Source organism: Arvicanthis niloticus, chromosome 14 (assembly GCF_011762505.2).
Source record: "Arvicanthis niloticus isolate mArvNil1 chromosome 14, mArvNil1.pat.X, whole genome shotgun sequence".
In the NCBI taxonomy this organism is placed as follows: Eukaryota; Metazoa; Chordata; class Mammalia; order Rodentia; family Muridae; genus Arvicanthis; species Arvicanthis niloticus.
The window spans coordinates 22,309,580-22,381,668 of record NC_047671.1 but is presented as its reverse complement, the minus strand read 5'-3'; the positions used below and the strand labels follow the sequence as shown (position 1 = coordinate 22,381,668).

The window sequence follows — 72,089 nt, the reverse complement described above, 5'->3', positions numbered from 1 at the left end:
CAAGAAAGAAAAATTTTGGCACCATCACAAATATTCCTATCAGCCTTTTTCTCAAAGGCATACTTGTGTTTTTTTCTTAGGCATTAGCATTTAATTTATTTCATTTAAGTTTAAAATGAAACTCAATGCTATTTAAAAATGTGGGAGGAAGACATTATGAGAAGAATTTTCTTATTATGTGTTTGCCTGGTTCTTTAGTGATGTCAAAGTCCTAATGTTTTTCACCCTGATGGCTAAGTGCATCGTACCTGCTATCAGTTCTAGAGAAAGCTGTGGAACACGTTGACAATGGCTGACATGCTAATCCCACAGTTGACAATGACTGACATGGTAGCAGATTGTCAATGCTGATTACCCAGTGATATCACAATCCTAGGTATGGTATGAAGGGATGGACTTAGATGTTCAGCAGGCTGCTGTCAGTATGACATCATTTGTGATTCCTTTTGATCTTGAAGGACGCTTGTTATTTAAGAAAACTCAGTATTCTGGATGTACCATTTTGGGTTGGATACCCCATGGTGAATTGTTTCTGAATTTTGACTACTTGTGTCTTTCTGTAATGGTCTCTTTCTTCTGTGAAAAGAAGTTTCTGTGATAATGGCTAAGATCTACATTTATCTACGGGTATAAGGGTAAGTACTTAGAATGTCATTAAATGTTAATAGGTTCAGGATATTGGTGATAGTAGGTTCTCCACTTGGGTCTCTGTCCTTTCTAGCTATGGACAATTGGCTTGGTTTACAGTACCAAGCATGATTTCTTTTCTGTTAAACAAGCCTTAAATCTGATTCAAATAGGTGCAGGTAACCCCCAAAGATTCAAAGGCCACTATTCCATCATTGTGAAACACCTTGCTCGCTCAGTCATTTTTGTGATTCATAGGTTTTATAGCTGGATAGGGTGACCAATCGTCCTCCCCCTTGGCAACTTGGGACATCTACAACACAATTCCTGAACCCAAAGCCCAGGGAACATTTCAGCAGAGGGGAAAGAAGAATTGCAAAAGCCAGAGAACAAGTAGTCTGCTGTGGCACTGTGCCTTCTAGTTGTGTCGAGGAAGCCACACCCATGAAATCTCAACAGCATGGCGGCCTAAAGAAGACTGGAGCAGTTACAACATCCTTTATGTTGACACCCTGGCATAAATGTGGGGAAATGTTAGGGGTCTCATCCTCAGACGAAGAGCTACAATTAATTAATGACATTCAAAAAGAGGGAGAATAAGTTTTCCTCAAAGGTGAGCCACTTGATTGGTTCTCCAATACCGAGTGTCCCTAGAAAAATGTACATACGTATATGTTGTATGCATATACATAGATGAACAGTGGTTAAAAATGAGAATTCCATGATTTTGGGAGTGTGTAGGGAGCATTAGGGGTAGGAGGGAGAAGAGGAAGGAGAAAAATGATGTTGTTATATTTTAACTAAATTAAAACATAAATTTAAAATGTGTGAAAATAAAAAGCTTGAACAGATGAACCCTTGCAAACAATGGTAGAGGGATAAAAGGCTGCTGACTAAGATGACCCAGCATCAGTTAGGATTTAGGAAAAATTCTCTGACCAAACCAGAGCACTTCCTTTCGAGGCACTGGGAAGGCTCAGTGTTGTCTGAATGGGTTACTGTGAGGAGAAATGATGTGGACACTTGAATTCCATGCAGCATGAGCCAAAAATGAAACTGTATGTTTTTAAGCAGAGAAGAGACATGGAAATGATTCCTTTTGGAAAGGTTAATAACTTTTAAGTTGGCTCAAGGAAAAGCTGGAGAATGAGATTAGAATCTAATATGTCAGCTTCAACATGTCCTTCAGTTCAGTTGGATATATATATATATATATATATATATATATATATATATATATTTCAATAATTTCGTGGAAAAACTCCAATAGAAGCAATTACACACTCTCTCTTCATGCCATGATCTTCAGCTCTGACGCTTGAATTCTCACCTTATCTTTTTTTTACATGGAGACTATAATAATCTGTAATTATTACTCATTTTTACTACTTTAATTGCAATGTATTTTTTCTTTTTGTGGACAGAGGGGAATATCCTTTCTACCATGTTCTTTCTCCTTTTCTTTCTCCTTTTCAGTATCAAAATGCATTTGGGGAGCAGTCACTGAGATGACTTGGTAGGTAAAGACACTGGTCACCAACCTTCCAATCTGAGTTCAATCCTTAGATCTCTCCCATATGGAGGAAAGAAAAAACTGATTTCCTCTGTCCTTCTTCTACACACCATGCCTCGTATGTGCCCCTCCCTCCCCTCCACACCCACATAAAATAAACATACAAACTCTTAACATGCACTTTTTTTTTTTTTTTGCACTGATTTTGTTTCCTGACACTTCTCTGAGCTGGTGTCTTGGTTCTCACAGACTTGCACTGCCATCTTTAGGATGTCAACTCAGATGTTGGTGTCATTTGTAAATAACAATGGTGTTCTCCTTTCTGACTCAGATGGCCTTTCTTTTGTTTTCTTGTCTAACAGCCCTAGTTAGGACTGACAATGCTGTGCGGAGTAGCAACAGTGGAAATGGATCTCCAGATCTTCAGTGGGCTCAGCCATTTCTCATCTGCTGTGAGCTCAGAGGCTTCTCCCTACATAGTTTTTATTATGTTGAGATATAGACCCCCAAACCCTAATTTCTTGAGAGTTTTCATTACAAAGCCTTGGTGTGGGATTTTATTTGATTTTATTTTTAATTTAATTTTTTATTTGTTCATTTTACATCACACTCACTGCCCTCTCTCAGTCACTTCCTCCCATAATCCTTCCCCCATCCACCCTCACCTTCCTCTGAGCAGGTGCCGGCCTCTCTGGGTATCCCCCCACCCTGGCACTTCAAGGATCTGCAAAACTAGGCGCTTCCTCTCCCACTGAGGCCAGACTAGGAGCCCAGTTAGAAGATCATATTCCACATCCAGGCAACAGTATTGGGGATAGCCCCAGTTCCTGTTGTTCGGGACCCACATGAAGATCAAACTGAGCATCTGCTACATAAGTGGAGGAGGCCTAGGTCCAGCCTGTGTATGTTTTTTGGTTGGTGACTCAGTCTCTGAGAGCCCCCAAGGGTACAGGTTGGTTGACTCTGGTCTTACTGAGATGATAGGAATGCTCATTTATTAAGCATAATTTCCATATGTTTAAAATGATAATAAACTTCTTTTAATTTTCAAATGTATACCTTGAAGTGTATCAACAAGACAAAACTTTACAACTATATTCTTTAAAACTTCACAAATACGTTCTTTTTAAATTTTTTTTTCCTAAAATATACTTTGATCATATTCTTTCTTTTCCCTTAACCCCTTCCCACTTTTTGCCCACCCAACTTCATGGTTTTTCTCTCAAGGAAAAAAAAAAAAGCCAACCAAAAAATCAAAACAAGCAAAGAAAAAAGAACCAAAATAAACAAACAGGACATAAGAAACATGGAGTCTGCTTTGTCTTGGCCAAGTACCCTTGGGCATGGGACGTGCCCTAGAGTGTGGTTGATATGTCCATTGGACAACAGGTATTTTCCCTTTCCCAGCAGATATTAATTGGCAATCATGAGACTTTGTGTTCACCGCCCCTTCTCAGTGCTGGAGTTTTGTCTGGTTGGAACTCGTGCAGTCTGAGGGAGTTTGTATATGTATCAGCTTCATTGTTTCTAGAAGATGCCGTTCTTATGGACTCAGTGTGCTGCCTACTTTATGTCAACTCAACACAAGCAAGAGTCATTTTAGAAGAGGAAACTTCAACTGAGAAAATACCCACACTAGATTGGCCTCTGGGTGAGCCTATGATGCAAACTCTCTTGATTGATGAGTGAGGTTAGTGGGCTCCTGTTAGAACATGGTCCAGGAATGAAGTCATATGAGAATTCTGAGTGCTCGTGAACACTTCTAAGAAAACAAGTCTGGCGAGCTCAGTTTCTTCAAAACAAGGAATTGTTCTTGGAATGTGTTTTCATGCTCTTCCCAGGTGTAGCAGGCAGGAGTGAATTTATTTCAGATTACTACCTAAATGTTTAAAACTATCCTTTATATGCCTCTATGAATAAATAGTTTTGCTATGCGTGTCTGTCTTTGTGATTGGATACAACTTGAACTCATGAGAACTTTAGTCATGTGACCTTTCTTAACCCTCTGAGTATAAATTCTATGAGACTGAAAAAAGTTGGCTATGGCATGAGACTTTAGTCAGCCTCACTTACCAGGTTCATTCTCTCACTGCCTGTGGAGCATGACAGGCCCCCTCACTGTGGGTGATAGCGCCCCTGGCTAGTGGTCCACAGATGAAAAGGCCATCAGGAGTAAGCTAGACAGAAACATTTCATGACCTCAGAATCACGTCTTGCCTCCAGGTTCCTATCCTGTGTGAGTTCCTGTGTAACTTTCTCAGATGATGTACTACATGTCGTGACATGAAATAAACCCATTCCTCCCCCAAACCTCTCCGGCTCATACAGTCTTTGTGCCTTCCTTTCTGCACAGATACCTGAGCTCTAAGGGGTGGAGCGTGTTGATAATGGCATCCCATTTAAGGTTGAATGCTCCGAAGCCTCTCCCTGTCTGCATAATATGTAGTTGGGGCCTCTATGTTAATTTCAACTATTGGAAGAAAAAGCTTCTTTCATTCGGGCTGAGTGAAGCTGTGGTTATGGATTTAGCAATATGTAATCAGGAGTCCTTTTACCGCTATGCTCTTTTAGTGTAATAATGTTAGCTGGTATCCTGGGCCCATGACCTATGTAGTCCCAGGTTAGAAGCCATTTTCACAGTATCAATGATGGAGTCTGTTTCATAGAGTGGACCTAAGATCTAGTTTTTAAAAAGTGATTGATTATTTCTACAACATTTGTGTCACTCCTGGACTGCTATGTCTTTCAGACAGGCTACTGCTGTAGGTCTCAGGGTTTGTAGCTGGGTAATAATGAGGATTCCTTTTGATCCTCTGGTAGGAGGCAAAGTCCCCTGAAGCACGATGGATGCAGGTCTGATACCTAGACATAAACTACTGTTATAATCAAGTTGTAATAATATCCTAGTCTCTATAATTTACCACCACCACCACTACCGTTTTAATTTTTTTGTGTGTGAGTGTTTTGCCTGCATATATGACTATGTACTACGTGCATGCAGAGGCCCCAAAGGCCAATAGAGAGCATCCATTCCCCCAAGGCTGGAGTTACAGATGGTTGTGAGCTGCCATATGTGTGCTGGGAATCAAAGCTGCCCTTTAGAATAACAGCCAGTGTTCTTAACTGCTAAGTTACATCTCCCATGCACCCAATATCTGTATCTCCTCTTATTTCAGAGGTTAGTTTTAAGGACTTGACTTATGATATTATAATAGCTGGTGTGTCCAACACTCATAGGTGGGCTGGTGTTATAAAAGCTTACTTAAACTTAACCCATTTTTGATAATGACCACTAGTAGACCATTCCTTTCCACTAATGTATACTGTATACTGTAGCCTAGCTAATAGACACACAAAACTGACCGTCGCAAACATTTCTCAGGAGTCAGTGCCACATTAGCACTGAGTGTTCCTAGGAAGCTCTCTCACTTGCTACACTTTGTCCAGTTGTAGGTCTTGGTTAGTTCACATATAACACAAAAAGGAGCTTTTCTGATGATGGTTGAGTGAGTCACTGATCTGTGGGTAGAAGACATTTTATTGCTATATTCCTTCAGCTAAACAATAGTCTGGTTTTCTCTTAGGCTTATGGCCTATGTAGTTTCAGGTTCTTGGCCACTCAAGTATCAGACATAGGCTCCATTTTATGATTGGGCCTTATATCCAATCATAGAGTGGTTGGTGACTCCCACAGTATCTGTGCCACTATTGAACCAGCATATCATGCAAGCAGGGTACCATTGTAGGTCACAGGATTTGTAGCTGGGTTGATGACTACCTTCCTCCTCTGGTAGCATTCAGAGAACCTTCTAGTACCACGAATACTAGTCAGTACTAGGCTGTACATGGGCATCAGTTTGACTTCTCTGTGTTTAATGAGATATGTGAGTGTTCAGCAATGGGGCCTTATCATCAGTTTGTGGAAAGCAACCTAAAACATTGGCAATAGCTTAAGATGTTTAGGGTTTCCATGGGGCCCTTTTGGCAATGACTCAACTAGATGTAAGTTATTCCTGGCACTGGAAGTTTCATTTGATGGAGAAAGATGTTTAGTTGGAGCACAGTCTCACTCACTTGGTGACTTCATCTGGATTTCTTTCATATATGTATTTATTTTAGGAAGGTTCCACAATAGGTTTCCATGTGACCCTTCCAATAGCCATTAGCATTACCAAGATGCATTTTTATGTCCAGCTGAGATATGTTTGTGAATAAAATTGTATGTACACAGGCACACACCTATTTACTTGTTTAACTTCCTATTTGTACTTACATAATTTATCTATGCTAAATGAACATATAATTAGTACTTATAAGGCTATTATCAAAATAAAGAATAAGTTCGAATAAGTCCCATGAACCAAGTTAAGAGAAATACTCATTTTCGTCAACATGCTACTATCAGAGATTGTTCCCAGGTCACGAAGACCTGTCGGTGGCTCATCAACCCTCCCTCCAAACCTACATGTGAATAAGTTAATGTTTACACAAGTGAGTGAATACATCACTTTTGTCTGGAGACTTTTCTCAATTTACGTCAGATCCTGAGTCACTTTCTACTACCATTTCCTCTGTCCTGACATCAGTGTCATAGTGAGGAGCCAATTCTCTGCAGAGGAAGAGTGAAGCACTGTGGGACTACTGTGGGATACAAAGGCAATTTGCTTATTTAGCAGTTGCTAGGTGTCGAAGGAAAAGCCATGCCAAAACAGTGTGTGTTTTTGCATAGCAACTGGACAATGAGAGCATGGGTCTGCCATCACAGTTTGAAAAGCGGGGAAGAAAGAAAACAGAATAGCCAGAAAATGAAAAGTTGAAATTGAGTATTGTCATTAAGACAATAGCCAGGATACAATAGCTACGGCAAAACCTTACTCATTTAATTGGTTTTCCTTTAAAAGACGCTACTGCAATATAATATTTCCCTTCCTTCAACATCTTTTTGTCTAGTGATATGGAATGCTCAGCAAAAGAGAAATTATATAAAAAAGGAATCCTTATGTGACTAGCTGCTGGTTCCAGGGGCTGGCCTTTAAGCCCAATCTCCTTTGCTTTCTTCCAGTTGTTGATCAGGAGTCTCTCTCACTTTGTTTTCTGAGAGGAAGTCCCCACTGGAGATTAGTGCACACTGATTGGTCTGGAGCTCTGGCCAGTGAGCCTCAGCGATCTTCTTGTCTCTCTCATCCCAGTCCTGGGGTTATAAGTGCACACATCTGCATTCAGCTTTTTATGCTGGGAATCAAACTCAGAGCTTCAGACTTGCATGGAGAGCACTTTACTGACTGAGCTATGTCTCTGATTTTTAAATTTCTTTTTCCATTAGGGTTTTCTTGAGTCCATTAATTTTTTCATTAATTTGTTATCTAGAAATACTATATCATGAATCCCTGCAAAAGACAGTGGAGAATCACTGGTGGGAAGCACGCTTATAATTTATACCATTAGCAAGCATTTATGTCTTTATTTATTATTTTTATATTCTGTTAGATAATCTAAGCATTAATTTCTTCTTCAAGGAATTACTTAAAATTCTTAACAATGTATAATGCTGGCAACACATACCTTTTCTAAGCTCTGTCCACGCAGAAGCTGTGAACTGTGGGATGTTGCTTAAATTGTGTGACCTCCTCTGTGGCTAAGCTTATCGGGAAGAAACTTACTCAGATTATGGACCTTGTGGCTGTGAAGTCCAAGAGCATGGTGTGGGTGTATGGATGGTGTAGGGTAAAGTCTTCTTGCATCATTTCTCGGTGAAGAGCATCACATGGTGAGCTGGGTGGGGATCACATTGTCTCAGGTCTCCACCTCCTCAGAAATCAACATGTCTTCCTGGGGCTCCTGCTCTCACAGCTTTGTCTAATACGGATGTTTTCCCAAAGGTACCACCTCTAACTACCATAAATTATTTATCTTATGACTTCAGGGATTAAACTCTCAACACATGAGTTGTGAAGGAAGAACCCAAGCCATTTGACTAGGAGTCCAGCTGCCCTGCACCATTGATTTTTTTTTTTAAATCTTAAAAACATGTTTGGGAATGTCATACATTTATGAAATGTATTTTGATCAATTCTATGCCCTCCCCTATTTCTCCCCTATTCCTGGACTGCTCTTTCCTGCCAATTTCATGTTCTCAGTTTAAACCTACCAAGTACACTTAATGCTGTCAGCATGCTCATGGGTATAGATAGGACTATCAACTGGAGCATGGCAGCCTCTGAAGAATGTAGGTTATATTGGGGTTGTGGCTTATTTCTGAATCAGATTCACCATCTCCTAGCAACCATCAATTGCCAATAGTTCCTTGATAAAGGTGGGACTTCCTGAGCCCCTCTCCTCTCTGTGCTGGGATTGGGGATTGATCTTGTGTACTTCTTGTGCATGTAGGCACAGGCACGGTGAGCTCATGTCTGCAATGCTCCTGGGAACTCCATAGAGGCATACTGAAGTTTTATCTCTCATGGGAGTCAGAGTTGGTAGCAAAACATAAATCTAGAATTCTGTGGAAACTCCCTGAGATCTTTCAGCCTTAGACTTGGGGTTCTGTGGTGTCCCTGGGTGTATCTCTTCCTTCTTTATAAAACTTTACTGGTACCTCCTTATCTTTAATACAAAATAACATTTACACAAAAGATACCCTAAATTAATAAAAAATGACTTTTCTACCTATTTAGACCTTAAAAATCTCTATGTACTCCAGAATCTTAGAGACAAGAAATTAAGGACAAGGCTCTCTTGAAATGAGTAGATACATGAGAGAAATATAATTAATTTAGTTGACAACAAAATAAAGACCATCCCAACATTAATATTTTAATTACTATGTGTCCTAGTTAGGGTTACTATTGCTGTGATGAAATGCCATGACCAAAAGCAAGTTGGGTAGGAAAGGGTTTATTTGGTTTACACTTCCACATCATAGTTTACCACAGAAAAATAGACAGGAGCTCAGGCAGGGCTAGATTCTGGAGGCAGGAATTGCTGCAGAGGCTATGGAGGAGTGTTGCTTATAGACTTACTCAGCCTGCCTTCTTATAGACCCCAAACCATCAGCCTAGGGATGGTGCCACCCACAGTGGGCTGGGCTCCTCCCAACAATCACTAATTAAGAAAATGCCCTTCATGCTTGCCTATAGCTCCATCTTATTGAGACATTTTCTCAATTGAATCTCTTCCCTTTCTGATGAGTCTAACTTGGGTTAAGTTGATATAAAATTAGCCAGCACACTATCTAAGCATGTAATCATGTTAGTTTTTTTTTTTTTTTTTTTTACTGCACATTGAAAGTGTGAGACTAATTCTATAATTTCTTTTAAAGACATCGGGTTTCAATGTTTTCATTTTCATACTATAAAAAGACAGAGGGACCTGAAATGATACTGAAATAAAGGAAGTTATCTTCTAGTGCACAAAGCACATGCTTCAGTTCCATTTAAGACATGAGGGACTGGGCATTTAAAACTCGAATAAATAAATGTGACATAGATGGCATAAGGCTGAACTGGTGATGTTTAGCTGATAAGGACTATGAAATCTGTGAACCATTGACTCAGGGGGAGAGAAGATAAAGTGTTATAATCCTCCCAATACCAAGTGAAAGGACCGTGACAAATACTAAATGTGACAGCCAAGCACAGGGAAGCCTTAGAATTCCAGACTGTACTTGAATGTTTGATTTTATGATTTGAAATATTCATGCTCTTGTGCCTTGTTTTCTGTATCTTTTATTAATTCAAACACATGTTAACATATATCTGTGAAGTTTTCAATGTTATGTAGGTACTGTACATTTTAAAAAATGTTCTGTCTCTCTGTCTCTCTGTCTCTCTCTCTCAAAGCAGGGAAAGAATGTTTTATGAACGTTTGCTTAATATCAGGTTCTCGCTATGAATTTCTCAGAAGTTATCTTGGTCTTGTCAGAAGGCTCAGAAGTTAATAAAGGTTCTTGCTGCCAAGCCTGACAATTTGAGTTTGATCACCAGAAATCACATGCCGGAAGGAAAGAACAGGCTTTGTAGTTTTGTCTTTGGCCATAGCAAGTGTACAAAATAAATAAATGTAAAAAGAAATGTAAGAAAATACATGATTTAATCTTGTGATATTTTAACATGACATGAAATTTTAATTAAAAGTTTATTGGTTTGAAATTGCATATAACATTCCTCTTCTTCTTTCCTATTATCTTAAGGCAAATTATGAAATGAGGAAAGTCTGTATTAGAAAGTCTCTGCTGGGGACCAATGCTATACTTTAGTTGGTTTGCTTTGCCAGCCTCATCTGGCCTCTCATGGCTAAACCATGAATAAGTCATTTTCCATGACAGACAAGGACACCAAGATTAAGTCACGGTGTATTTAGGATGCTATAAAATACCTTAGACTGGTTCTTCCTAAATAATAAAAAAGTATTTCTGTTCTAGATGCTCAGGGTGTCTAGATCAGGATGTCAACAGGCTTGGTGCCAGGTTAGGATGTGCTCCTTGCTCCTGAGTGACCCTTTATTGTTTTGTCTGGTGTGATGGAAGAAAGACCTCCACCCTCTCTCTGTGATAAGCATCTAATCTTAAGCAGGAAGACAAAGGTCTCCTCACTTAAACACATCTCAAAAGGTTTACTTGTTAATATCACCATCTCGAAGGTTAAATTTCAATAGGAAATTTGATAAGACTCATTAAGAATATAATGACAGCTATATGCATGCCACAGCTGAAGGCCTGTGAGAATCAGAACACTAGTTTTCACTCCTGAAAACCTCTGGTCTCTCTTCTCTACAAGAGAAAATGGAAGTACTCATTTTGAAGCTACCTGGGTACGAACTTTGACTTAAGCTTTTTAAAAATGTGGCTCTACTAAATGTTTCCTTGCTTGGCATTTCACTTTGAAGAGCATGCTAGTATTTAAACCCATATTAAATAACTCGATTGTACAAGAATTGTACACACTTGCTTAAAATTTATTGGAATCTTCTCTTATAGGAACAAGACAGATAGCTTCAAGGTTGAGAGTCTTCAGTATCACCTTGACTAAAACCAGTGATCTTGAACTTGGGCTGCTTTTATTCAGCAATTCTAATTCACAGTGGTGCAAGGAAAGGCATGCTTAAAGAAAAGCAGAGAACACTGGTACAAAGGTGGGAAGCAGCTTCCGAGTTAGCTGTGTATTCTGTGAAAGTCAAGATTAATACTGAGAAGGCTATAATGTACTCGCCTAACGAAGTTGGTAGTGAGGTTTCTTATGTGGCTTGGGGGCAGAAAGCAACTCCAGTGAATCTTAAGTATTTCATTTTAATAATTTAAACTGCTAATGAGTTTTCTTTAAAAAAATAATGATACTGTGTAAGCACAGAATTTAATATAAAACCCAAGCAAATTTAATTCCTTCTTTTTTTATTTTATTTTAAAGACAAAGTTCTTTGTAGTGCTGGCTGTCCTAGAACTCACTATGTAGATTAGACTAGCTTTGAACTCATAGAGATCCACCTGCCTCTGCTTCCTGAAAGATGAGATTAAAGGTATGTGCCACTGTGCCTGGTGCCGATATAATCGTTAGAAGAAAAACATAAAGCTAATAGTATATAAAGATCTTACTTTGAAATCTGGTTATTTAAGAAATACTATAAATTATGTTATCCAAGAAAAGACAAGGTAAAAGTGAGTTTATTTTGTATTTTCCTGTTGTGAAAAACCTTGACAATTATTGTTTCCAAATTTGACTTACTTTTACCTATCTAAACATGGAAAATGAATAAACCATGCCACATAAAAATACAGCAATGTCGCCTCTTTATTGGTATCAGGTGTTGTGTGTTTCTGTTTTTTTTTATTTTTTCAATTCTCTAATCGGATGTATAAACACAGCCTATTTGATTCAGTTGGGAAGTGTTACACAGAAACACCACCATGCGGCATCATGGTTTATGCATTTTTAATCTCTGTAATTTAGTACTGTAATGAATATAGACGAGTCATAGCTTTGGCTTAGAGATGCCTGCCTGATAGAAATAGTCATTGGGACTGCGTGTGCATAAATTAATCACAACTTTGTGAGGCTTAACTGGTAGAAATATCACTGTTGGGGATTCAGAATACTAATCATCTGATTTGCTTGTAAAATATTTGCAAATACAGAAGATTGTCTAAATGGTTGTAAGCAACGTGTTTTATTTCAAAGGTAAGCTTGTAGGAAAAAAAAAAAAAAACTTAAAACACAAAAAAACCCAAACCAAACACCATGGCTGTACAGTCCACGTGCCTTCTCTCCTTGGCCTCTGTGAAGTCCCTTTATGGTGGTGACAGAACGTGTACTGCTAGCTGTTTTCACCTTAGTGTGAAAAAAATTATACAGTGCTTTCCTGTTTTTATTAATGAATATCTATCTGTTCATGGGAATGCCACAGAAAAGGTATATATGGTAAAATTTACTTTATAAACAAAATGCAATACTAATCTTTCTTAAGGGGGAATATTTTGCTTAGTAGAAACTTCCAGATGGGTCTGGAACATGAATGATGGTTTTCTTCTTTTTTTTCTTCTGTTGAAGAGACTTGATGGCTTAAAATATTGATTATATCTCACTAGACGTGCAGTAGGGATATAAATGTTTTCAAGTAGTTCTGATAAACTAAAATAAATAAACACATAAATAATAAACAAAAAGTATAACCTGAAAAGTTGTGAGGAGAAAGTCAAAGTCACACAGCCTAAAGGGAAGTGGTCGGGAAGTCAGCAAATCAGGCATGCTTATAGGCAACCAGGGTTCATTGATTACCTGAAGGGAAATACTGCTCTGCTGCCCTTGGGAGAGGGGGCTTCTCTTCTTGACTTAAAATTCCCTTAAATGTGCCAGTCTTGATTTTGAGATTGATTTAAGTGGGCAATAAGGACATTTTCTCCACTCACTCACTCACTCACTCACTCACTCATTAAATCCACGTTTGTTAATGTTTGCTGTATCTCAGCATGCAGGATAGGGTTTAAAGGAAAGCAGGGGTTGACATGAATGTAAACATATTTGTTAAGGCTTAGTTTAAGTCCCTATATTATTTTCTGACATGTCACTAGAAGACTATTTAGATGAAACCATATAATCCCATTGGGGAAAGATACAATATTGTTATGTTTGTAAGTCCTATCATTATGATCACGATCTGAGTCCATCGTCTATTTATCTATCATCTATCTATGTATCTCTCTATCTGTCTGACTATCTATCTATCTATCATCTATCTGTTATGTGAGTGTACATGTGTGCCACTGTGTGCATACAGACATCAGAGGAAAACTTATGGAGAGTTGGTTCTTTTCTTCCTTCATGTGAATCTCCAGAGTTAAACTAAGGTTTGTCAGGCTTGGTGGCAAGATTCTTACTGAGCCATCTCTCACTCATGAGCATTTATGGCCCGCCCCCTTTTCCAGTGCTGAAGATTAAACCTAGAACACTATGCATACTGGTTAAATGCCCTACACTGAGCTGTGTCTCCAGCCACTGGAGTTAGTTTGGTGCAGGCATGGTAAGTCATCTGACTAAGCTCAAACAGCTATCATGTGGCAGAGCCAGGACCAAGTTGAGCCTTAATGGAGCCCCATAGTTCTTGTCATCATGATCCTACAGGTGTTCATAGGAACTGGTGAAAACAAAGTTTCATATAAATTTAAATTTTGTATGACAATCCAAATATTACTATTATTATTATTATCTCTAAGAAATATTGTGATTATTCCAAATCTAAATGTATGTTTAAGGAGCTGAAAATGCCTAGTCAATCACATTCTGTATTGAAGGAGTGTACCATACTGGTACCACCTATTCATCCACATTCCCTAATGATGGAGTATACCACACTGGTACTCATGTGCGTTAGTGATACAGAGCACTGTATTGGTGATGGAGAATGTATAACAAACATTAATTCAAATAAGAAGGTAAAATAAATAGGAATCAATATTTTTTTTCTTGAAAACTTTGAGTCATTTATTTAGCATGACTGGCGTTACCACATCCAAGTATTTTAATTAAGGCTGTGTCTCCACTTCAGCCAGGTTGATAATTCTGTCTCGATTGACTGACTCCAGCTAATAATGTGCAGCCTCCGTTAGTGACATTTTCATTTAGAATTACTTTTTAGGATTTGAACGACATCTCGCCAAGATTTGTATCCCTACTACTTAATTGGTTTTTATTGCTGTCAGGCCTCCCTCTTCCAGCAGATAATGGCAATCTTCAGAATAAACAGCTCAAAGTTTGCTTTTTTTTTTTTTTTTTTTTTTTTTTTTTTTTTTTTTTTTTTTGCCTAGAAATACTAATGATATTCATAGAATGCTTTTCACTCTTTCTTGTCAAGTGATAGAGTATAGCCTAATGAACCTTCCACAAAGTCTCAGCATGCCATACAGCAATGATAAAACAGACCGGAAAGAAAAGTGAATATTTGCTGGCTTTTAAGACAGGCCCATGCTGCCCCGCCATTGGCATACTTTTAGTTCTTCTGGCCTTTTGGGTTGATTTAGATTTGGTGCCTGCAGCTAAAGATTGGAGAAATATCATTGGTCAGAACATTCTGCTACAGAAGGACATGGTACAGTCACTTACTCTGGAACTGGACCACCTGAGGCTGATAAAAAATATATTCTTGGCACTATCTGGATATTACTCAAGATTATTTGGGTTTTCACAGACATCAACTGTGGCTAAGCAAAGCAAGGGGGAAATAAACAAAATGATGTTCCAGGAAGATGCACCTTAGTGCACACATTTAAGGCTGAAACTAGTAAATTCTGAGACAAGGCTAGCCTAGACCTAGATGTCGAGCACTGTGTCTGCTTTCTGTCTATCTTCATTATGAGCATTTATTTCTTGGAGGCAAGTTTTCCCAGATATTATCCACCCAAACAATATTTTTTTTTTCAGATAGTATCTACCCAATCACAGCTTTCAGCTGTAGTCCAGAGAGGAAAAACACTCTAGCTCCACTGCCTATGTAAAGATCCCCTCCCCCCCAAAAAAAACCACTCTGCCATTTAGGACACATGTACTTCCAATAAAGACATATTTCGAAAGGGCATGGCTGCACACAGGCACTCTGGAGCTACAGTAGCTTCTGACTACTTCTGTGAGCTGACCTGGAGATGTCACTGAACCAACCTGAACCTCTATTTCCTTATCTATAAAGTGGGAAGAGTCATGGTACAGCTTATAGTGTTGAGTGAGACAGGTTCCAACCTGGAACTCCTCATACTGAAGAGGGATGGTACAGGCTGGATTGCGTCCTCTTAAATTCACATTTGGATAGCTTATGGCCTTATACTTTAGAATGCATACATACACTCTACGTTAGAAGTTGGGCTCCCCATGAGGCAGTTAAATCAAGATGAGGCTTTTAAGATAAGCCACAATCCAATATGATTGGTCTCTTTAAAAGAAGAGGAAGTTTAGTGTCACAGTGAGATACCAAATATGCCCAGGGCACAGAGAAAAGAAGACACATGGTTAAAAAGTAGAAATACGCAGTCTACAGGCCAGAGGCTGCAGAAAGAAATCAAACTCTCTGGAAATGTGTCTTAAGTTACCAACTCTGTGGAATTGCCTCAGGCAAATTCTAGCAAATTAACAGTAAGAAACTTAGAAGTCCTTCATTTTTTTTCTTTCAGTCAAATATGAATACATTTTCACTAGCACTCTGGTTTTGATGGTTCCTTCCCTGATTAAGCTTTTTCTTTAATTCCTCTCCACAAGTTTGCCGCTTAGCTGGGTGAGGTCTTGCTCTGAGGTTACCACTCCCTTATTCTATCAGGCCTTTTAATGTTTTATCTCCTTGAGCATTGGACGTAGCTCTTTTACACTTCCTGTTGCTCCTTTTTTCCTTAAAGTGTACATTTTGTATTTCTTTTCTTGCTCAGCTAGATATTTTTCATTATAGACCTGCATACAATTAATAACCATTAATAACCGAGTAACAGTTAATACTAGGCTGTCTTGAAATCTCCTCTGCCAATACCATTAGTCTAAAACTCATCCGTTTAGTGGTAGGCAGACTTTTTTGAACAAGGGCAGAAAGTAGCCACATTCATCACTAAAATATCACAAGATCAGTTTCCAAGCTACTGATTAATATTCTTCTCTTCTGGAGTCTCTTGAGCTTGGCCACCATGATAAACTTTGCTCTCAGCATCATTGACTCCTGTTCTCCTACTGGCATGGCCCATTAATCCCTACTTAAATTATTCAACTCTTTTCCTAATCCAAAGTACCAAAGTCAAAATTTTGCCAATAAGCAGCATAGTCAGGGCTGTCACAGCAGTGCCTCACTCCCTGGTACCAACTTCTGTCTTGGTTGGTGTTCTATTGCTGTGAGGAGACACCATGACCATGGCAACTCTAATAAAAGAAAGCATTTAATTGGAGGCTTGCTTACAGTTTCAGAGATTTAGTCCATCATCCTCAGAGTGGGAACCCTGGTGGCTGAATTGTAGCTGAGTGTTCTATATCTGGATCCAGATCAGCAGGATGAGAGAGCCACTGGGCTCTCTTCAATAATGTCTGGAAATGATTTTATATTTATTTTGTCATCATTTCACATGGAACTCTCAGTGATGTGCACTCCAAAATAATGTTCCCATTGAAATTCAGTTTACATTATCAATGTTGCACAAACAAGATCTTTGGAAACATGAGATAGTGTCCAATTGATTTTAATTCTACCTCTTAACAGTGCCCGTTAAATGGAGAATGTGAGTGCTACAGAAAAGTCACAGAAGCTGTATAACACTTTCAGCTGCTGTGGCAAGAAAGAGGAAAAGGCAAGGACTTTATAAGAGAGAGAGAAGCTCTTTTTTTTTTTTTTTTTTTTTTTTTTTTTTATAAAATAACAGAAACTGAAAATGTCCATGTCATTAATATTTCTCTCTGTCATTAGATTGCTGGTGTTATTATATCAAAAGCATTCATGACTCCAGCCAAATTACAGTATGTGTATGCAATGGGATGGCACTTTGCATTTATTCTGCACTGGTGTGAGACTTTAAAAATAGATAACAAATTGAAGATTAGACTTTTTAACTTACAAGAAGCACTTTATTTCATGCCTAAATAGGTATTTCCTTTTATTTACATACATGTCAAAATTGCCCTAAAGATGTATTTTATATTTTAGTGCATTTTTTCAAAAGGATATTTTCTGATTTTGGCACCCTTGAATTTATACACTTCTAGTGTTTAGTCCCATTGTAGACGGATAATATCTAGTACCCTGTATAGACTGGATGTACTCAGCTCTGTATAATTCAGCAATGCTTGGATCTCTGTATAAACTGAGAGTATTCAGATCTCTGTGTAGACTTCACTGCTCAGATCTCTTTATAGATTGTCAATATCTAGTGTCCTGTATGGACAGACAGTGCTTAGATCTCTGTAGACTGACAATATCTAGTCCTCTGTATAGACTGCAGTGTTCAGTCCCTGCATAGGCCTGCAATGCTCAGATTTCTCTATAGACTGACACTATTCAGACCTCTGTGTAGACTGGCAATGCTTAGTCTCTCATACCGACTTTTAACCTGGAGTTCTCAGTAGTAACTGGCAGTGCTCAGTCCCTGTATAGACTGGCAATTTTTAGTGACTTTGGGCTTAGTTCAATTTCTATCCACAGTGTGACATGTCATCTTTCTTGTTGCTGTTGTCGTTTTAATCATACTAATAAGCAATGAGAAAAGAATCTTGAAGTGAAGACTTCAAGAATATGATTAAAAGTTGAATATTTTTGTTAGAATCATACCTCTGCCAATTGCAGCATTTATGTAACTCCTAAGGTATTTTAAAGTTCCAATTTAGTGTAGTTTTATGCAGGGCTTGTAGGAGGAACTAAATAGAATAGTGACAGTGGTATTATAATTTAAATTTTCTATTGTATTATATTTTAATAGTAGCATTAATGATAGAAAAAGTCTTGTGTTAGAAACCCGTACTGTGCTTTCCTATCTGTGCTCTCCTTATGTTGACAGTCTCACTAGAAGCAGTGTCAGATTTAAGATGCTGTCATGACACATTACAGAGAAAAGTTTTGAACTACTGCATGTGCCAAGATTTGGGAACTAAATGGTTCCCAAATGGCAACCTTAGAATGGGTTCCACATGGTTGTCACTGGAGCTGAGATCTGATGAATTAAAAAGAAAGGACTAGTCAAAAGAAAAGCTTGGTTGCCTCAAGAAGAGTGTAGGGCAGAAGAAACGGTTGTAAAAATGACAAAAGGGATTGCGATGTCATCTCAGGCTTCATAATTCATTTCAGAATAATGTTAGAGGGCTGGACTGGGAATAAAGACAAATGTCTTTAGATGGAGTCAGGAAACCTCCATATATGCTGCAGCCTGTAATGATAAACTGAGTCCCTCAACAACAAGTGTGATCCATGCTCTGGACTTCCTTCTTTCCTTCCTTCCTTCCTTCCTTCCTTCCTTCCTTCCTTCCTTCTTTCCTTCCTTCTTTCCTTCCTTCTTTCCTTCCTTGTGAACAATCAACTACTTTATTTTTCTTTAATTTTACTCTATCTATCTATCTATCTATCTATCTATCTATCTGTCACTGGAAGCACTTGGATTTGAACCCAAGACTTTCCATATGCTTGGCAAAAGCTTGACCACTGAGCTATAACCCTGTACTTCTTTACAGATTTTGGGTTGAGTCTGAGTCTAAGATTCCATTGAACTCAATCTATAGCCTCTTGTGATCCTGAATTTTCCAACTTTCTGTTTCATACCTTCCAAATAAATGGGAGTATAGGCATGTACCACCAAGCCTGGCAGCTTTTTTTGTCTCTAAATGATGAGCAATCGGAGAGATGATACAATATCTTGATTTGTGCGCACATCACGAGTTACACTAAGTAATTTGGTTCCATTATCTCTGAGCTTTAAAGAGTTCCCTCTCTCGTGAACATGTATTAGATGTTTGCATTGATGTCTTCTAAAGCTAGGTGATTTACTGAGCCAAAATTAAAGGAGTAGTGCATGATGTTCTTTGAAAACTTTAGAATGTTGGAGGCAAAGGGACTACAGATGATTTAGGCACTCTTTCTTCAGGTAGAGAAGCTGAGACCAAAGGGCATATCATATAACTTTATAAGAGTTTTTAGAGCCAATAGAGAAGTACACATCTCTTCATTTTTATTCTGCAGCTTTTATTCATTTGTTCTGGTTGGCTTTAACGGTCAACTTGACACAGCCTAGAGAGCTGAGGAACTGCCTAGACCAGATTGGCCTGTGAGCATCCTACTAAGATTGCCTTTATTGTTAGTCAATGTGAGAGGGCCCAGCCCACTGTGAGCTGTACTATCTCAAGGTCTGTAGTTCTGAACTGTACAAGAAAGGTGGCTGAGTATATAAGCCAGTCTTTGGTCCAGCCTGCCAGGAGCATTTCATCATTCATGCTGTATTGCTTTGGCTATGAAATGAGATCCTTGGTCAGAGGTGTTGCTGCATGGATCATAGCTTCAGAGAGGGAATCCATGACTTTCATGATGGGCAGCATGGTAGCAGGCATGCAAGCATAGCACTGGAGCAGTGGCTGACATGTCAAGACTACCACAAAGCAGAGAGAGAGAGAGGCTAATTAGGAATGGCATTGGCTTTTGAAACCCTAAAGTCCACTCCCCACCCCCACCCCCCGCCATGATACCTCCTCCAATGAGGCCACACCTCCTAATCCTGCCCAAGCAGTTCCACCAATGGAACAAGATTAAAATATATGAGCCTATGAGGGTCATCCTTAATCAGACTACCACTACTTGTAAGCTGAAATAAATTCTTTTCTCCCCTAAGTTTCTTTTGGTCATGGTCTTGGTCACAGCAGCAAAGAATAAAACTAGAACATAATCCCACCCACATCATGGGCTGGTTGGTTTTTGTCAACTTGATACAAATTGGTCTGTAGGCAAGGCTGTGGAGAACTTTTTTGATTGATAACTGATGTGGAAGTACCAGCCATGAACGAGCAGGTTGTACATGCTCAAAGCTGCGTAAGCCATGGAGAACAGCGTTCCTCCATAGCCTCTGCTTCAGTTCCTGCCCTGAGACCCTGCCCCGACTTCCCTGACTGATGGATCATTACCTGGAAGTGTAAGATGAAATAAACTCTTTCCTCTCAAGTTGCTTTTAGTTATGGTGTTTCCTCATAGCAATAGAAAGTGAACTATTGCTGTTACAGCATAGCCTACTTTAAATGATTTACTATTGCCTGAAGACTTTCCCATTTTTCCACTTCTGGAAAACACTCTCCAAAGAGTGATCAAATGTGCGAAAAGTTCAACACTTCTGGATCTGGTGATGATATTGATAACCAGCTGTTTTTACAACACTGCAATCTGTGGTAGCAGACAGAGATCCAAACAGACCAGAATTTTTGGCTCTAGTCTGCTAAAACAGATTAATACCTTGTACAGACAGAAATCCCTTAAAAGCAGCTTTACAAGCAGCCAGAACTGCTTTCTTGCCGTGCTAATCACAGTTGGTAGGCAATTTTGATGAAATGTGGTGTAGAAAATTAATCCTCTCAGTCAATATACAGCTTGTGGATGTTTCAACGCACCTCTTCTGAAAGGTCACATATACCGTTCCCGCATTTGCGTTTACATCCGCTTCGCCTACTCACAAATGTCTTTCCCGAATGCTGTTTTCAAGTTGGTGGCACAAAGCAGCAGGCGGGGAAGCTGAGTTAGAGCCAACATCATCATGTGTCCCAGATTTACTCTGTCATTCACAAGGTCGGGTAGGGATCTCCAGCGTGCTTCCATGGTTCTCACTGCTTTTAGAAAGGTCACGGGTTGCGTTCATTATTTCAGCATGGACTTTATTTATCCCTCCTGGTCACAGCAAAATGTCAGACTAACGTTGTCAAGTACTGCGGTTAGACTTAGTGGAAGAGGCCGCTCAACAGTCCACGGGCACAGGAGTCATTCCCTCAGGTGAAACACTTGGGAGCTTCTTTGACTTATTTGTTATAGAGAAAAAGATTTTTATATAAAATTTTGTAAAAGATGGCTATAGTAAGCATTCTAATTAATTAATTATAACTTCTAAGATGAAGAGCAAACTGACACACAGTGAGGTTTTTCAAGTATTGATCTGTTCTTACTGTTTGCCAAATCTTAGAAATGTTTACAAAACTTGGCTTACAAAAACAGGGCTTTTGTTTCAGCCTTTTATTAAATGAGATATTTAAAAACCTGTAACTATATTTCTCTAAATACTGCTTTTATGTTTTCCCCTTGGGTGTTTACAGAGTGAGCATAGAGCTTATCATACTGGACAAAATCAAATCATTTTATAAATTTGGTCCACTATACTGAATTTCATCATGTTAATAATCTTTTGTTTTCTAGATTAATAATTAAATAAACAATTGCCACTAATGAATTGTCACTAAGGGGAAATGATGGCAGTGTTATATTTCTTAAATTCAGATATATTTAGAGATGTTAAAAATCTTACTGAGATATTTCCTAGTGATAAAAATGATTAACTTTAATTCCAATAAATATACTGGCAAAGACAATTTTTAGATCTTTCTTGAATAACCTGTTTGTATACCTTGGCACTTTTTCATCTTGGGATATCTATATTTAAACTCTTCTAGTCTGAATTAGAGTATTTTCCTCTTCCATCTGCTTTCTTTGCTTCTTTAAATGTAGTATTTTATTATTTTAATATTAAATATAATACTTCCATGCTCCACCTATTTTAAAACATCGGTGAGCTCTACTTGGATTGCTAACTTCAACCATGTTTGTTTTGAACTAGGTTATCCTATGTGACCCTTCCCCCTTAAAAGAACACAAAACATATTTAATTTACTAACATGCAGAATATAGTTATATATATTATATTAAATGGATAAAAACACATAATTACATTATTTCCCCTTCTTCCTCTCATGCTGCCACCTCAGTCACTCTCAAATTAATGCTTCTTTTTCTTTGTCATTGTCACACACACACCACACATACACATATACACACTTAACACACACATACACACTCAACACACATACCCCCCACATCACACACATACAACTCAACACCCACACCCCACACATACCCCACATATCACACACACACACACATATACAAACACATACACCACACACATACACACACACTACACATACACACATACCACATATACACACATACCACACACACATACACTCTCAACACACATATATACACACACCCCACACATATACACCATACATACACGAACACACACACACACACACATACACACACACCCCACAGACACCCCCAACCCCCTCAACTAGCTGAGATCATTTATGTTGCTGTATATATAGGATTTCAGGCATAATCAGTTAGTAGTGAAAAACCAAGTTTTGGGTTGAGACTCCATCTTAGAGAATCAGACTGTACTGACTGGTTTTGTGTGTCAACTTGACTTAAGCTGGAGTTATCACAGAGAAGGAGCCTCCCTGAGGAAATGATTCACTGAGATCCAACTGTAAGGCATTTTCTTAATTAGTGATCAAGGGTGGGGGGGCATTGTGGGTGGTGCCATCCCTGGGCTGGTGGTCCTGGGTTCTATAAGAAAGCAGGCTGAGCAAGCCATGAGAAACAAGCCAGTAAGCAGCACCCCTCCATGGCCTCTGCATCAGCTCCTGCCTCCAAGATCCTGCCCTGTGTGAGTTCCGGTCCTGACTTCCTTTGGTGATGGACAGCAATGTGGAAGTGTAAACTGAATAAACCCTTTCCTGCCCAATTTGCTTCTTGGTCATGATATTTTGTGCAGGAATAGAAACCCTGACTAAGACACTGACCTAAGTTTAAACTCAAGGCTGGTACCTAGCTTTAGTTTCCAAGTTACCCCCCAACAAAACCGGAGCCTAGCTTCAGTTCCTAGGGTAACCTAAGATCTGCATTTCCAGATGAATCTCTCCCAACAAACCTACATCTAACACCAGTCTCCAGGTTATTTCTCCCAACAAATTTGCACCTCCAGGTTACAAGCCCATCCCTGCCTAACAACCACCAATTAAGAAGAAATCAACAGTTAAGTTTGTGGTTTGATTCTCAGAACCAGCCAATTATGCTAAAAGCCACAGTAGCTCACCAATTAGATGCTTGTCAGGCTAGAATCACTCATCCCTTACTTGGTGCTTTCTATAAATCCTTGCCCAGATGAGTGTTCAGGGCTCTTCTCCAGCAAAATCATCCTGCAGGTCGGCGGGTGGGGGTGGGGTTGGGGGTAGGGGGATGAGCCCGAGGTAGCTCTTTTGACCCTAGTGTGATTGCATCAGATTGGCTTCTGACTGGTTTTGGGGGATTCACGAATACTTTCTTGATACTACAATAATATATAACCAATTAGGAGGCTAATCCGGTGGAAGACAAATTCTCCCACCCTCGGCTCTCCTTGGTTCTTTGTTTAGCAGTGAGGCCTGTGGATATCCTCCTCTGACATTAACATATCTGTTGGTTTTGCCCTTGTTCAGGTCTTGTTAAGGTTGTCATTGCATTGGGTTATCATGGATGAGGCTTCCCTGTCATTTCTTAGAGATGCAATCTGGTAGCAGATTCCTAGAATTCTGGTTCTTACAATCTTTTGCTTTCTTCTTTCTTGCTGTTCTGGGAGCCTTGGGTGTAGCTGTGCTGTAGATGGATGAGCTGGGGCTGGGTACTACCTGATCACTTGTTTTCTGTATTTTTATTTGTAGTGGTATTATTGGTTTTGGTTTTTTTTTGTTTCTGATGAGAAAAGAAAGAGCTTGTATTCAATGGCCAAAGAATAAAGACCTAGGGACCTCAGTATGCTCACAACTCAGCCTACCTCTGCAGTCTGTTGAGGATTTAACTGTGGAATATGAATAATACATAAGGGAGGAGAAGGCTAATGATGGAGACGGGAATCCATGGCTTTTCTGGAAATGGCGGCGGTCTTCCATAGACTCCTGTGCCACCTCCTTTCTGTCCCTTATTACCCGATTTGCCAGTCATGGTGGTTGTAGCTGTTTTTAATGGTCTGCACTTGCTGCAGAGAGAAGCGTCTTTGATGAAGGATGAGGTATACCCTTATCTGTAGGTATAAGGATACGCATTTAGAACGCAGTTAGGAATGACGTGGGTTTAATACAGTGGCCATAGTAAGTTCTCATTTAACATCTATGACTTCCCAGCCAACCCTTGGGTAGTTAGCTAGGTTTATAGTACAGGATATGATTTTCCTTCTGTCGAGTGGACACTTCCAGCCAGACAGCTTTTGGTTTCTGTCAAGACATGAGCGACACTATTGTACCCTTAGTGATATCTTGCCTTGCTGGTCAGTGTTGTGGTTCATAGGCATCAGAGCTGCCAAGGGAGGGAGGCGACTAAGTCTCTGAGCTCTTTAATGATAGTTGTTCTCTCTTTTATTGTTGTTGTTGCAAGCACAGTGTTTTGGTGAGATGGTCTGGGCTGTAATGCAGGGGTTCCTCTTTATGACCAGGTCTTGGGTTTTCACTTCTCAGAAGATTCTAATATAGATACAGCTTTAAATGGCAGTTTTAAATGACTTACCAAAGTGAGACTGGCAACCAGTCAAAACTAGAATTCTATGTTGTTTTCTATTTAATCAGCATTAAGAAACTTTCTTTATTCCTTTCTTTGCATTCTTTCTAATAGTATTTGTATGTATTTATCTTTCCTAATATGATATACGACCTTTAAAGACAGAAATTGCCTCCATATTTTTTTCCTCACAGTTCCAACCAATCGATTTAGCTTCAAGGAAATGTATGATTCTCAAACCAAAGTTCACCTAAAATCAAACTTACAGGACACAGCTTTCATTTTAGTGTGTGTGTGTGTGTGTGTGTGTGTGCGTGTTTGTGCATGTATGTACATGTATGTGTATTTAGGTACCACCTCAAAATAGAGCCAATCTTGTTGCTGGTTTTAAGATTATAAATATGTAAATACAGATACGTGTGTGTGTGTGTGTGTATGTGTCTTACTTTTTTATAGGACATTTCCCCACTGTTACATATTAATGTTTTTAGATATGAAATAAAACATTCAGTTAGTCCTTGGTTATTTCTTCTACTCAAATCAAAATATTATTTTGATTTTCTCTTATTTTACTCTTCATAGTCTTAATTTTCCCTAGGATTCTTTCAAAAACACATTTCGTGTTTCATCTGTATGTAGGTGAAGTGGTTAAACTAAAAATTATTGAAAAGGGTGTATTTAGTTCAGAATTGGAATGAATAACATGCAGATGGCAGATATAATAGTTTCTAGGTTCTCCTGAGTCCGCTTGTAAATTAATGCCCTCAACATTTTCATTATGGCCAAGAGTATTGTTGTTCTAGAGCCAAATTACTTGGAATCGAATCCTGCTCCTGCTCTAGTTAATGTGGTGATAGGGACGGTATTGGATCTCTCTAGGCCACTAGTGGTCTCACCCTTAGTAGTCTGAAATATACTAGAGTTAAGAATAAAATGTTAAGAAAAGATCCTGGTGCCTACTAAGCAGGAAGTGAAAGTTATTTGTACTTTTGGGGTTTTTTTTTGTTTTACTTTAGTAAAAAAAACTAGTATCAATATTTTAAAAAATTAGTATTGGTAAAAAAAATTAGTATCAATTAGAATTGATACTAATGTGATTAAGTTTGATATTTTTATGATATTTTAGGTGTTTTTTTTCTTCCAATTTTTCAATGATAAACAAACAAGGTAACTATGTCTTGCCAAGTGCCTGATATGTCCCTCAGTACTGAAAATCAGTAAAGGGAATGACAAGATTTCTTATACACAACTTTATTTATTTAATTATCATATGTGTCTTAATATTCATCATATTGTATTGGCTATTTTTATTTCTGACCCCTTAAAGAGGAGTCACAGAAGTACAGATTTTCAGCCTTTAAGAATCATGTATTTGTGGGATAGAGTGGGAAGGAGATATTCATAGAAACTCATTCCATATAGAATGGAAATCTTTTTTTTAAAAAAAAAGGTAAAAAATCATATTTTAAAAATAATATTTTAGTAGTGTAGTTTAAAAGATACAGTTTATGGCTCTTAATCACTAGCCATTGTATTTAACTTCTGAGTCTCAACCAAAGAACTTAGTACATAACCCTTGCAACGACAAGTGCGCCGTTTGACTAGTCCATTGTTAGTAAACAAGTTGACCCTTTCACAAATATTTGTCATGAACTGCTGCTAATCAATTGTTATCTTGCTATATCTATTTACCAATACACTAGTTTGTAAGTACTCAAATGTTAAATTATTCACAAATAAACAGGAAGTAAGGTAAATCTAAAAAAGGAAGCATTCATTTCAGTGGTCTCCTTTCATTGGTAAGGTAAACAGTTCCAGGGGCATTCGTTGATCTTTGGGTTACACTGTAAATGTGTGAGGTCAGTTGTTAAAAGGCGAGTTTTTAAATTGTCACAGTGGTGTCAGGATTTCTGTCCCAGCACTGTTTATGATTCCTGATAGTGTCAGCTGTGAATACAACACACATTCGATCAACACTGACGATGTCTTCTTAGGCTGGTATCAGCTGTCTTAACTGACTAGCAGGTGACCCTCCTGAGAATATAATTGTAGTATTGTCTAAGTATGCTCTGAAGGTCAAGCAGAGATCTAGTCAGTGCCCATAATGCCAATGTCAAAAAGTTTAATGTATGTTTTTGTTTTCCCTGACAAATACTTTACAGCTATTTTGAAGAACAGCTAAACTGCTTTAATTCTGCTACAATTTGGAAATGAAATGTTTATGATATATGCCGTCGATGCTTTTAAATTATTTTTAATTTTTTAGTACAAACAATAACGGATTACGTTATTGCTTAATTAACATTGTTTGACCTGTTGAATGATATGAATGTCATTAGGATTGTTAGAAAACCACAAAATTTTCTATTCAATTTTTATTTCAGATTAACAATAATTATATTAGAAAACAATTCCTTCTTTATTTGGAATTAAAGAGCCAGGTGTGTACCTGAATGGTAGGAAACTGGCCTAGCATGTACAAAGACCTGGGTTTGATTCCTAGTAACTCACATGCATTTAATAAACATTCTCGTGTGTTTGCTTGCTATGCACAGCAATCCTGGAATGTATCAAATCTAAAAGGAAGCCCTTGAAACTTTTACTTTCAAAGAGTAACACATATTTCAAGGTAGATCAGTTATTACTTTTATGATGTAGTCTTGGTATAGCTAGGGACATTCAGGGATCCCTTGAGCTTCCAAATAATTGCAATGGGTTTCTTTGACTTTACAGCTTTCTCTCAAGTGCTATCCTATGAAGAAAAGGGCTTTGTGTTATATGATGCAGTAGATCCTGGTATGTCTGCTAATGAAAGATGGTGGTATTGCTAACCCCTTGCTGAAGTCTAGAGGGAGCTCAAATTATGAGACACCATCAATTTGATATGGCCCAAACTTTATCTGTCATCTTTCCACACCACAGGATATAATTGTATCCCTCTATTTTTCATCCTGGCCAATGTAAGCAACCATCTACAGACATGGGAACTGTGTCAGATTTATTCTTCTATATTTATGTTTTTCTTTTCTGTTATTGTAAATAGAGCCCTAAAAATTCTACTGTCATATTTCTTGTGTCAAGATCTCATTTCCAACCCCACTTTTATCCCACTTTGGCATAAAAGAATAGCATGATACTACTGAAGACAAAGAAGAACTGGAACTCAGAAGTGATAAATGACATAGACATTTGTGGGTGCGGTGTCTACATCTAGTCCTAAAATCAGGCAAAAAAAATCCCCTCACATTTCTGTTTGAGTCAAAAAAATTAGTCCATTAAATCCACAGCAGTAGAACTTTTTTCGTTAAGTTTTATGGTTTGTTTAAACTGAAACAGCTGGCTATCCAATACAACACTGAAATAAGAATCAGTGAATATTTCAGTTTAATATAGTGCACAGTAAAATCTGGGTTTTAATTGATTGGATAAATAATTAGCACATCAAATTACATTTTTACATTTTCTGAAAAACATTGTGCGAATTCAGTGCTGTGTTCCCTCCCATCAGAGACTGGTAAAGCTTCCATGAACAGACTAGCAATTAACTTTATCAGCAGAATTAATTAATTTTTTATTAATGCAAAATTAATCTTTGCAAATTAGGATTCTATGTATCAAAACCTTTGTGAAGTACAAATGGTGATTTACTTCATCAGATTGGAGATAGAAATGCCGCAGAGACTACAAGCTCCAACATAAATATGTTTTAGCTAATGAAGCTTTGGAGATATTTGCATTTCTGTGATTTTGGAGGAGGCTAAGAATCTGTTTATTTGTTTTTAAAGTTCTATGTCAAGTTTAATATATGAAAAACAGACTTGGGCTATGATGTGATGGAAGGCTACAAACTGTGCTCAAACCACACAGGTTAGGAATCAATGCATCTGGCTAATGAAGAACCCAGTCTTTTCATCATATCCCACCTCCATTTCATATCTATAACTTGATGTTATAACCATCATGCGATGGTTTTCTTCTAAAAAATATAGTTTCACCATCTGAATTTCCATTCTTACGTGGCATACTCTGTCTCGAATCAAATTGCTAAAGCTTTATATAAACAATATATGTTGGTTGTGCAGATTGGTTGTAAAATGTCCATCCTAAATGCTTGTGATGTTGAAGGTATGGTTCCCAGTTCAATGATAACAATCACTGAGAAGTGATGGGTATTTTATGAATTAGAGACAATCCAAGCATGCCACATGTTTCCGATCTAACCAATGGATTAATTCGATAACAGATTTATAATATGATGCCATTATTGAGGAGGGTGGGTGTGGGACCTGGTTGGAGGATATGATGTCACTGGTCGCATGCCTTTGGAATGTATCACATCCCTGGTCTCTTGTCTTGCTATCTGCTTCCCAGCTGCCATCAGTTGAGCAAGCCTAGTCCACTGTGTCCCTTCACTGTGATGACCTGTCTGCCTCACCACAGACTCCAAAACAATGAAGCCATCTAACTCTGGCTGTAACCTCTGAAATCATAGGAGCCTAATGAAATCTTCCCTCCTTAAGCTGATTTTCTACTTGTTGATTTGTTATTTGTCAGAGCAAAGTTGCACTAACATGGCAGCTAACCTGGCAACTAAGTCAAAGCAAAGCTGTCACGGGAATCTCTGATTCAAGATAACGTAGGACATAATTATTAGAAGAGACTTGGACACAAAGACACAGGATTGGCGAGATTAGACACAGTGGAGGAAGCCTCAAGAGAAGCCAAACCTGCTGCTAGCTTCTTCAGTTTGGCCTTTTACCCTCCAAAACAATGAGAAATACTTTCACCCTCCAAAACAATGAGAAATACTTTTTTTTTCTGTTTAAGCCTTTCAGTCTGAAGTATCATGTTTTAGCCATGAATAATACATCAAGTGATAGGAACAACCAAACTATTTCTATGATCAGAAACATGAAATTATATTGGAGGAGAGACACTCAAAAATTGACACTTGCCAATGGCGTGTTGAGCAAAAGAGACCGAGAGAATGGCTCCACCATATTCTCCCTCTGAGACCCCTGGATATCTCATTTTAAACACTTGAACATGCATGCCTTCCTGCTAACAGTCACTTTTACTTTGGTGAGTCAAAACCTGTTGAACATTTTTGTAATAAGGTAATCTCCACCGCTCTCCCATCCTATAAATACAGAGCAAATCCCTTGGTTCCCTTCAGACAGAAGACAGAGGAGAGAGGAGGAGAATTCTAATCTGGGCTTGCTCTTTGTCAAAGTACTTCAAGAGGAAGTTGCTTCCTTCTCATTTCTTAATGTGTTATCAGCACACTTCACGTTGTAGAAAGGAGTCTACGTGCTGCTAAGTGACTTGCTTGTTCTGGGTTAAGCTTTAACTCACCTAGTGCCTTGAGAGGAATGTGAGGCTCAGTGGTTGGGGAGCATGTGAAACCTGTTGCACACAGAGAGAGACTGATCACTCTTTGACTGTAACTTGGAACAAGTGCTGTACTCTCTAGCAGTGGTATACACTGCTCAGAGTCAAAGCTCAAGTCCGTGCAAGGGCTCATCAGGACCACACAGGCAACTCAACCATCATCGACCTTCAGCTCCTGATCTATTTATAGAACTCTTCTCAAACCATCTCTATGCGGTCTCGGGCTTGCTTCCTTACAGCATCATCAACATAGAGCAGATGAATTTGTGCCTCTACAAATCTGTCCCATCTTCCTGATGTATTCATCCTCTGGCTGACTGCATGGTTAACAGGCTTACCTTATAGGACTCTAATCTCAGAGTCCCCTTCAGTGACCCTTCCCGTACTTTATTATTCAAACCACTACCCTTCCTCTTGAGTTCCCGATCGCTTCCCCTTCGTTATTTTTTTCATGTTGACAAGGCTCTCTGACAAAATACATTTTATTTTTAAAAAGTAGACAGAGAATCTAGTGATACCAGGGGATATTTTGCAGTGTTGGCCATTATACTTGTGAATAAGGTGCCTAATAAAAGTATGTGTTCCTTTCTATATATAAGTAAAAAATGGACTGAGAAAGTAATCAGGAAGACATCACCTTTCACAATAGTCTCATAAAAATTAAGATAGCTTTGGGGAACTTTAACCAAGCAAGTGAAAGACTTATATAATAAATATTTTGGGACATGGAAGAAAGAATTTGAAGAAATAGTACAATATGGAAAGATCTCCTATACTTATGGCTTGCTAGGATCATTGCTGGGAAAATGGCTGTCCTACCAAAAACAATCTATAATTCAGTCACCTAAACAACTCTTCATAGATCTTGAAAAGATAACATCATATGGAAACACACACACACACACACACACACACACACGTCATGTCTGAATGATACAATGGTCTATTAGTGGTATTGTGGGAGCAACCAATCACTTTCTGATAGGATTTAAGGCTCACTACATGAAAGGGAGCCTATGTCTGACACTCCTTAGGTGGCCAACAACCCGAGACTGAATAGAACAAGAACCCAAAGGAAAACAAAATACTATTGTTCTGATAAGAGAGCATAGGAATAAAGTGTCTCCTTATGACATTCTGCTATACCTATAGTGGCTAGTTCAGCCATCATCAGAGAAGCTTCCTCCTGCAGCAGATGGGAAGACAGGCAGAGACTCACAACTGGGGAAGGTACAGAGAGTGAGACACACCTTAGAACATTCTGTCCTAAATGGTCTATCTTCATCAACCTCCTCCTGCAAGGCTTATGGAGCGCTGCAGAAGAGGAAGTGGACAGATAGTAAGAGCCAGGTAGGATGGGAGACACCAGGGAAAGAAGGCCTTTCAGACACGAAGGTACTGACACGCCTATGAACTCATAGAGACTGGCAGAATGCACAGGACCTGTACAGTTCCAAGTCAGATGTAGTTCCAGTGCTCAGAGGTGACATGGACATGAGCCCCTGTTCTTAACTGGGTATACAAACCACATTTACAGTGAGGCCTTCTCTCTAGCAGTGGATAACCAACATGAATTGAACTTAAGAATGCTTTTGAAGATTTTTATCTCATAGTATTTTGTTTGAAACACTATAATTTTTTTCACCTTTCTGGGCTTTTGCTTATACATGATTTTGTGTTTTTTATGTGTTACGTGTGTGTCTGCATAAGTATATGTTTCTTGCATTTTTTCTTTGTCTTATTCTGTTTGTTTTTGTTTTGTTTTTAACATTTATTTACTTGTTCTTGTGTTTTTTTTTTCTTTAAGAGGTAAAATAGGCACCGAGTTGGAAGGCTGGGAAAGTGAGGAGGATCTGGAAGGAATTGGGGAGAAAAATGGTGATCAGAAAATACTGCATGAAAAAAAAATATTTAAAAACACAAACCAAATCAATTATGAAAAATGCAGAATAAAAAAACCATGTTCCACAGTATTAAATATTCAGCCAAGATTTAAATCTTTGTGTAAAAAATAAATAATCACACCCATCTCATTAGTATGTAAATTTTTTTATCTTTAATAAATGGTTAAAATTATACATGTACCAAAACATTGCTTTAAAATAAATTTGTGGTTCATTTTCAGTAAAATAAAAAATAATACATGAGTGAAGTGGACACACTACTCTGGGTAAGATCTTAAATAACAAATTACTGAGAAGAGAACCAAGAAAGAAGAAGCCAAATATCTAATGTGGATAGTTCTGCATTCAGGAAAAACAGTCTAATTCTCTTTATTAACACATAACTGTAGCCCTGGTCATTTATTCCTTATGTCCAACATCACTGCTAAAGAAAGTGGCAGATTTACTTCCTGTGACGCAGTGGCCCTAATTAGTGTAGGTCACATGGCTTAGAACATGAAATGTTGATGGGAAAATTGATCAGAGACCTCCCCCAGATTTTGCATTTTCATTAATAATTGTATCCATTCCTCATTGATGATTAATTCACACCTATATTTTTTATCTCTATGAAAACTTTAGGTAACCTAATCATTTAACCTAGTAACTTATTAATTTGTAAATAGCCTAAACATTCAAATTCTTTGCAGTGTCATATGTTTCAGTATTCACGACTCTGTCTGCTTGGGGTGTTGAGTGACTGAAACTTTTAATGAAGACTTTAAACAAGAAAGGAAACAATGGGCAGGCTGTTGGGCTAGATTCCAGTTTCATTTGTTCTAATTCCTAGAGAGTCCCTAATCTCCAGAATTTGTATTATAAATCGTATCTGGTCAGGGTATTTGTTTATCAGATGCCCATTCACTTATTCAAAACTATTTACTGACTGACAACTCAGTGCCAGCCCCTTACCCAGATGGACCTAGGCCTGCTGGCCAGGAGCAGAGAGCAATCCGTTTCTTCTTTGATGTTAGAGGCAGACGTCCTGGTGCTTGAGAGAGAGCATCACATCCATGGAAAGAAGAATACTTAGGACTTTATCTTATTTCTTCAGCACCATTCCCAGGTAAGACTATTCTCCATTGGAATGTCTATTTAAAAAAAAAAAAAAATCTAACTTAAAATTCCTGTTACCAGATTTCCAAGTCAGCGTTTAGAAGCTCATATTGTTAAAAACTACAGCTTGGTGCCAACATCTACTAAAGCCGAGCCAGCTACAGTCCCAGTACTGAGGCAGCAGGGTGAGAATGCTGTTTTTCTACGCTGTCAACTTTACTCAGCGAATCTTACGCTCTGCACCACCACAAACATACTTCGGCTTTTCTCAGAAACCCAGGGACATAACATTCCTGAACTAAAAAAGTGAGCAAGGTTCAACAATGTATTTTGGAGTGCATTCTTACTTTCGACAGGGAATTTCTAGAGTCTTTGTTGCCCTAGCCACCCCTTACTCTGCTGCATAAAGGAAAAGGGATTCTCATCTAAACTGACTGCCTTTCCATGAAAAGCCGCATTAGGGAACTGCGTACCAGCCAGTATGTGCCGCAGTACTTTTAGATCGCAGCACTCAAATGTTAGCAAAAGAGATGTTAAGTCACTAATACTAAGATCATATTTCTACTTTAAGGGGCCAAAAAAAAAAAAAAAACCACCCACACCAATCTTTGAAAGGGTAAAAGTATGTAACTTGACAAGCCCAAGAATTTTGATGTGCAAGAGTCATTTCTACCTGCTGTGCGTTCACCAATTGGCACGGTGATCGGAATGCCCAGCTCTGTGTTGAGGCACACAGAGTGGAGGAAATGAAGGAAATATGGGGTTAGATTGGTGGCCAGTGTGGATGGTGAGAAACTGTGCTCCTAACTCGCCCTTCTTGCAAGTACATCCACTGCTTTCATTTCTCTGCAAGACCCTGGCTAAATCAGACATGACGGTGACAAGAGCCTTTTAAGCTCACCTTGTTCTCTCCGCTGTGTTCCTAGTGCTTCAGTTCCAGCCTCGGGTTTTTCTTCAATATGTCTATCTTTAGCATTTTGAAAACAGAAAACCATTTTTAAAGGATTGTCATTATTTGCCTCTTAAGTCTCTTCTATTTGCTATTTGGGAGCTGTAAATGGTGTAGTCAATCATTCTCTCTCTCTCTCTCTCTCTCTCTCTCTCTCTCTCTCTCTCTCTCTCCCTCCCTCCCTCCCTCTCTCTCTCCCTCTCCCTCTCCCTCTCTCTCCCCCTCACTTGTTACTTTCAAAAAACAGTACTTTCAATGAAGGCATTTTTTTTTAATCTACAGAAATTGAATAGTAATGCAAAACAATATATTGCTTTGGAACACATTCCCTATGTGTGCTTCGCCTTCCTACTCATGTTTAGGCAAATGCTTGACTTACCTAACATTCCTAGAGAATCTATTGATTTGAAGGTAAAGCAATCCAGATGTTGTATAGACTTCAGAAAGATTCCACTCTATTAGTTTAACATTTAATTGGATAGTGTGTATAAAATAATTCAAATGTAGACAAATGGGAATTGTCAACAGATTTTTATGGTATGATAGTTTTATATCGTCATGAAAAAGATTAGGAAAACCACTGTTTTTTTTTCTGTTATAAAAAGAAACTGGCTTTTGCTATTTTCTTGTTACTGAAGTTTATATTTACTATGTAGCAGGATAATTTCCTACTACTGCTACATTATTTGCAATAAGCTTGGTAATTGGGGAGGAGCTAATGTGGGAGGAGCTAATGTAGGAGGAGCTAATGTGGGAGGAAGGAAGAGAGAGAAGGAGAGGAAAAGGAGAGGTTAACAAGAAAGAGGAGAGAGGTAGCAGCCATGGAGAACTACGGATGCATCAAGAGCAGTCCTGGGTAACAATTTATATCTAAGGTTAGCTGATGGGTAACAACTCTGATTGTGTGGGCACCTTGTTAATTGAGCATTTCCAAATATATAAATATTAGATAATCTTTAAGCATTGAGAGTCTCATTTCAACCGGGTACCACAGTCATAGCGGGATGGTTTAGGCTCAGCCAAGCATTGTGGACAGCATAGTAGATTGGCAGAGCCAGCCACACTGGCATCTCATGGGTGACAGGATCAGTGTTTCTAGATAGACAGAGCAGTGGTCCAGAGCTGGAGCCATAGGAAAATGGCAGCTGTCTGGGAACATCCTGGACTGGTGCCGTTTATTAAATATTACCCGCAACATGCTATTTATTTGATTGCTATTTAAAAAGAAAAAAATGTCTACGTCAAAATGACTATTTCTGGGCTGAATAGTTGGTTCATTGTTAAGAGTACTTGCTGCTCTTCCAGTGGACCAGAGCTTGGCTTCCAGTGCCCATGTTGGATGCCTTGCTACTGCCTGTAACTCCATCTCCAGGACATCCAATGCCCTCTTCAGAATTCCATGGGCACACACACACTAAGGTAATGATAATAAACATTGTAAAAGGCCTTTTAAAAAATCACTTCCACATTTTCCTTTGGCCTTGGTAGGTCTGTTTGATCTTTATATTCACTTTCTTCCTATCCCCAACATCATGATGTTTTAGTGGCAAGATTTCCCTGCTATGGAACAATGGCTCTTTTTATCACAGGATGTATTAGTTAGAACGTGAAATTTAGGATGATGATTCTTTTTGAAAGATTTCTTCCCAATTTTGGATTTTTGTAGTAGTTGCATGAAGTGGAAATTTAAGGGTTCTTTGGAAAGTCAGTTGGATGGTGTTTTGCTGGGGCAAACATGTGGAGGGGTGTTTTCCTGAAGTGGACACAGGTGGAAGAATAGGCAGACTCATGGAGGAATGTTTAGCTAAAGCAGACATAGGTGAAAGGATATTCTGCTAAAACAAGCACATGAAAGGACACGTGATATAATGGATTCTTGGCTAACAACACACATGTATTGGTCTACCTTATGCTGTAGAGTTGAGATACATTTTTTGGGACTCCATAGAGAGGACCTCACCAAGAAACTTCTGGTGGTGTGCTAAGTGGTGTGCCACTTCCTCAGATGTGGGCTGATTGTCAGAGTGATGTCAGCTGAGACAGATGCACGTGCTGTGGCAAGACATGTGTTGAGGCAAGACACACGAAAGACACGTGATGCTTGGAAAGAGTATAAACAGAACACAACAGTGACAAAGGTGGAGCTTGGCTTGCTTATAGAGCTAGATGTGTGACGTTTGTGGGTCTTGTGTCTCGGCTGATCTTCACTTCCCTAAAAAAGGCATAGTGGAGAACTTCTCCTGGCATCCCTCCTGTTCCCTCCTGCTGATTCAAGCCCAGCTGAGCCATGGCTGTTCCTGCTAGGTTGTACCACTGCTGCTGCTGACCAAGTATTTCTGTGAGGTGTTTGTAAGTGAATCGAGCTGTTGCTGCTAACCCATGAACTGAACCGCCAATTTCCAGACAGCACAGGAGTTGCTCCAAAGAACCTTTCTAAACAGGTCTACCCCTCAACCTCCAATCCTCTCTTTTCCTCTCCCTCTGGTGAGTGGTGGGCTAAAGGGAGGTTAAAGCATTTAAGAGCCAGCATTAAAAATTGGATTTGGAATAATTAAAGTTACAGTTATATTCATTTTTCTTGCCTAATCCAGCCTATGTCTTCCTTTCTTTATTACCAGCTAAAAATGCTGATCTCCCTGCAATGGGACATAATTGAAAGAATTAAAATTAATTATCATGCTCTGTTTAAAGCCAGTGCTTTAGAGGATATAGTTTCCTCTTCTGTAGGTAACTAACAAATCGTGTCAAATGCTTTTTTGCAACTTAAATAAAATAGCTGTTAAGGAGGCTCTGGAGGTGGCTTGGTTGGTAAAGTGCTTGCTTCTCAAGCATGATGACCTGAGTTTGATCCCAGAAAGCATTCTAAAAGCCAATGATGACATCATACATTTGTCATCCTAGCGCTAATGGGGTGGAGGTAGGGCTGGGGACTTGCCACAGTTCAGTGAGAGACCAGGCCTCAAAAAGAAACAGTTGTGTGATATAGATGCGATACAGATGTTTCATTTATGGCTGAGCTTTCCACAGACACATGTATTCTAAACATTGACCAGTTGTGAATCTCAGTATTAACAGTTATTTACTATACAAAGATGCTTCTTGGATAAGGACTAAGAGATACACTAATTTATGGATACAGATGTACCGATTCAGCTTGTAATGTGTCTTAACAAAATAACAGTAGTAGGTACTACTACTAGTAGTAGGTACTAACAGTAGTAGTAGGTTCACCCTTAGGGTTTATGCACTTCCAATGGGTTCTTGGCCAGGTTTATAGTACCAGGCATGGGTTTCCTCTTGTAGAGCAATCTGTAAGTCCAGTGCATAGTGATTGATTACCAATGTAACATAGATGCCTCTATCTCACCCATACATGCATTTTGCCTGGCCACTTATTATTAGAGTTCACAGCTGGATAAAATTATTGATGACTTTTCTCCTCCAGTAGTCTGCACAGAATTTTCTGGTACTATGAAAGCTAGGTAACAAGGAGAAAGATCCCAGGTCAGTGTTCATTTGATTTCTTTAAGTCTTGTAACCCAACTATGTGTTGTCTTTAAGCAACATAATCAAGTTATAGTGGGCAATCAAGAACAATGGCAATAGCCTGCATTGCTTTGAGGAATCTCAGGTCCCCCAACTAACTCAGAGGGAGGCATCCCACGACTAATGTTAGGTTTGATTTGGCAACCTCACATGGGTGTAATATCCCTCCCAGGAGCTATAGTTTTTGATATAGCATCTCCTGTATTCCAAACTGTAGTATGTATGCAGCAAACTATGACTTTGAAGTTCTGAGTGTCTAGCTTCTACATCCTAGTGCCTGGAATTCTATAATAATAGAATAGTATAATAATAGCATAGTATGCATATGCTACTATGACCAGTTTATATGATGTTGGAGTTTGAAACCAGAGCTTTGTGTACACTCTACCAATTGGAATACACACACACACACACACACACACACACACACACACACACACACACTTCTAGTCTTGAGTTAGAAAATGTAGTTAAACTAAATTTGTATTATCTGATGAATTAGTGATAGTTTGCTTTACTCTGAGGACTGTGCAAACCTAGAAGATGTTACAGAAACAAGTGAGATACTTCTGACTCGTTTACTCTGAACAGGAGCTCCAGAAATAAAAACAAGTGGTTTTGTAGTTTTGAAATAATCTAGTGCCTAGTATTCTTGTTGGAAAATGTAGATATCTCTTGCCTAGACATTCTTGGGAGAATTTTGAGAGACTGATAAATAACTTGGAGCATTGTTAAGAATTGTATTTATAAAAATATTTTTAAAATTGTTAAATGTATATCTGTATGGATGTTATATACTTGTTATTATATTGTGCTTCCAGTTTGTTTATGCAAATATCTTTTTATTTTTAGGTTAATGAAAAGATACGATTCTTTGTGATCATAATTTGACTAAACAAATACATTCTAGAACAAGACTATAAATGGTACTTAATGATGGAGTTTTCTGAAATTAAAATAATATTATAAAATTAAAATATGCCATTTCATCACCAATTGCAAATTAAGAGCCAAATGGACTCATACAAATACTACATTTCTTTCTTATCATACATCTCTGATGACTTAGTACATTGTATTCTATTTATACAGTAAATCTCTGGCTTATAAATTAATCATTTTCTATTACAAAGGCACATTTTTAAGTATTTGGAGCAGTGACAACTGTTTTTTTTTGTTTGTTTGGTTTTTTTTTTTTTTTTTTTTTGGAGGAAAATCAAAACCCCACATGATCTGAGATTAGATTTCTACTCTCTTACCTCTGCTTAAGCTTTGCCTTCCTACTCAGAAAAAAATTTGGATTTCAGTTGTCCATTTATGTATTTTCGGTCCTTTGAGAGCTAAAACCACATCTTATCCCTTGGTAGGAACTAAAGTGTCTCCACATTTTCCATTCTTCTGATGACATCTCTGCTTTTAATGTTCAAAAGTAGTAGCAAGAATCTCAGATCGGCACTCCATTCCCCACCTTACAGTTCTGCCTGACTCCCAGGAGTTCTGCTCCTTGGATGTCCTGGTGAGACACCCATGCCTCAATCTACCTGCCTGCTGGGACCCCAGCAAGCCCAACAGCTGTGAGCTCTGTCCAGACCTACTGGAGCTCCATTTTTCTTCTGACCCACATTTCCACCTGCAATCAAGAATCTGCACCTCATACCCCAGCTCAAAGCTCTGCTGCTTTTTGGAAGGCCTGCTGCTACCCAGGACAACCAGTTTCAGAGGTTTACTACTCCCAGGGTTTACTCAGCCAGCCAACACCAGAGACAACCAGATGGCTAAAGGCAAGTGCAAGAACATAATCAACAAAAGCCAGCTCTCCTAGAACAGCAAGCCCTGAATATCCTAATATACCTAAAGAAGACTATGAATCTTAAATCTCATTTTATCAAGATGATAAAGGCCTTTAAGGAGGATATAACTAATTTTCTTAAAGAAATATAGGAAAATACAATCAAACAGGTAAAAGCCCATAAAGAGGAAACAAATCTGTTAAAGAAATACAGGGAAATACATTTAAATAGGTAAAGGAAATTAATAAAACAGTCTAAGACCTAAAAATGAAAATAAAAGCAATAAAGAAAACATAAACCGAGGGAATCCTGGAGACAGAAAACCTAGGGGAAAAAAGAATTATAGATACAACCATCACCAACAAAATAGAAGAGATGGAAGAGAGAATTTTAGGCACTGATAATATAGTAGAAGAAAGTAATTCATTGGTCAAAGAAAATGCCAAATGTAAAAAGTTTATATCTCAAAACATCCAGGAAATTTGGGACACTATAAAAGACCAAACCTAAGAATAATAGAAAATGAAGAAGGTAAAGATTTCTGGTTCAAAGAGATAGAAAATATCTTCAACAAGATCATAGAAGAAAACTTCTGTAACCCAAAGAAAGAGATGACTATAAACATACAAGAAACTTACGGAACACCAGATTGACACCAAAAAAACCCTTCCATCACATAATAATTAAAACACTAAATGTACAGAATAAAGAAAGAATATAAAAAGATGCAAGGAAGAAAGGAATATATATATATATATATATATATATATATATATATATATACACACACACACACACACACACACACACACATAAAGGCAGACCTATCAGAACTACACCTAACTTCTCAAAAGAGATTCTAAAAGCCAGATGTATTCCAGATTGACACCAAAAAAACCCTTCCATCACATAATAATTAAAACACTAAATGTACAGAATAAAGAAAGAATATAAAAAGATGCAAGGAAGAGAGGAGTGTATATATATATATATATATACACACACACATAAAGGCAGACCTACCAGAACTACACCTAACTTCTCAAAAGAGATTCTAAAAGCCAGATGTATTCCAGACCTCATGTGGTCCCAGATGCCAGCCCAGACTACTAAACCCAGCAGAACTTTCAATCACCACAAATGGAGAAACCAAGAAATTCCACGATAATTTAAAATTATCTTTCTACTAATCCACTCTTACAAAGGATACCAGAAGGAAACCTCCAACACAAGGAGGGTAACTATACCCAAGAAAACACAAGAAATTAATTGCCTCACGGCAAACCAAAAGAAAAGAATCATACATGTACCACCAACACCATAAAAATAACAGGAATTAATAATCACTGGTCATTAATATCTCTCAACATCAAGTGACTCAATTCACCAATAAAAAGACACAGGCTAACAGACTGGATATGTAAACAGAATCCATCGTTCTGCTCCATACAAGAATCACACCTCAAAAACAAAAATAGACTACCCTGGAGTAAAGAGCTGGAAAAAGGTTTTCTAAGTAAATGGATCCAAGAAACAAGCTGGAGTAGCCATTCTAGTATCTAATAAACTTCCAGCAAGTAATCAAAAAAGATAGGGAAGGACACTTCATACTCATTAAAGGAAAAATCTACCAAGATGACGCCTCAGTTCTGAACATCTATGTCCCAAATACAAGAACACATACATTCATAAAAGACACTTTACAAAAGTTCACATAATAGTGGGGGACTTCAATACCCCACTCTTACTGTCATTGAAACAGAAACTAAACAGAAAAACAATGAAACTAACAGATGTTATGAACCAAATGGACCTAACATATTTACAGCACCTTTCACCCCAAAACAAAAGAAAATATATTCACCTGAGGACCTCATGGAACTTTCTCTAAAATTGATGATACAGTCAAGCACAAAGCAAGCCTCAAAAGATACAAGAAGATTGAAATAACCTGTTGCATCTTATCAGATCACCATGGACTTCAACAACAGAAGCAACAGAAATCCCACATATTCATGGAAACTGAGCAACTCTGTACTCAATGATCACTTAGTATTGTTTTCTTTGTTTCTAATTGATTGATTTCAGCCCTGAGTTTGACTGTTTTCTGTCATCTACTCTTCTTGGGTGTTTTTGCTTCCTTTTGTTATAGCGCTTTCTGGTGTGCTTTTAAGTTGATTCTGTGAGATCTCTTCAATTTCTATACGGAGGCACTTAGTGCTATGAACTTTCCTCTTAGCACTGTTTTCATTGTGTTCCATAAGTTTGGGTATGTTGTGCCTTCATTTTCATTGAATTCTAGAAAGTCTTTAGTTTCTTTATTTCTTCCCTTTGGGAACATCAACAAGATAGACAAATCCTTAGTCAAACTAACTAAAAGGCACAGAGGCAGTGTCCAAATGAGCAAAATCAGAAATAAAAAGGGAGACATAACAACAGAAAAGGAGTACATTTAAAAACTCATCAGGTCTTATCTCAATAGTCTGTATTCCACAAACTGGAAAATCTAAATAAAGTGGATGATTTTCTAGACAGATACCACTTACCAAAGTTAAATCAAGATCAGCTAAACTATATAAACAGCTCTATAACCCCTAAGGAAATAGAAGCAGTCGTTAAAAATCTCCCAACTAAAAAAAGCTCAGGGTCAGTTGATTTTAGCACAGAATTCTATCAGACTCTCAAAGAAGCACTAATACCAATACTTTTCAAACTATTCCACAAAAGAAAAACAGAAGAACAGTGCCAAATTCATCCAATGAGGCTAGAATTACCCTGATATCTAAACCATACAAAGACTCAAGAGAGAAAATTTCCGAAAAAATTTTGCATATGAATATTGACACAAAAATACTTAATAAAATTTTCACAAACCAAATCCAAGAACACATCAAAAATATTCACCATGATCAATTAGGCTTCATCCCAGGGATGGTTCAACATACAAAAATCTATCAACATAATCCAATATATAAACAAAGTTGTCTCAGTCAGGGTTTCTATTCCTGCACAAACATCATGACCAAGAAGCAAGTAGGGGAGGAAAGGGTTTACTCAGCTTACACTTCCACACTGCTGTTCATCACCAAAGGGAGTCAGGACTGGAACTCAAGTAAGCCAGTAAGTAACATCCCTCCATGGCCTCTGCATCAGCACCTGCTTTCTGACTTGCTTGAGTCCCAGTCCTGACTTTCTTTGGTGATGAACAGCAGTGTGGAAGTGTAAGCTGAATAAACCCTTTCTTCCCCAACTTGCTTCTTGGTCTTGATGTTTGTGCAGGAATAGAAACCCTGACTAAGACAAAAGTGAAAGAAAATAAAAACACATGATCATCTTATTAGATGCAGAAAAAGCCTTTGACAGAATCTAATACCCCTTCATGGATACAAGGCACATATCTAAACATAATAAATATACCAATAACCACTATCAAATTAAATGAAGGGAAACTTAAAGCAATCCCACTAAAATCACAGACAAGACAAGGCTGCCTACTCTCTCCTTATTTATTCAATATAGTAGTTGAAGTTCTAACTAGAGTGATTAGACAACAAAAGGAGCTCAAGGGGATACAAATTGGAAAGGAAGAAGTCAAGGTATCACTAGTCACGAATGGTGTGATAGCAGACATAAGCGACCCCCGACACTCTACCAGGGAGTTTCTCTAGCTGATAACTTCAGCAAAGTGGCTGGCTACAAAATCAAATCAAAAAAATCAGTAGCCCTCCATTGTTAATTCAGAGTAGTATAATGAAATAAACTCAAACCATTGATTTCCAAAGATCCATGGGTGTTCGGAGGAGAGAATTGTTTGTTCTAACAAGGTATGAAGTCTAGTGGGAGAGACATACAAGGGAAGAGGAATATATTGGGGTGAACAGTAAAAAGCAAGCTGGAGCCAGAGTTTTTCTTGGATTACAAACATTGGTAAAATGACTGTTAGTATCACACTGCCTACGTTCTGTATGTATCTGCTCACTCAGTTCTAACACCCCTGAGACTCACACTATTTGATTACATGATGGTTCTCTGGAACTTTCTTGCTCACAGGTTTCATAAAACCTTGTGATGAGTCAGATATGACTTGTGGGCTGCAGCACTGAGTCAGTTTCTCTCTCTCTCTCTCTCTCTCTCTCTCTCTCTCTCTCTCTCTCTCTCTCTCTCTCTCTCTCTCTCTTGTTCTGCATGACCTGTCTAACAACTGTAGCAAAGGCTAACTTCTCATTGCTCAGCAGAGCCTCCTATGTTTTATTTAATACTGGTCCAAAACCTCCATGGCCATTCTCACCTCCATCCTCTTCCACGAGTCAGAAGACCCCCATGTAACATTAGATTATCCTTTGTTAGTGTGAAAACAATCCAAAGATGTTAACACCTTTATGTTGGTGCCTCTCTCCATGTTGTCATATGGGCTAAAATCATTGCCTATAATGTGCTTAATTAGGAGACTGCCATAAGCCACACATCAAGTGTCCTATGTTTAGTATAATCTTCTTTGCAACTCAACAATAGAATCCTCTTCATTTGCATTTGAGTGGTACTTTAAGCACATTTTTTTCCCACAGAATTGCCACATTAATTTTTTTTCTTAAATCACTTCAGTCTTCTTACAATGAGCTTCTGGGCACACAGATAAAATGTTCAATAAATGCTTCAGGAATAAAGAGATGATTTCTCCAAATTATCCATTGTTGATAAGTCAATATCACTGTCATTAATTTACACTTTGTGCATGGACAAAAACAATTTTTGTATAATCACAACACAGGACTCAGAGTGATACAGCGCATTTAAGTTTAGAAAACCTTATTATAGTTACTTTGTCCTGTGAATTTATTCTTCTTGCTGTCTCTTTCTCAGAAAATAATCCTTTAGTTCAATAAATCTGGTACACATGCTGCTGATCTTGCATAGAAAACGAAGCACCCTTTGACAACTGAGATGTGGCAGCCTCTTGGGAAATGCTCCAATCTTTCTATTAGCTTCTGGGAGACATATTATACTTAACTGTGGCATATTATCCTTTTAACTGAAGCCCCTCCTCAAAAACTATCCTAATTGAAGGAAGCTGTATTGTACAGATGCAATGCATTCCATTTCTGTTATTCATGTGTATGTTACTATGGACTAGAGGATCAAAGAAATTATATGCAGAGGGTTATGAAGCCATGAATATTCTATACCCTCCAGGGCTTGAATAACTGTACTGCCTGGAAAACAACCAGACTTTGTCACATGGTGTTAAGAACATTCCTGTGCTGCTGTGCTAGCTTCTGAAAGTGCATGCTCCCTGAATGTGAAAACGAATGGAGTAGATTTTTCTTCTTGTACCAGAATGATGTAATGACCACATAAGGTGAATCTACAATCACTAATAGGGATTTCCCCAAAAGAGAAGGCCTCTGTCATTTTCTTCCATCATTTGAGAAATGATCAACAGTTCTTTGGCGGGGGTGGGGGGGGAGGGGAAGACTCCTTTGTTCTTTGTTACAATCTGAATTTCTAGCACACTAGAAATTTCTAGTGAATTCTGGTGCATTATCTGAGAGTAAAGGTAAGAAAGCATTTATCTCCTGGGTATTTTGTAGTTCAATAATTGACACTACTGGGGTTTCACATCTGCAAGTATGTTTTTCAATTAGCTTAGTATAAAACACTTGCAACCGTATTTTTGTCATTTGGCAACAATGATATATTAACTTCCTTGTCTCTATAAGTGAAGTGTTCTTCAATGTTCCATAGTCCTTCTTTCAAGACAAGTAAAACAGAAGTCAGATTGTCTGAATTACTAGATGTGCCCCTTAATAAATACATGATTAAGGGTGAGATTTTTAACCCTTGGCTTCACTTTATTCATTCATAAGTTGTTTTAAAGATTAAAAGATTAAATGTGCTTAAGACTCTCTGGGGGCTGAAGAGATGGTCTAGCAGTTAAGAGTACTGCAACTATTGCAGGGGACCAGGACTGATTCCCAGTGCACAGATGGCAGCTCACAGCTTTCTGTAACTCCAGGCTCAGAAAATCCAATGCCCATCCACATAAAAATAGAATAAGAAGACACTATCTGACAAATGTGAAAGTGTGGTAAGGGCTCTCTTTGAGTTTGGCCAGTAGAAAAGAGAACTATCCAGAACCATCTGAGGCAGGAGAAAGTAAAAGCCTAATTTATATTTTATCAACACCTCAACCTGGGCTTTTCTTTGACATATATCAAACCATACTGTCTCTAAACAATCACTTTGCATTGTCTTGTTTAAGTTGTTTTCATTTCTCCTTATCTCAGAATCCATTCAGATGTCTATTAGAATATCGTTGTCAACAACATGTTTTCTTCTTTGCATAAATATAGACCACCTTGAGTCATAACTCATAAGAACAGCTATCACCAGCAATCTGACTATACCCAGCTGACACAAACACCAACAGAAACAGATCAAATTAGCACAATCAAGTCCAATCAGCTGTTCGTCATGTAAGAGCAAAGTGTTTATAGAATTTTAAATTGGGAACTTCTTAGTTATGGCTTATTTCATTCCAGTCCTGAACTCTTTCTCTCCTTCTATTGTCCTGATGAATGTCAGCTATTTTCTGAGTCCCAAAAGTCCATGAGGCTCCATTCTTCCACACCTCCCCACTTCCCTTTTCTTCGCTGTTCAGAGTGGAAGAGGCTTACATTCCATGTTCATTGACCCTGCCTTCCACCCCACCTGATCCTCATTCTACTGTTGGACTTATCCCGTGAGCTTTTGGTTATTACACCTCCGAAGTTCTCCAAATTTCCAGTTGTTTCTTGATAGTCTTTATTTCTTTGCCTACACTACTTGTAAATTTGTTTCAAGTCTCTTCACAGTCTCTCAAGGACTTTTGAAAAAGCAGCATCAAAATGTCAAACAATTCTGGCGTTTCTGCTGTCTTCGAGTTAACATCTATGAATTGGGGTTTTTTGTTTGTTTGTTTGTTTGTTTGTTTGTTCGTCTGTTTGTCCAAGTCCTGATTTTCCCGGCTTGCTTCCTTGGGTGTCACTTCAGCACAGACAAGAGTATCCATCTTGTCACTGTTGGTGAGAGGGGAGGTCCAGAGTCTACCCATCTCTGCCAAGTTGAGGTTTGAGGTGGGATAGGGCAGAGTCTCTTCCTCGTTACTAGACAGTCTGAAGGTTCTGCGCCTTATGGGGTCTCTCTGAGAGCACACAGGCTGGGGTAGGCAGGCTGGGCTTTATTGGTCTAAGTGATGGAGAGTCTTGACTTTTTCCCAGGCCTCTTTTTATACCATGGTAGTAAAGGGCAGAGGCTACTTTGTTGCCACTGGGTGGAGGGAGCCTTAATGTATATTTCTTCTGTATTTTACTTCCAGTAAAGCAGTTTTAAAAGATTTATTTATTGATTTATTTATTTATTTATTGGCTGCCCCTTTTCTGATTCTTTAACTGGTGGCTTTTCTTGCCTGACTCTGCCCAATCATATTTCTGGGTTGCTAACTTTTCTGGGTCCAAATATGGAATCTGTGAGGCAAAAAGAAACCCCAGAAAATTCAGCACATGACATGTTTGGCCCCACATTGCTCTTTCCCTAGCTAACCTGTCAACTTCCCATTTTTTTATTCTTTTAAACAAATTGTTGCTTGTACATTTGCTTATGTGTACTCTGCGTATGTCTATACGTGGAGGGCTCAGAGGAGACTGGTTTTCTCTTCCCACCATGTGGCTTCTAAGTATTGACTTTAGTGTGTCAGTCTTGGCTGCAAGCCCCTTTACCTGAGAGATCATCTCACTGAAACAACATTCTCTTTGTTATGCATATATCCGGAATTTTTTACTTGTACTTAGTGGAAAATGTAGGGGGAAAAGGTCACTTATCCATCTTTTAAAAAGGGAAACAAGAATTATAAATAATATGAAAACATTATTTGAATACTTGGTATTTGTGTACATATCCAGAAAAATGAACACATTTTGAAGTAAATGAACATTTCTGAAGTAAAGCTAGTAAAATATGTATTTTATATAATAACTTGTAGTGCAGATCCTTCCATAACAGAGAGAAAAATCACTCTAAATTTATTATACTAAATTGGTGCCATCTTAGGATAATTTTTACATTGCCGTTTGATCCTGTAAAATCTTATTAGTGCTTTCTATCTCAGCAGGTATAAAACATATCTGAACTAGTCTAAACACAGTGAGGCTGGATCAGCTAGACATCAATTTCACTGTGTCTGTAGAGCCAGTGAGATAGCTTCTCAGGTTAAAAGTATTTTCTGCCAAGCCTGATGGCTTTAATTAATTCTTAGGACCCATAGAGTGGAAGGAGAGAACCAACTTCTGTAGGTTGTCCTCTGACCTCCACATGCATGCTGTGTCAACTCTCTCTCTCTCTCTCTCTCTCTCTCTCTCTCTCTCTCTCTCTCTCTCTCTCTCTCTCCCTCTCCTGTGTGCATGTGAGTGAGTGTGCATGCATGCTTGTGCACACACACACACAGGCACACTAATAAATGTTAACTGTCTATATTTTTGCCTAGAGGAGACAATGGTATTGCAGGGTGAAAATAACCAGATAAACTCTCTTCTGTCCTTCATCCAAGACAAATTTTTCATAAGAAGCAATGAGTGAATCTAACACAAACTAATCGTGAAGAAGTCATGATAGGTCAGGTTTTCAGCATACTTCACATTTCAGTATTTTTTTTATGTGCACAGACACAGTTTATCAGGCAACTGAAAGTTGTACAACACTGAGGAATGTTCATTATTTCTGGTTCGTCCAGCCCCTAGGACATTCTTTTAGTGAGTCTATGGCACACAGAGCTCAGGATTGCCATGTGTAGCCCGGGAATGGGTTTTGGAATGAGCCCATCTCCCATTTTGTTAGTGTCAACACACCACGGTGCAGCACCCAGGCAGATTGTTTTATATGTCACATCTTGCAGAGTCGTTCTAGTGCGCCTTTAGGGGGCTTTGAGTACACAAGTAGTTACATCAATTGCTCATGGCCACTGCTGTTATAGACATTCTAGAACAAATGTTAGGAACTAATGCTGGAGTTCAGATTGGTGGCGCAAAGTGATTTGTTGTCTCTGGTTCTCTGGTGGCAAAATTAAAGTAAGCAAGCAGACAAACAAACATCAGAAAGAAAAAGAGAAAAAATATTGTGGGTACATTCCCTAACAGCCATTTTAACAAGACAATGAGAAACATTCAATGCTCTTTCCCAGTCAGCTTTCTAGCCAAGGTCTCAGAGTTTTGGTGAACCTGGTTTCATGTCTCCTACTAAAAAACAAAATAAAAATGGTTCCCTCTGGGTATTGTTGGCTTCCACAGAGAAGCTATAAAGATGTTTGAAGTGCAGATGCAGTTCTGAGAGGCCATGGACTAAAGCCCTAAGGAGCAGTAAAGGTTCATTTTATGAGGCTTTGCTACACCGAGGGATCCCACAGAGGCACAGCTCATGCTGTGAACCACTGCATGTGCCCAGGTTGTCATTTATAGCAAATGTGTGCCGTGATATAAAGAAACAACTGGAAAATATGTAGAGAAAGTCAATGGAGAACAGTGGACCTTATTTATGGCTTCTCTTCTCTTCAGCACAGAAGAATATGGTCCATTTGGAAGAATATGCTGGCAAAAGGATGGGGAAACAGACGGCCAAGAGTCTGTGCTATGTTTTGTAACTCCTGGGTTGTCTTTGGTTAAAGTCGTATTAATTCACAAAATGTATGGCTTTGAAACAAACATAATAATAATAGTTTCCTATGAAAAGAGTGTGTTAAAATTCAGCTCTCACAAAGGTAGAAGGGAGGGGACTCTCCCACATTTTAATTGCTATGATAAATGTGCATTAAAGTGACAATTCTTCACTATAGCAAATCTTCAGGCTTCAAATTTGCTTAAAGTTACTTTTAATGAGGGGCTTTTGATTACTAATTTCTTTTTATTTTTTAAATTAGATGTAAATTAATTGGTGTTTTGATGTGTTATATAAGTATATCATGTGTTTTGCTTATATTTGCCTCTATTGCTGTTTGATAGTCTCTAATTTATTTATTTCCCTGAAAATGATAAAGTGTAAATATTATTTTTAGACATATAAAATTCCACTCTGTGCATATGAGTGTGAGTGTGTGTGTATGTGTGTGTGTGTGTGAGAGAGAGAGAGAGACAGAGACAGAGACAGAGACAGAGAGACAGAGACAGAGAGAGACAGAGAGAAAGAGAGAGAGAGAAAGAGAGATTTTCTTTGTTCATTCACCTCTTGATTCTGGGCTAGTACCATGTCCTGGCTATTGTGAAGAGTTGAGTAGCAACCATTGCTATAGTGTGCAGCATCTCTGTGGCATTCAGACTAGGAGTCCCTCCAGTGGATACCTTGAATGTGTTGGATCTAAAGATCCAAAAACCGGGGGGAATGCGCTCCCACAGAAACACCCACAGATGGGATTCACTGCAATAACATGAGGTTTATTGATAATGATAACCAGTGCACTGGGGTTCTCCTGCATGCAGGCAAGAGGAACCCCGAACTAAAGTTAAGGGCAGTTTATATACCATTCTCACAGATTCACAAGGACAGTTATACAATTACCTCTTAAACAATGACCACAGAGGCTAAACTCCAACAGCTGTTCCCAGGCCCAGTTTCTAGGTAACTCAAATTTGCACCTTATCTTTACAATCATGAGGGTGAGCTTAAGTGGCTTCTGTTTACCCAGTTGTACTGTGTTGAGGGCTCCTCTCCCTCATAAACTCTTATCTTGGGCCTTTCTTCCTGGAATGTTTGTTTGAGTCTTTGGAATGTGCTCTTCCCAGGATGTGTCCCTGGGGGAAGTTAATGTTTGAGTTTAAAACCAAAATTGGAGCTTCTTTTTAAACTTGTTTCTACAAGTGGAATGCTGAATCATATGGTACTTCTGGTTTTAGTCTTCTGATGTAAGTTTGCACTGATTTCCACAGTGGGCAGAATGGTTTACATTCTATCAGCATGGATAAGGGATCTTTTCCCAGCATCTTCGACAATACTTGTTTTGAAATATACTTTTTGAAATTAAATATATATGATATTTGGCTTTATAGCATAGTTTAGATATGAGTATGGAAGACAAGTGTAATTTTCTAGTTCCATATTATAGGGAAGCTTTCCTATTTTCCTTATGATGAAACTGATTGTTCATGATGACCAGAGCACCAGCTGTGTTAGTGCACATGTGTAGAATCTCTTTAGAATGCCTGCTTTTGTGAGCGGCAACAACTGGCTTTTTGGTATTGGGAAAATTATTCTCTCTATTCCCAATGGGACTGATGTACCCCCAGGCACTAAATGATAAGTAACATTGCTCTGCTCCTTTGGAACACTTCTTTTTCTTTGCATGTTTTTGATTTTGCTGTCTCCAGGACAAAAAAAAAAAAAAAAAAAAAAAAGTTGAGCCTTAATTAAAAATATTTTGGATCTATCATTTTAAAAGATAATTGCCTGCTGGAATGTATTGGATCTCTGACCTTTTCAAGGTGTCTGTCTTCTGAGTAAGAATATTATCATTTATCTTTTAAATGACTCATTTTGAGGGGTGGCAAAGATTTCTGGTCTCTGACACTTAATTCTTCATGTGAGCATCTCTTTGGAGCTCTAAGCATATTACTTTATGTCCTCCTCATTTTTTTTATAGCAATTAGGGATGATTTCCTGTCATTGTTAACAGAAAGCTTCATAATATGCTTCAAGAATACCAATAAGCCTTGCATTTTCGTATTTCTTCATTAAATAAATTGAAGCTGGGCATGGTGGCACAGCTCTTGGGGTTCTTAGTATTGCAGGAGGTGAGGCAGGAGGATTATGAGTATAAGGCCAGGTTGGACCTCGTACCAAGACCCTTCATTCTTTATTTGTTTAAAAGGAATAAATAATTTGGCGAACACTTATTATTTTCCAGAACAGAATCAAGAAGTTAAAGAGTTACTAACTCTGGACTCACAGTACAGAAGAGACAGAGCAGAAGCCCCATGAGTAAGTTTTACATGATTTGAAGAAAACAGGAAGAGTTGGCTAAGCAGACTGTACTGTCGGGAGGGGAAATGACTCACCGTCTGTTGGGTATCAAAAATTATGAAAAGATAAAGTCATTTAGCTCCAGCAGTGAACAAAGGAGAGGAAGAGGCATTCTAAGAAAAAGGTGTAGCAGGTAGAAAATCAAAGGCGTTTCAAAGAACATGGTTTTGGGGGCAGTGGAAAAACATAATATTGCCAAGCTTTGGAGAGCTATGGAAAGAGAGTGTGTGAGAAGAGAATGTATACGGTGGTGCTGGACCAGGCCTAGGCTATGAATGCTAGAGTAACAGCAAACACTGAGAAATGCCATTGATATAAAATTCTGTGCAACCATATGTTTGCAAGTTAAGTAACAACGGGATGGAAATTACATACACTAGGCACTCCCAACTGTCTTTGTCTAACTACAGCCACCCCCTAATTTTAATTGAAAATTAGTATGTTTCAAGTAGGGATTTTTTAGTGTTGGCAACTTGACAGAATCTAGAATCGTCTGGTAGATGAGCCTTTGGGCTTGCAGGTGGAGGGAGGGGTTATCTTGATTATCTTATTGATGTGAGAAGATCTGTTTTAACTCTGAGGTAGTATTATTCCTAGGATGGGGATCCTGAATGGTGTAAATGGTGAGAGCGAGCTGAGATTGCTCCTTGCTTCTTGATGGCAGCTATAGTGGGACCAGCTGCTTCTAGATCCTGCTGGGTTGGCTTCCCCGTCATGATGCGCTGTAGCTTGTACTGTGAGTCAGAGTAAATCCTTTCTCCCTTAAGCTGTTTTGTCCCGAGTACTTTCTCACAGCCGTAGAGAAAGAAACTGAGAAATTTTGTAAGGATGCATTGCAAGGAGCAAAATGTTCTTGTGAGGATATTCCACAGCTCTCAGGGTTTCATTACTGCACATTTATACACATTTGGGTTGTGTCAAATTTAAACAAACAACACTAAGCTTGATCCTAAGAGCTCCAGAAACATCTAGCTGTAGAGTGGCCAATGTAGGTAGATTATCTGGTCAACTTTTCTAGGATATTTTCTTTTATGTTGTTAAACCAATTAATACTACTACCTATTGATTTTTGGAATTGACTTGGCTAAATACTTTGCTAAAGTAATGCAGTATAAAATATAATAATCTGTGCTTTAATTTATATTTCTCTGATCATTCATGACATTGAATGTCCTGCCCCCCCCCCCAATACAACTACTTGTTGCTTCTAGTTACTGACATTCTGATCAATTCTTTTTATCACATATTCCCGCAACAAGCTTCCTATTTTCCTGTTGATATGTATAGGTTCTTCAAGGTTTTCTTTAAGTGACTTTCATCATGTTTTTCTGTCAAACAGTGAGAAAAACAACTAACACACTAGTGATACAGGGATTGCCTGTAAGAATGGCTTGGAGACTAGATAGAAGTGGGTAACAGAAGAGAAAAGGACCACAAGCTGACAAAGCAGACTGGATAATGGAATTCAAGAAACAAACCTTAACTTAGCTTGAGAAAAATATTTTGAAAATGGAAACTATTGACAGCTCTTTGGTGTGTGCAATCAGGAAGCCCTGGTGTGTGTTTGGTAGTAGGAGCCTGTTAAGATTTCCTAAGAGCCTTGACATCTGTTGTTAAATATAGATGTTACTTTAAGAAAAGGTTGCATTAAAATTAGAAGTTATTCAGTGATACTGATAGACTGTGTTAGCCAATGTTCCATTGTTGAGAAGAGACAACTTTTATAAAGGAAACGATTCAATTGGGGCTGTATTACAGTTTCAGAGGTTTAGTCCATTATCTTCATGGCAGGAAGCAAGGAGACACATAAGCAGGTATGGTACTGGAGAAATAGCTGGATTGGATTGGAGGTGACAGCAGAGAGAGAGAGAGAGAGAGAGAGAGAGAGAGAGAGAGAGAGAGAGAGAGAGAGAGAGAGAGAGAAACCAGGCTTGTTAACTCCAAAGCTCACCCCCCAGTGACACACTTCTTCCAACAAGGTTACTCTGCTCTAACAAGGCTCTATCTAACAAGGTCACATCTCCTAATCTTTGTCAAGTAGTGCCACTCCCTAATGACTAAGTATTCAAATCTATGAGCCTATGGGGATCATTCTTATTCAAACCACAACACAGACCAATGGAAAAGATTTTGGTAAGCATGGACCAGATTCTCCCTACTTCCCCACCCCCCCTCAGAGGATGTGGCCTAACTGACACTGGATGTCAGAGAGTTGTCTAAATCTGCCCAATTTGTGGCACTTAGCTCCAAAAACCTGAGGAAACAAACACATGCCACTGGCTGCATTATACATGTTAGGCTCCTGTTTCATTAAAGAGCTCTCCGATGCCCACTTGGAAGTGTGAAGGAGATACAAAATCGGAATCAAGAAGAATGCTAGCAGACTCTTAATCACAGTCTGCTTAGATTAATGGGCATGTTGTAGATTGCTGCCATTCAGAAAGTTCAGTAAAGCAGGAGGTCCCATGCGTCTTTAAGATTATGGAGTATGGGAGGTGAGGTCCAGGGCATATCTTGGTTTAGAAGATGTAGAAATTTACATCCTACTGTATGATTATTTAAATTTGGAAGCTCTATCTGGCAACCCATCAAGGTTCAAAAATTTGGGTATGAACAGAAATGGAGTCCAGCTAGCCAATTGAATGTGACAGGAGAGGGGGCAGTATTTGTTTCAGTATTTGTTTCTTCAGTATTTGTTTCATGACAACATAACACTGACTGGGGCTTAAACAATGGGGGTGTGTTTTCTCATGGTAACGAGAGTGAGTGTCTTCCTTTAAGGCTCTTGTCCTGGTTTGCAGAGGTCATCCCTGTCTGTAGGTTGGTTCATAGACTCTGTATACTGTTTCTTCTCCGTATAGGAATATGAAACAAATACTTTAGAGCATCTCAGTCTTAAGGTCTTCTTTTAACTTAATTCCTCTCTTATAGACCCTGCCTGCAAATGCAGCTGGATTCTGAAATACAGAAGATTAGAATTTCAGTATAAATCCTGAGAGGATTTGCTTTAGCTTATAACGTAATTACATGAAGGTTGTACCCTCAAGACGATGATGGAGATATTTCTACTTTCTGTAAAAGAAAAGAATGGACTTGAAGTAGAATAGCATAATAGAATGAAAAGGTAAGAATAAAATTACCGCTGCTTATTGATGATGTCAACTGAACATCTTCGCTGCGAGGCAAAGTATTCCTGCCTGACCCTCAGAATTGAAAATTCTATCTTTGGATCACCCAAAGGTAGCTAGTTCCCTCCTGCACTGTTTCCTAAATGAAACAACTGAACAGCAGTTGCAGATTTGAAATGAAATCAGTTTCCAATGTTTATACTTCAGAAAAAAATTAGTTTCTTTATGACATTTCCAAGCTTGCTTTTGTCTCTGGTCTCTTGTTTTGTTCATCACACAAATGTTCACCTCGATATGGAACAATAACAGCATTGCACAGTCTGCCCATAAAAAAAAAATATGGATGAAGCTTAGACTAAGTGCTAGCCTGAGGGTCGAGAAGTGTGGGCTGTCCCGATTCCTTCTGTTAAACGTGTGCTGTAAGACTTATTCCTCCATGATAAGTTATTTCTCTATCAATGAAATGAGCCAATTCAAGGCAGATTATATTATATTACATGCAAGTTTTGAGGAGGGAGAAGAAGGAAAAGAAAGAGAGAAAGGCGAGAAAGAGAGAGCGAGCAGGAAGAGGAAGAGGAAGAGGAAGAGGAAGAGGAAGAGGAAGAGGAAGAAGAAGAAGAAGAAGAAGAAGAAGAAGAAGAAGAAGAAGAAGAAGAAGAAGAAGAAGAAGAAGAAGAAGAAGAAGAAGAAGAAGAAGAAGAAGAAGAAGAAGAAGAAGAAGAAGAGAGGGAAGAAGAGAGACCAAAATGTGGCTTATACAGGGAAGAGCCTCTGGGAGAACAGCAGCCCAACCCCTGGGCTAAAAAGTTCAGAGTTAGGGACTGGGGCCAGGGATGTCGGGAGAACCTGGAGGCCAGGTCTGTTTTGTATGTAAAATATGCAACTCCATTCCTTGTCCTGGGATCTGAAGTCAAACACTCCTGCCCTTTCACCACTGCCGAGAAACTGGAAGGAGCATCTCTCTAGCCTGATAAATAAATTTCGCTACTGGTTGGTGGATAGCCTCCCATCTTGTCTTGTTCCTATGACAAAATGCTCTGATGAAAGCGTCTTAGAGGAAAGTGGGTTTATTTGAGGTCACAGTTCAGGGCACAGTCCATATCGACAGGGAAGCTAAGGCAGCAGGACCGGGAAACAGCTTATGTTCACAATCAGGGTAAGAGAGTCACAAATATGCTTATCACTCAGCTCACCATCCTCACTGTTGCAGTCAGAATCCCTGGCTCAAGGAATGATCCTACCCATGTGGATGTTTGCAGCCACCATTGCAGTGAGCACGGGGTCCCCAATGGAGGAGTTAGGGGAAGGACTGAAGGAGCTGAAGAGATTTGCAACTCCATAGGAAGAGCAACAATATCAACCAACCAGACCCCTCCCCCCAGCTCCCAGGGACCAAACCACCAACCAAAGAACACACATGGAGGAACCCATGGCTCCAGCAGCATATGTAACAGAGGATGGCCTTGTTTGGCATCAGTGGGAGGGAGGTCCTTGGTCCTGTGAAGGCTTGATGCCCCAGCGTAGGGAATGCTAGGGTGGTGAGGCGGGAGGGGGTGGGTGGATGAGGGAATACCCTCGTGGAGGTAGAGATGAGAAGGTGGGATGGGGGGTTGTTTGGAGGGGAAACTGGGAAGGGGGATAATATTTGAAATGTAAATAAATAAAATAACCAAAAAAAAAAAAAAAAAAAAGATGGGTTCTTCGACACATCATTTAAGCAACCAGTACAGTTCCTCATGGGCATGCCCAAAGGACCATCTCCCAGGTCATTCTAGATCTCATCAAGTTGGCAGTTAACGCTAAGAATCACACTTGTCCCCTACATTGGGTCATGTCTCTGTTACCTGAGCGACTCACTGTATACTTTATCAGCTCTCCTGGCCCCATGGTCACACTGCACAGCAGTGAGTGGCTTCAGGCGCTTTTAAATTCTATGATAGATCTTTTGAAAGGTTTGTAGTTAATTAACTTGGTGCAACAGCATACTCAGAACTAGAAATGAGAATGGAAATGACCTTATGGGGATTTAATCACGAATGATATACTACGGCTATTTCTTTGCAATCAGCAATTCATCAAGTGTAGTAAAAACAAGCACAGGATCAAGGGTTCTCCATCTGTAAAGCACATTCCTTTTCTGACTATAAATATGCTTACTGTTACTCCGCTTTAACCACAGAGAGCTGGATGCTAACTTGAAGTATGAATATATATAAAACACCTCCTCTTGAACATGAGAGTTGAATTCCCCACAATTTCAATTTAGACTTTATAATTCTTTTTATTGTTGAAATTTAAGCTTGAAGCTTTTATCCAATTTTTTTTTTCAGAAACAAACCTCCTTTCTAAGGCTTGGAATCTGCCGAGGTGGAGTCTGGTACCTCAGAGTACAGGAGACCTTCCCTTGAGTTTCTTTTGTCTCACAGTCCCTCCCACACTCCAAACCAATGGAGTACTTCTTTGTTTTCAGTCTACACAGCTGCTTCTTGATTCTTGATGTGTGCTGCTTTGCACCACCACAAATTTGAAAATTTGTTGAGTCAAACTAGCATGTGTTCTGTCACTTTCTGACCTTGGTTTTGTGCTGACTGCTTAATAAGAATGAATAAGAATGCCTTATAACTATTCTTCAATAATGTCTCTCCCCTTCAGCCTTGTCCCTCCCCTCTTCTATTTCGTGGAACAGTTTGTGAGAACTGATGTTATCTTCCATAAGATCTTGGAATTTAATAGGAATCTCATCCATGGGCTTTTCTTTAGTATGAAAGCTTCCTTTCATCTTTAATAATATTAATTTTTACTCATTTTTAAAATGAAGAGTCCAATTGTATATGGTTTGGATTGGCCTCAAATTTCTCTGTATAATTCAGGCTCGTCATCTTGAGGTCCTGATCCTCTTGCCTCAGCTTTCTGGATGCTGAAATTATTGATGCTCACCACTGTGCATCGGTACAGATGTATTTTAGAAGCTCAGGCAAGAGGACTTTGGATGTAATGGATATTAAGAATGGGGACAGGAGAACAACTGAGGCTGTGGATGCAGCTCAGTTGGTAGGATGTTTGCCCTGTGTGATTGTCACCCTGAGGTGGCTTGCCACTATACAGAGAAGCAGCTTTTAACTTCAATCAGGCAAACTGATTTAGAATTCACCTACAGGGTTAAAGCTGTGACTCTTGCTTAAGAAGCCCTTACTTGACATCACAAAGACACCCCCTTTCTTTTTCCTCTAAACGCTTTAAAATTGTGACTTTTCCATTTAAGTCATAATTGAATGTGTGAATGATGTAAATTAGTGATCCACTTTATGATTTTCATATGTGAACAGCCACTTGTCCCAGAGCCATTTATTAAGCCCTCCTCATTTCTGTGTAGTTAGCTTTACTGTACATCAAATGACATATGTGCTGGCTTTTATGCATCTTCTGTTGCTGCAACAAAATATCTAAGGCTGGCACTTAATTTAAAAAGGTTATTTAGTTCCTATTTCTGGATGCTGAAAGTCCAAGATCTGGTGGCTGAATTTGTGGGATTTCTGGTGACGGCTCCCTTGGCTGAGTCAAACCGAGGTCGAGAGCATCCTGGTGGGAACATGGGTGAGAATGAGCTGTCATATGGTGATAGGAAGCCAGAGAGATGCAGTGGCCATCTTTGCATTTTTGCTAAGAACCTGGAACTGACCAAGATCTGGTGGAAACGATATTAGCCCTTCACCCTAACAGCGCTGCCAGTGGTTCACTCACCTTCCCATTTGACTCTGTTCTTAAAGGTCTTGTCACCTTTCAATACTTCACACCAGGGACCAAGCTTCCAGAGCATGAGCCTTTGGGAGATGCACATGAAGACAATGTAAGTCATAGCACATGATCAGGCCTGTTTCTAGTCTCTGTTCTGTTCTATTTTTCCTCTCTCTGAGCTACTAGTTGACTATTAGCAATCAATTTTGTAACAAACCTTGACATCTGGTGTGACGAGGTTTATTTAAAAAACCTTATAAAACCTTATTCCAATTCTTCACAATTTTTTTTTTTTGCTAATTGCACTTTTTGTTTTAAACCCACGTAAGTTCCACAGACAACTTCACTAGAATTTTAAAAATAATGGCTTTGCTTTTTTAAGTTTACTTTCTGTGTATTAGTGTTTTGCCTACATGTATGTATGTGTACCACATGCATGCCTGGTGCCTGTTGTGGTAAGATGTAGGCATTTGATCCCCTAGGACTGGAATTAGAGATAGTTGTGAACTGCCATGTGGGCTCTAGAAATTGATTCCAGGTCCTTTGGGGCATGTGGTCGTGCTTGTTCTTTGCTTTTCTTTACTGTTGTTTGAGTGTAGTGTTTATTCAGCCTTCTCTGCACTTGATGTTCTTGCTTGTGATTGGTGAAATCTCTTTTATTTGCTTCACTGACATTTTTAGCTTCAACAGTTTCATCTGCCTTTATCCCATTAACATCTTATGTTTGCTAATTTTTCTGTGTTGCTAACTTTCCAAATTCACGTTACTCAGTTTATACATTGTTGACTCCCTTGTCCTGAGTTGAATTCATTTGCTTGCTTGAATCTCCCTTGAGGCCAGGGCTGACTTTTGCTATTACACTTTTGAAATGTTCACGTGGGATTTTTACCTAGTTAAACTCAGAAGCCTAGCTGAAGCACTAGGATGTTTTGCTGGAGTCATGCTGCCTTTTCTTTTCCTGTAGCTGGTGTTTCTGTGTTGTCATTTACACATCTATTGGATAACTCTTCCGGTCTCATTTGGGGACATTCTTATGTGATGCTTTCCCTTGAGGATTCAGCGGCTGGTATGATTCAGAGAGGAGAAGATGAACTGTGACTGTAATGACATCAGAACACACAAGATATAGCAATGCACCCAGTGAGTATTCACTACTGTATGGCCGGAGGGAGGAGAGCTGAACACGGAGAGACTAAAGAGGGTATACCATGAAGTCACAATTATTTAGGATGAATGAGGAAGCAGTAAGTGCCTGAGACCAAAGGACACAGGGAAGAGGAAGACAGGGAAGAAACAAAGGAAGGAAAGAAATAAGGTCAAGGGGAACAAGAGCGAATGCAGCGGGTGGGGCAGAGAGAACAAGAAAAAGATAAAGGAAGAAAACAAAATTCCCTGATAATGACACAGCTGGAAAACCAAACTTTATAAATGCAAGGAAAAGAATAAAAGTTTAAAACCTAGGAATTTTTAAGCAAAAGGACAATAAGATAAAGTCACACCAGTTGGACAAATGGGGACCGTAAGACCTGTATAGGCTTGCTGCTTTCTCCCAGCAGTGGCAGATTGCTTGCACTTTATCAGCTGACTCCATGACAGTCAGCTGCCTTCTCTGTCTGTCATCTCGCCATCTGCAAATGTTTCTCTCCTATGAACGGTAGTAAGCTCCTTATTGCTTCTTCTGTTAGTCTCTCAGTGCATCCATCAGCTCAATGTAGCCATGCCTGCACTCTCCTTTCTTCCTCAATTATTCTTTCTCTGCACACTGATTTTCAACTTCCAGATAGCATCTCATTAGGTGATGCTTTAGGAGAAAAATGTCCTCATCACACTAGCTTGAAATCAACACTTGAGATTTCTTTAAAATCGTTCTTTATTTTTTTGAGACAATATAATTATCTTCAATTTTTTTTTTGTATAACCTTCCCTTGGTTTTTTCAAATTCATGGCCTCTTATTTCTTTAATTGTTATTGTTGTTGTTGTTGTTGTTGTGTGTGTGTGTGTGTGTGTGTGTGTGTATTCCTAAATACATCAGTCTGACCTGTCAGCCTGTATAATGTTAATTATATGCATATGTTTTCAGGACTGACCATTTGCTATTGGATAGCCATGTATCCTACATGACTATCTCTCTTTCCTACAGACTGTCTCTCCCACTCTCAGCATCCCTTGCTTACTTGCCTGGAGTTCTTTGTGCAGGGTTGAGGCTTTCTGGGATCTCCCCCAACTATATTAACACAACTATTGTTGTTATCTTTGTTCAGCTCATGTTTAGGCAGTTATATTGGTGAGATTTTATGAGGTGTAGTTTCTGACATTCCTAGTTGACACAACCCCACAGCAAGCTCCCAGTTCCTTAGATCCTTAAAATCCTTCTGCCCATTTTTCTGCAATGATCCCTGAGCTTTAGGTTGAGATACCAGAGACCTCTGAGCTGTAGCTGACCTGAAAACCTCCTTCCTGACGGCTAGCTTTCATGGTGCCAGAAAGTACCATGCACGCTTCCAAAGGAGGGAAGCAAACAGCAGTCCTACCCAGCTATGATAACTATGAACCACAAGGACCAACACAGCACAAAAGGGAAGTCAAGCCTGACTGGAAACCTCGTCAACTACCCAGGGCTAGTGAAGTCATGGATCTTGGAGAAGAACCTACAACCGCTACTTTACCAAACCTGCAGTCTCTAACTACATTCTAAATATCTGTCCTTATACCTACAGATGATGTGGGATGAGTTCGCATCCCACATCAAAGAAACTTTTCTTTGCAATAGATGGAGACCATTATAGATAACCCAAACCAATCTAAATGCTGATTTGTGAAGCCCAGTCCCAGTGCAGATTGCTTTTTAGATCTCTGGAACAATGTTTTACATTTGATTTTAATCCATTGTGTACAGCATCTCTGTGGCATTCAGTAGGCATATGGAGGTCAGAGGACAACTAACTCTATGGGAGTCTTTACTTCCACACTCTCTTAGAAGCTTAAAACCCTTCTGCCCATGGATCCAGGGGATCAGGCTCATGTTCTTAGACGTCAAGGAAGTGCCTTTACCCACTGAGTTCTCTCAGCAGCCCAGATGTTGATACTAGTTAATGCTACCAGTTTATAATTTTAAATAAAAATGGCAGGTTATGTTCCCGAATGACCCTGAGATGGAAGCCACAGTATCTCTTTCTTTGAGCTCTGATGTTACAGCTCATTGTACAAAGTTTATTATATATTTTTTTATAAATAATATGATTTGAAGATAAATTGCTTGTCTGCCACATCATCTCAAAAGTGCAAGACAAGGCACTAGAAATAGTTAAAACAATTGAGGTTCCAGGGATCACGGAAAACAACCCACTTAATATGTTCTAAATCATTTGCAATTAGTGGGGATTCGCTGTTAATCATAGCACACTAGGACAGGAGTGCAGTGCTCTAATCTAATTTATGCTCCACTAGATGTTTTAATGGAAAATGTCATTGGCCCCACCAGTGGAATTTTTGGCAACAATAGCAAGCTATGTTTGGTTGCTAATATGCTACATTAGGCAATAAGATAATTCCGTCTTGTTGACATGTATTCATTTGTCTTTCTAATTACAAATAATTGGAAAAACAAAAAAATGATTTATTAGTGTAGAAAGCCATTACATCCACTTCATTTCAGTAGTATCATATCATTTAACAATGCAGTAGCTTATATTAGATCTTATACAGTCACAATGAAATCTATCAAAAATTGTTCTGGAAGAATTCCATGTTTTCATGACAACTTGAGCATATACCAAATACATTTTAAAGTTTCAGGGCACACTAAAGAAAGAGTTGTAGAAAGAAAGAGGTGAAAGTTCAAAGAATAAATATTTTCATTCATAATTTTTAATACTTGTTGATTCATGGAAGTCCCAACTCATTTGTGGTGAGATTAACCATAAATTTATAAGTCCACAAATACATAGGCTGCTAGTTCACAAACACCCAGCAGTTAACCTTGCCAGGTATAGTTTTATTTGGGACATTTAAGACACTAGCCATAGTTTTGAAAAAAAATTTACATAGCTACAAATTCAAATTGATACTCAAGACTAATTTGATACATTTTATTTTTCCAAATATATTTCTTTCTCCTGAGGAATAATTTATCTGTTTAGGCATAGGAATTAGTGAGCTTTATTCATAATTTTAAAGAGACAAACTAGATGCTTTCATTTCGATTAGAGAAATATATTTAATAGCCATTTCTAGCTGGGCACCTTTATTTTTGATTGATGCATAATAGAGACATACATTTCTGACATTACGGTGGAATTTCAGTACAGAGCTATGATATAAAGATCCATCAGGACACTGCAGAATCCACTACCTCACATACAAGCCTTGGTGCCGAGCAAAATCTTTTTGAAATCATTTGAAATGAAATTAATTGCTCTCAACTATTGTTATTTTGCTGGGTTCTAGAACACTGACAGGTATTCCCAGGCCAAGTACACTTCGGTACCTACTCAGAGCTCACTCTTCTCCCCACTGCTCTGTCTCCCCAGGTTCTGCTAACAGCTGTTCTCCTGTAACAGAATCTTGATCTACTCACAGCTATTTAGCTTCCATTTTCAGCTGAGGTTATAGTTTGAAGAATTTTAAAGCAGTTAAAAATGATGTAAATAACCAAAGTTTTGGCTTCATAGTTTCTACTATCTTATTGTGTATAGACTATACCCCAAGATGGTCTGTGGGTATGACTAAGCTACTGAATGGAATCCATACATTCATAAATTTAATGTAAATAAGCAGCAACTGAACCATTCTTATTCACATGTTAGCATTTTCCTATCAGGCCTCAGTCCTGTGAGATAAACAGGTTTTGGTCTTTTTTTTTTTTTTTTTTTTGAGAAATTGGTACTTTGTGATCAAGAATATGTCTGTCACTTGCTAAATCTTTGATAGGTATGACATTGGAATCTAACAGTGTGAGGAACAGAAGACCATTTCAGGTTCCATAATGGTTTCAAGGTAAGATTAAGAGTGACAATTTTCTGAATATTGGATGCCCTTGGCTTTGAAGTATACAAGGAAAACTCTGAGCCTGTGTCCAACCTAACATGACCTTCTCTGGGGACAGGAGTTATTTGTTATAACTAACTTTACAAAGGCTGAAGGCATATCTCACGCCTCAAGCTGAAAAACTCTCTGCTAAAAATGTTCTTTCTGCTTTCTCAACATCTGAGATAATTACAGCATTGTCATTTTAGAGGAAATGAGATACAAAGAATACTTGAAAATTCTATTGTTTCATAATCCACGAAAGCTTCAAAACTCATTTTTAAAGCTAACCTGACATATTGCATTACAAAGTGATGTAATTACAAAAAATTCCTGTTGGCCTCTGTCAAAGTTTTATCCCTAATTTTATATTTTCTTCATTTTATATGCCATTACAAGGCTTTAAATTGGACACCTGTCTTAATTTATAATTTAGGACGTAACCCTGTTGGCTATGTAGGAAAATGTACACATGTTTTTCATCTAGAAAGGCCGGAGAGATACTCTGGTTGCACAGTACTCAAGAATTAAACAACAGGGACCAGAATTTTGAGGAACTTTAAAGGAATAAGGTGCCTACTATGCACATAAGTCAACAAAACCATAGTCACTTCTTATTAGGAAATTAAACTACATTTTCAGTTTCTGAATCCTATCCAGATCACTAAAATTGTATATTGACTAAACTGTGAGACTCCGTTCTCACTAGAAGTTGAATTGCTTCTGTAGTAACTACATTATATTAAAAACAAAACCCGAACATTTATTAACCATTTACATGTTTTTAAAATTTGCTCCAGCACGTGTATGCTCATTTCGTGACAGACATAGGCAGTAGAGCCAAGAAACAATGCATTCTTTGTCATGTGCTATTGCTACAAGCATGTAATCTACCTATCTTCTGAGCAATTACATGTTCTGATAAAATTAAAGCTCCACAAAATTAAACTAGTTATATAAAGGTCTCAACTTGGAGAATTTCAGCACCAGATAAACTAAAATACAGTATTAAAAGGCAAAACATTCAAAATGTGTTTTTTTAAAGTCCTAGGAAAAGAGTTTGTTTAATTAATTCATATATTCATTTTTTTTCTGTGTAAGATACACATTATCATTTACTCCTTTTGACTAGGCATTGAAGAGCCCTTTGGTGCTACTCTGCTTATAAGGAAAAGGAACATGAGTTTTTTAGTTTCTTGCTAACTTGATGGTCCTGAGGGTAATTGAATGTGACTTGACATAGAATTTATTTTTATATTCTTAGAATTCTTTCCACTAATTTTCCACTGAAACTCTGTTATGGTCCACAAAACCAATTGAGATAAATTAAGATGTGTTAATGATTGTTATCAGCTCCTGGTTGGGAGCTTCTTTTCCTTAACGACCAGCTACAGGAGATTTGTACTTTCTCAGAGGACCTTACCAGCTTTGACCCATTTACTGCTCGCAGAAGCACTCCATCCAAGGCAACAGTATTTCACCTTCATTTCTCACATGAGGAAACTTATGTGCAAGGAACACAGCTAATAAACAGGGACAAGTGGGACCCAATAGCAGCAGACATTCTGGCTCCAGTCTGTGTTCTTTCAATTAAATAAATCAAAATATATACACTATTATTTTGTGTTTATTTGCATCAACAGACTAGTGCTACTTTTAAAAAGATTTAGAATGCTATTTAAAAATCATATTGCAAAAAATGCTATTGTAAAAATTTTTATATAGCACAGAATAAACAACAGGAGTAAAATATAATTTCCAATATTCATTTTAATTTGATATGATAAAATTTACAGGTGGCAAAATAAGTCACTGAGGTATGAGGTCTAAGGAGCAAATTGTCAATGGGTGCCTGTTAGAAGAGGCTGCCTAATATCCAATTTGAAGTTTTAAGCAAGAATGAATAATAGAGATAGAATTTTGTAAATTAGACTGTTTCTGATAATATTGAGGGAGACATCAAGTTAGCTTTATCATGCCTAACATCCAGACAGATGAGAGAGAGAGAAATTATAGGTGGTGATGCAGATGTTGAAGGGCTCAGAGTTCATCTGGGATGGAGTCAGCTGGATGACGAGTCCAGATCATCCAGAAGAATCTTGAAGAAATCCACTCTAGTCTGGGATGTTTTTCACTGGCTCATAAATCTGGATGTCTTCTGTCTCTTAGTTTATTCTTTTTTTAAAAAAAATGGAATGTCTTCGTTTATTAATTTTAAAAATTATTTTATTTATTTATATTCCAAGTGTTGCCTTTCCTCCTGGTCCCCCCTCTCAGAGTTCTTCACCCCTCCCCCTTCCCCCCTCCTCTTTGCCTCTGGAGAGTGACTCTTTCACCCACACCCCCAACTTAAGTCAATAGAAATTTCTCCTTGTGATCTCAGTTTATGCAGACTTGGGCAGGAGACCAAAATCTTTGAAAGAATAAACCATGACTGTTACTTTTTGTTTTAATCTCAATAGATATTTTTTTCCTCCCAATCAACAAACAGAATGTGTAGTTATCGGGCATGTTGGAGAGATGTCTCAGTGGATAAAGGCTTGGCTCACAACCAAAAATATAAAAGGACTCTTAATGCTTGTATTGTGTAGCTACCACTGTGTATAAAGAATTTAAAATGTTCATAAATATTTCACATACATTCTTACAGACAGTAGCTATTTTTTTTTTCGTACAAGTTAACATGATTCTGACCAAAATGAGCCCATGTTGTGAGTGAGAAGGTTTGGTTCCTCCGGTGGATTGATTCTGAAAACCATGACTTAAGGAAATTACTATAAGTCCCATGAACTGAAGTTTCACCATTTATGACAAAACAGAGACAAGAGTTTCCTGTCTGTTTTATCAGGGAATAGATTTCTTTCTTTAAAAATTGCCCCTGGTGGGAATAAATCTCTCCGAAAACCCTGTTTTATTTTTAACTCAGAAGTTGTCGTTTTCTCATTTCCACTGTAATTTCTTTTTCCTTACTCTTATTTTTTTTTATAACCTGTTTCCAAACACATATGGTGTCTTGGTTACTGCTCTCTTGCTGCATGGAGACACCATGACCAAAGCAACTGTTCAAAGAAAGCATTTAACTGAGAGCTTGCTTACAGTTTCAAAGAGGTAGTTTGTGATCATCATGGCAAGGGGAATGGCAGCAAGCAGGCAGGCATGAACCTGGAGCAGCAGCTGAGCACTTAGTGATCCACAAGTTGCAAGGAGGGAGGGAGGGAGGGAGGGAGGGAGAGAGAGAGAGAGAAAGAGAGAGAGAGAGAGAGAGAGAGAGAGAGGCAGAGAGACAGAGAGAGGCAGGGAGACAGAGAGAGGCAGAGAGACAGAGAGGCAGAGAAAGACAGAGAAAGACAGAAAGACAGAGACAGACAGAGAGACAGAGAGAGACAGAGAGACAGAGACAGACAGAGAGACAAAGAGACAGAGAGACAGAGACAGAGACAGACAGAGACAGACAGAGACAGACAGAGAGGAGACAGGACCAGGAATAGACTATGGAAACCTCAAAGCCCACCTCCAGTTACAAACCTCCAACAAGGCCACACCTCCTAATCCTTCCCAAATACTTCCACTAACTGGGGACCAAACATTCAAACATATGAGCCTATGGAGGCCATTCTCATCCAAGCCACCAGCTATGGCTTTATTACCACATTTTAAACTTTAAAAGTACATGCATCTACCTATGTGTGTGTTAGGTACACACCCATGCACATGTGGAGGGCACATGGTGCCCTGTTCTTCCACTTTCTACCTTAGTCCCTTAATACATGGTGTCCCACTGAACCTGTGGCTGAGGTGGCAGTTGGCAGCCCCAGTGATCCTTTAGTTTCCAGTCATCATCCTCTCTGTGCACAACGTGAGGCTTATGTGCAGGTGTGGCCTGGCCTGGCTTTTCACTCATGTGCTAGTGATAAGAACTAAGATAAGTTCTTAATGACTGAGCCATCCCCCAAACCCTTTTGTTTCTTTCTGCTGTATTTTTTGGCATTATTATTGAAATATTTCTTCTCTTTCTAACATGTGTTTGTTTTGTTACAGAATCTTCTAGTGTTTCCCATAAAGGCCTATAACTCGTGCTCCTCCTACCGCTTCCTCAGCACCGGGACGACAGCATCACATCCAGCTTACAATGCTTATTTTAGTTCCTTGCTATTTCAATTCTATGCTGCATACTTTTTTTGACTATACATTCCTTTTTAAATTTTTTTTTAATTTATTTACATTTCAGATGACATCCCCTTTCCCCATTTCCCCTCCCTAGAAACCTCCTTTCCCATCCCCCCCTCCTTCATTTTGCTTTTATACCATTTTAATTACCTGCAAGTATTAAGGTCAGTTCTAGGTTGAGGAACTAGCAATACAATAGATGCAGCTGCATACTTTTTTTGATCAGCAAAATCTTTGGCTCAGGAATTACATTTGAATCTAGTGAGTGTCTTGGCTTCAACTTGAGATGTTTAACATAAAAATATAAAAATTAGTTACAAAAATATTTGTCACTCTTTCATCAAAACGAATAATAACAGAAGATTCTGAGAGAAAATAATAATTAAGACTATCAAAGACCAGCTTTGACAGCACAGGGTAAACTGAGTCAGGCAGTGAGATGTGGCATCGGCGATCCAGGTCAGGGCTTATAGCAGCTGATGGGGCTTGGTTCAGATAGCAACTTATGGGAGCTTCTGCCGGTGAAAACCAGCATTAGAGAAAAGAAACAGGGAGGTAAATCACACACACACACACACACACACACACACACACACACACACACACAGAGTGGTTGAAAAAAATCAGGCTCCAGTGTTTTATTTTCTTAACCCTTTTTATACCCTCTAAGACAAAGTAAGATGAAAGTTACCTCATAACCAAAAGTTACACATTTTCTAAGAACAGTCACCACAAAAAGATAGTCTTCAAAAACGGATAAAAATCATTACATAAAAGGAACTTACAACAGAATTACTGATTATGTATTCTTTTGAAACTCATACCTAACTAAACATGTCTCATCTATCTTTCTCTCCACAATCTCATTGTAAGTCCAAAGCAATAATTCTTTTGTCATAGATTAACAACGTTTAAGCAGGCCAAGTGTATAGTAGCAAGTTTCTCCCTATGCTTGGCTGAGGACAATCTGTATTTCCTAAGGAATAGGTCATCTGTCTTACATTTTGTTTTTGAAGTCTAGCTAATCTTCTGTTCTCTGTCCTTATACTCACAATAGGATTGTTTGCTTTTTATTCATGGCCTTCCTATTTCATGGTGCATACTGAAAACCTGCCACCACATTCCTAGATCACAAGATCAAGAAACTCAGGCCTTACCTAGAGTGAATGCTCTCTTTGATCATTAATTGTCCCAAGCCTATATTTTTCTTGCTGCTACAATCATGTGCTTGCAAAGCATGAAGTTTCACTCTGCTCCTTTCTCTAACTCATGCAGCTCCTGTCATTCTAGGAGGGGGCACATCCTATTCTTGACCCTAACTTTAAACTTTCTATCAGCCACCTACATGTTTCAAAATGATGTAAATCAAGCTATCTTCCTAAACTACTTAAATCAGAAATTCCACAAAAGCATTCATCCATCCAAACAGCATTATCTCAAAAAATGTTCATCCTGATGTTGATCTGCAGGAAACTCGCCCAGCAGAGTGGGCTGTTACCCAGGAAGGAATCACACACAGCAGGCCATAGGCAGAGAGGGTCTCCTGGTGTTCATTCACACCAAGCCAAATTAATGAGGAATATAACAATGACAAACATGAGATGAGAAAGCATTTCACTAGCAAGAAGCCATCCTGGGATGAAGACCCAGGGCCGTGCACCCATCGCAGTCGACCGAGACAGTAGACTGTTCCCAGGAAGCTCACTTGCCCGCTATAACTCTTCTTGCATGACACCTGCCATAAGATCATCAGTGTAAGTAGCAAAAGCGATTATTAATGTGAAGACAAAAGCTAAGAGCAACCGACAGTGGGAATGCTGTGGACTATGTGATGGTCACAATGGGAAAATACACAAAACTGAGAGTCAGGCACAGAGAGTTTTTTTTAGGTAAACATCTGAACTGTAAATCAACAGAACTGCTCCTGGGAACATATCTGATTGCTCTAGAAAATAATGAGAGTGCCGCCTCATCTCCTCTCCTGAAACTCCTCAGAGGATGGATTTAAAATTTATGATGTGATTGGGTAAAGTTTAAAACGGGTGCAGTTTTCCTGCATTCTAGAATTCCAGGGAAAATGCTGGTTCCATTACTAGTATGTAGTCAATCAAAAATGCAGACAAGTATGAACTCAATGCAGGTCTATCAGAAAAGCTCACTGTTTTGATGTGGCAGCAAGGCAGGCAATACATTAACTTTATATGAAAAACCAAAAGTGACTGGTAATAGTTAACCTTTAAATATTTGCACAGGAGTTAAGTTTTACGATCCCATTTTATCTATGTATTTGTGTGTTTGTGTGTGTACGTGCTGTGTACACATGTGCCTCTAGCTGCACATGGAAGCCAGATGTTGGGCATCTTTTGTCTGTCTGCATTATTCTTTGAGGTAGGGTCAACCCCTATGGAGCTCATGTTCCCTTGGCTAGGCTAGAAGTCAGATCAAGCAACTCTCCAATCTCTACTCAATCATGGCAGGGATTATAGGCGTGTGCAGGATGCCCAGCTTGTGTGGGTGCTGGCATCCAAATTCTGGTCCTCATGATTGCAAAGCAAGTGATCTTAACCGCTAGGCCATCTCTCCAACTAGGTTTCAATTGCCCATGTAGAACTAAGACAATATTTTAATTGTCAACCCATGTTTACTTATCAGGCATTTATGCATTTGCAAAAGACAAAATTAATTTTGAATATACTTACTGAGAAAAGGCAAAGGTCTGGGAAAATGGCTCAGTCAGTGAAGCGCTTGGTACATAGGCACGAAGACCTGAGTTTAAATCCATAGCACTCATATAAAATCCTGGCTGCAGCAGTGCACACTTAAACTTCAATGCTGAGGAGGGAGAGACAGGCAGAAGCTTGGAGCTTGTGTAGATGAACCAGTGAACTCCAGCTTCAGTGAGAGAGCCTACCTCAAATGATAAAATAGTGAGAACTAAGAAGAACCTGACATTGACTTCTGGCATCCATGTGTAGATATGCATACATCTTCTCTCTCTCTCTCTCTCTCTCTCTCTCTCTCTCTCTCTCTCTCTCTCTCTCTCTCTCTCTCTCTCTCCTACACGGATGACCATGTATATACACATACATAAATATTCATAAGCTCATACACATACACCCCACACTAACAGACACATACAAAGTAAAGGGAGCAATTTCTCTGAGTCTTTTTGTTGTTCAAGAAACTGCTGTTCAATGCAGGACTGTTTTCTCAGTGGATAGGTACTCATTTGGCTTTCATGGAGAGACTGTAATGACATAAATACAGCCACCAAACCATACAGACTGTAATGACATAAACACAGCCACCGAAACCACAGACACTAGCTGTGAAGTGTAAGTTGTTTTCCATTTGCCCTATATATTACTGAATTTTCAGGCATAAAGAGTGACCCAGGAAGAGGTCCTCCACCCTCACACAGATAACTCATTCATCTTTTGTGGCTGGTGACCCTCCTCCCTTCCCTTTTACCTTTCTTTCCTGAATTTCTCTCAGGCCTCAGTCTTTCTTCCAGTTTTTTTTTTTTTTTTTTTAATTTAAATCCTTTCCCAAAGAGTTTTTGCATCAGTGGGTATAAAAAAAGATTAAATAAAGGGGAATTATAAAGATCTGTGATTTTGTTTTCAATTCATTTTTGGCTATTGGTCCTTTTAAAATTTCCTAGGTTCGAAGGTGTATTTAAGTAAAAATTTATATATGAAAGTATTCTTGAAAAAGTTATGAACTGTCTACTAAGACAAAAACATGTTAGCCTAGGCTATAGTTGATTTTTATTGATGCTGTGACATGAATGCATATTCTTTATTTCCTATCCCCTGTCTCCCCTCCCTGTGGCAGAGCATAGTCTAATGGGTCTTTCTTTAAACATAACACGTGGACTCCAGAGTCTGTGTATTGTGGAAGAACTCACATTTCTCATTTTTGTTAGTTAAATTTTGTGTGCAAATAAGCTCACTTTGAAAATGCATGATGAATAGGCTCGCAGACAATATAATAGAAAGATGATAACATAACAAGATTTTATTAAACAAAAGTACATCTTAAAACTTGTTACGTTTAGGAAAAGTCGCATTGGCATGATTAAAGGGTGAGTGTCTGTGATGTGCATAGTCTCCCCACCTTCAGGGTCAACTTGATCGATGTTCTATTCACAGGTGCAAGCTTCCTGACTCAGAAACGTCAGTGGTGACCATACATCAGCTGTGACCATACAGCATTACATCATCTGAGCTGTCTTACTCTGACATTTTCATAAACAAATGAATCTACCTTTATAACCCAAACAAAATAAATCTGCGACTATCAACAAAACAAATTTGCCATTTTGAATTTGGGAATGGTAATCAGATATGGAGCAACCCACACCATTATTTTCTGTAATACTATTTGGCTTAAGAAAGTAAAACTTTGTCAAAGATTTCTCCAGCTGCTAACTCTAAATGTATTGTTATTTCTGACTCATCTGTGGTATCCTTGATGAGTTGTTATCCCCAATAATTAGGATGCATTTGTATCAGGTACTTATTCATCAATACTCAATGGACTCCAGGTACATTTATTATTATTAGAATGACAAATGGCATCGTTGAGACTTGTGCTAATCTCTGTTTTCCAGAGGCACAAATGAGATGGAGATTTCC

At 38.7% G+C, this 72,089-nt stretch overlaps 1 long non-coding RNA gene across 1 annotated transcript; it reads left to right on the top strand.

Annotated features, from left to right (window-relative positions):
* The first annotated feature begins 20,962 nt into the window (after nucleotides 1-20,962).
* Nucleotides 20,963-56,096, top strand: LOC143434394 (uncharacterized). The gene is made up of 3 exons (XR_013103866.1): nucleotides 20,963-21,091; nucleotides 51,278-51,351; nucleotides 54,325-56,096. It is a non-coding gene; the product is annotated as an uncharacterized LOC143434394 (long non-coding RNA).
* The last annotated feature ends 15,993 nt before the right edge of the window (nucleotides 56,097-72,089 follow it).